The following is a 72,089-nucleotide window of genomic DNA, read 5'->3' on the forward strand; positions in this document are numbered from 1 at the left end:
CAAGTTTCTAAGTCTTAAGAAGGCAAAGGCCAAGTTTTTAAGTCTTAAGAAGGCAAAGTCAACACCAACTACTTCACAGGGTTAACCCCAATGATTTGAGCTTGGTTTATTAGTTTATCGTCAGTGGTGTGATTCCAACTCTATGTTCTCGAGTCGGATGATCTGTCGTATAGATTCAATAGAATAATATTTCAAAGGAGAACTAAAATAATTTTGGGATTTTTCAGACCAAAATCACTCACCTAACAATCATGACCATATCAAAATAAATAATTTCTCAACCAGTGATTATGTGCTTTTGATTTTTCGGAATTCCTTGCCTACATGGCAACCTTAGAGACACGTATCGAACATGCGATCGTACGTGTCAGCTGATGTCACTATTTTCTTGTATTTGCAATTATCCTTGAAATTAAAGTACATGCGATCGTACGTGTCAACTGATATCACTATTTTAGTATTTGCATCTATCCTTGAAATGAAAGTTTGCTTTTAACACGTCATTGGTTCGACTTGCAATGCATACCATGCTCATAGTGGGAATGGAACTCCTCACCATCTATTCTACACTATCACTTGTGCTATGATATCGTTATTAGTTGTTAAATGTTAAAAAAAGGACAAAAATGTTCACGATGCAAACTGTCACTACCTGCATTAAAAACACTATCACCTCTTCAACCATTCAATTAATATCATATAAAATGGAATATTATACCATATAGTATAATATTTAACGATAGAAAATAAATATATGGACATGTCTTGTTGTACTGACTTTTTAGACTTGTGTATTAGAACTTAAGACACTTGTAGACACCGACGCTGGAACAGTGTATGACATTTGTATTCCTTAAATAAAGTTTGGTCCAAACTTTTATCACTGGTAGACTCAATGAAAAAATCAATCCAATGGTTTTAATCCTATTCTAGACAAATTGGATTCACAAAATGATTTACTCTTGACTTGATCTCTCTAGAAAAATCAGCAAATAAATTTGAGCAAAAATTACCTCAAGAAAACCTTACCTTGGCCCTAATTTTGCCAAGTACGGTCACTTATCTTTGAAACTGGATTAATGTCATAACAATAATTTAATTCAAATTGCTAGGATTGTTTTTCTCATGGGCGGCGTTTTGGTGTCGCCGAAAGCATCTACCATAGTGTCTCAACCTTTTCACAATCTACATTGGAGCTGGATTGAGAATCCAAGCTTATCATCTCAACTATAACAATCATGAATCTGAAAAGATGAAAGTTGACCGTTAGATATAATCCATCTTGTATCACTTTTTTAGACTATTAAGATGAAAGTTGAAGGTTGGATATAGTCCATTTTGTAACACTTTTTTAGACTATTCATTTCAATTGTTTAGAGATCAACAAAATCTATACTGTCTTTTGAGCTCTAAATTCATGGAAGAGGCGGAAATATATTTGTCATAGTTTAAGATGTCTTTTGCGTCCCGTGAAGCCTTGAAAACCAGTCTGAGTTGGTACACTAAAAAGCTTTCCATTCCTTTGTATATTAAAGGTTGTCTGAGAAGCAATCTGGCCAAAACTATTAAAAAAAACAAAAACCTTGGTGGGTCAGGATAGTCCATTATTTGGACCTCCAATATCATGTATCTGACAAATAACATGGATTTAGAGCCTCAAAATCGATCCATCTAGTACTATTGTCCAGATCATCCATTTTTACTTTTCGATTCCTCATAGATAGAAAGTAGTGCACTATTTTCTGGAGCTCCAGTGCAAGCGATTTGGAGTTGAAATGGATTTGCAATGGTTCGAGAAGCGTTTTAGGTCCCAAGTCCATAAAGACTATGGCCCCTATTTACATTCACAAATTTTTGGCCACAGCAATAAATGGAGCCCCACTTATTGGCAAAAGCCTCCATAAAGGAGGCATAGAATGATAAATTTTTCTATGTGAAGTTTGATAGTTTGAATGTGCCACAAAGTACGTGATAATTTGTTTTGAAGTTTGCGTTTGGTCAATGAAATAATTGTACCATCCAATTTCACATTCAATGGTTAAGATTAATTTCTCACTTTGTACTAAAAGTAAATGATCTCATTCTACACTTTCTTTATATTAAAAGGATAAATTTGAAGCTTTGCCCTTCTGGATCAAAAAGTAAAAATAAAGAAAAATTATAGATACTGCCTTTACACTTTTCCTATTCCTAACACTTTTTAAATCATAACACTATTTATTTATGTAAGTATGGAAATAGTCTTTTAGAATGAAAATGCACTTCATGTTGGTAACATACTTTCTTTCTAAAGATTTGAAGTTTTAGATAAAAAATATCTCAAATTTCTTAGTGAGAGAAACTATATCAAATTTAAAGTTTTAGAGTGAAAAATTCTCTTACTATTTTTAGATAAAGAAACTATCTCAAATTTCAAATTTTTAAGTAAAGAAACTATCTAAAAATTTTTAGAGAGAGAAACTATCTCAAATTTCAAGCTTAGAGAGAGAAAGTACTTTAAATTTTTTAATGAGAAAAACCGTCTCATGATTTATAGAGAAAAAAACATCTCAAATTTTTTTAGATAGAAAAACTATCTCACATTTCAAACTTTATACATGGGGGTATTTTAATTCTAAAAATAATTCCAAAAATAGTTGATTGTGTGGTTTAAAAAGTACCTACTGGGAGCATACTAAGAAAATATGGTATAGAGGGTTTTATACTTTTCCCTAAAAATTAAAAATACGGGGAGCATACTAAGAAAATATGGTCTAGAGGGTTTTTATATTTTTCCCTAAAAATTAAAAAAAAAATCTCTTACTCTCACATGATCAATTGAAGAAACAACGGATTATGGGACTCACTCTGGTCGACTCCATTGATGCACAATAGGGTCTATGGCTCTTAGAATCTCTATTTTCCATTTATATTTATTTCTTATTTTTCTCCAAATTCCAATTTTGGATTCTAAAACACTACCAAAAGATAATATGTTCCCAAGGGAGCATACTGCCCGTTACTCCCTCAACTAAAACCCAATTAAGGAGTATTTTGAGGTCACTAAAATTTGGGATGTAACCTTTTCAACCCATATTCTACATCATTAAATTTTTTTTTCCAAAGTTTATTGTTTGTGGGCTTGAAAATTATGCTTCCTCAAGATTACATCCAAGGAGTTTAATTTTTAAGGGAATGTCTACAAAGAGACCATTTATTTTTTTATATATGGAAGTCACAGATCATTTTTATCCCTTAAAATTCAAAATGGGCAACTGTAAGAGTGTCATTGAATAGACACAAAGTTAAAAAAAAACAAATTCTCTGATTTTTTCAGTCACTTCAAGCCATCCGATTTGATATCTAATGAGTGAGAACGATTGTAACCTTAATGTACAAAAGATAAATGATATATTTGTGAACATCCCAATTTGTAAATAGTGAGATATAAGTATTATAAGCCTAAAAATTCAAGAGCTAAAAATAAAAAAATTTCCTTTTGAATGTCTAGTGATTTTCTAGTGGTTTCTAAAATTTTTGATAAAAAAAAAATCTCCCCCACTTAAATGTTTTGTTTGTTCGAGCAAAGTATATAGTACGCTCTCACAAGAGCATAGCTTACGCGCCAAAAAACTTTTTTTTTTTTGGAAAATGGTTTGAGCAGCTCTATCAAAATAAGTAGAGCCTCATCTCATAACTCATAAAAAATTGCAGTTCAAATATTGAAAAACCTTTACATCGATCATCTCGGCACTAACATTATAATTGGAAAAAATAAATAAATAGAATTTCAAGCTTTAAAAATAATGCATATTGTAAAAAACTATCTAGTATATTTTGTCCTAAAAGTAAGTGTTCATAAATCCACAAGATCTCTATATTTTTTGAGTTTCAAAATTTAGTGTGGGCATTTGAAATTTATTCTAACGTTGATCATAAAGATTTGCGTTGCTAAAGTGCTCTTCGGACACGGATATAAGATGAGGCATTACTTTGTTTTCATAAAGCCTAGGTCTTATAGAAACTTCATCCTTTTTTTTCTTAATGCTCTAAAAATGGATGGATATGGTCATTTCTTTTGTTTTGATGGCTATTTACGCTTGTATTTTGTCTCTCTCTAATGCTCAATTAATCTGGCCTGCTCTCCCTTGAGGCTATAAATTTCGCACTGGACCATCATCATCATCGTCTCTCTCTCCTTCCAAATTCAAATCCAGATTCACGATTAAAATCGAGCTTCAGGCTACTCTCACAAGTCTCAAGAACCTCTCTCTCCGTCATCAGGCGTCGGGTTCCGGTGTTGTGGCTCCTCACTGGCGATGGACTCATCATTTTAGACCCTAATCTCTGTCTGTATACAATTTCCATACACAACGCCGTTATATATCTAAACTCTAGATCTCTCATCCTTTTCAAACCCCAAGAAATGCTCCTCTTTATGCGGTGCCATAAATACCCAATTCATCATCTATCTGAAAACTCTGTATCCATTTCTCTCTCTATTCATGGTGCTCTAGTTTCTTCACACCTCAATTTTTCTGATCATGTATTAGAGGGATAATAAGTATTTCACCCATTGTTCTTTTCTCTCTCTCTATTTACGTTTTTGATAATCTTTGATCTCTCTCTCTCTCTCTCTCTCTCTCTCTCTCTCTCTCTCTCTTGTTTGCTTGGTGTCTTCATTTGTATTGATTCCTTCTGAAGTAACATTTGCAAAGTACCAATTCTCTATCGAGGGAATATTGGGGTCCTTGAATTAGGTTTTTGGTATCTGCTGGTCGGGATTCTATTGGCCAAGGTTCGATGGATTCAATCCAATGAATCACTTATGATACCTTCTTTTGCTTTAAAAAATCAATGGTAGCCTTCTTATCAGAAGCACTAAATTGCAGAAACTGGTTTTGGGGTGTTCCAATATTCACAAATGAGATTTGGGAAATCCTTGATACCATGTTTTTAATGGTGGGTAGGGCTCACAATGAAGGTTAAGGCATCCTGGTCCTCATCGTACCTTCCAAACAATCTAACAATGGCAGCTCCAAGAATTGTGATCACTGATGTTGGGAGGCAAAGGGATGAAGAGAGTGCCAAAGAAACACCCACAAATAAGAAGCCCTTTAGTGGGAAACCAGAGGGGAGGTTTCCATTGTCTCAATGGGAATTAGCAGCTGCTTTGAGTGTGGTTTTGCTCTTTACCATGGGTTTATTTTGCATCTACTTAACCATGCCTCATGCTGAATATGATAAGATTCTTAGGTTGCCCCGCAATCTTTCGGATCTCCGAGTCCTCAAGTATGTCTTCTTTTCCCTCTCTTTCATTGTTTTAGGTTTTCCATTGTTTTGGTCTTCATCAAAGTGCCATTTGTTGATAGGAGAATCAATTGGAACTCTCTCTTTCTATAGTTTTTTGGGGTTTTTTACTTTCTTTTTCATTGCCCCAATTTTTTTTTATGGGATGATAAGATTGGGGCATGTTATTCTTTTTGTATTTTAAGGGATAAACCTTGTTTCTAATGTTACTATTGTTAATTTGGATCGGATTGGAGTATGTTATTCGAAGTTGTAGTTTAAGGGATAAAATTTGTTTCTAATATTACTATTGTTGATCTGGTTGGGTTTCTTTCTATTTACATGTCCCATTTTCATCTTTAGTGCCTTTCTACATTGGGTTTATTTCTGCAATAGCTATAGATCTTCACGTTCTTTGATTATTGGCTGCTTATGATGAAATATTAATTGGAGTGTCTAACGTTGGCTTGTATAGTTATTACATCTGCACATCTGCTTATGCAAATGCAAAGAATACATTGTTTGTGATTGATTTGGATGCTATTAAGTAGTGGAGATAATGTGCACTGTGATCAGTGATTATTCTAGAGAAGAAAGCAAACAACATAAGGAAGTTATCTCACCAGAAGTCACAATTTGATTGCCAACTTGGACACAGAGTCAATATTTCTCAAAAAATGCCTATTTGGACACAATAAATTGTGAATCTTTGAGGTGCCACCCAAAAGATGATTGTTGGGCAGTTACTTCACTATTTGTTTGAAGCTAATTGATCTAAAGGAAGTGGTGTTCTTACGTACCAGGACTATTTTGGATGCCTTTGGCCTTGAAATGTTTGTTACCTTGCAGTTGTTTATTGGAGCTGTGGTGATACTCTATTTTTAAGTCATTCATGCTTTGAGCGATTTCTATGTTTCTAAACTGGTTGTGAAACACGATAATTCAGATAGAGTTGGATCTTTCTTTTTTTTCTAAGCTGAGCACAGTGTACAGCATGAACCTGAGCTTTCAAAAAGAAGCACTACACTCTGCTTTCAATTAGGCTATAGCTATATCGGTGTTTTGAATCATTTTACATGAATGATTTATTTGTAGATGTGATTGAATTGATATGCTTGCAAAGAAAAATAAAAATGACGAGTGATGGAATCTTCGTTTTTGCTCTCATATTGAGCTGACTAGTTGGCATGGGCATTAAATGGTTGTCATAGCATGCAGTTGCGAATTTATAGAAAACTGTTTAGTGAATGTATTTGCTGACCAGTTGGCATGGGAATTAAATGGTTGTCATAGCATGCAGTTGCCAATTTATAGAAAAGTGTTTAGTGAATGTATTTTCTCTTACGGCTTTCCTTTTTGTGTTTCAATACAAAGTCTATCATTAAATGGAAGAGAACTTACTCATGTGATCTCCCATAAGCTCTAGCTGGATCTCCTCCTGCAGTTAGAGTCAAGAGTCTTACTTCATACTGGTATTTTTAAGGAGTGCTCCCAAATCACCCTGTTTCTTTACATCATGGATACGTACTTTCTAGGCTAATTACCTTAGAATTTAATTTTTCTTGTATCAGATAAAATTCTTGGCCCCTATGCTTTTCTCATGTGTATGCTTCTTTTTCTAATCAACACTATGCTTCCTTAATTGGGAAGGACAGTCAGACTGCTTTCCCTAATGAGCAACCTCACAGCGGAAGCAGGTAATCCTCCAGCATGCAAACCATTATTGCTAAGACGTTCTCTTGTTAAGCTCCTATCTTTTAGATGGTTATGTTGAACCATTGAGTGCCTTTTGACTTACCTTCCTTCTAGGAAACTCATGAGACTTCAGCTCGTAAATTCTTTGTTAAGCTCTTATCTTTAGATGGTTATGTTGAATTGGATAACCATTGAGTACCTTTTGACTTACCTTCATTCTAGGAAACTCAGAGACTTTAGCTGGTAAATTCTTCCGGAAAGGACTTCTAGCTCCCACAGTTCCAGATTTCATTAGATTCTTGAGGACCTTAGTACCCAAACTAACTTCATAGGATTGCTTTGGATATGTATATACTCTATGGAGTGGACACTTTTTCGCCTGAGGAGACCCCACGCGAGATCATCCACCACAGAGAGTAGCTGTCCCTAACCATTGTCTCCTTGTTAGTGGGTATGCTGCTGAGATTTTTTGAATTATCTCTGGATCCTTAAGTTTACTCCAATTGCTGCCTGGGCCAAATATTGGCATATTATTCCATCTAATATACTCATTTAGATCCACCTTCTTATTTTCCTGCATTTGAGCATCAGTTTTTAGATGGTAAAAATCGAGGAAAGTATCTCTTGGGGCATTAGCAGAAGCAGGAACATATGAATAACTGATTGTTTTTTTTAGAGACCACCTAATGGTTACCATAGCATGGTGTTATTTTTTGGGTCAAGAATGGCATGCTAGTGCAAGTTTTTTTCTATTGAGCATTACTTGCTTATTTTTAAGCACAAATCAGCTTCTCTAGGATGCTTAAGCACTTTGTTATCACAATGTTTCGTTGGTTTAGCATTCTGCAATGTTGCATGGACACAGGTACATGTGTCATTGTCTGATATGGGCTCAGGCTGTTGGATTCCTTGTTCCATGAAGAAGAGGATTTGACAACATGGTCATATTGAAAGACAACCAAAATCCAACAATGTTTTACTAATATTCTATTTCATGATGAATAGCAAGAATTAACAAAATTTTCCCTTGATTGGCTTAACCTGGTAGATATTTTCAGAATTCCGTAGAAATTTCAGATTTCAGGTGTCTTCTAATGTTGTTCAATGGTAAATAAACAAAAAGAAGAATCTGTCTGTATGCATGTCAGTAGGTGTCCGACATGGGTACAGCCCCCAAATAGATGAATCCATGCATTCCTTCTCTTGAGCACTTCTACCCATGCTTCTGTGCGCATTACTGTTTTACAGTCACCAATCTTTCTAATGTTCTCAATCTTATGAAGCTCATCAGTCTCATATAACTCTTTTACAAGGTGACATAAGTCCATCTCGGCCATTGAATTGTTCTATTGAAATTCCAACACTTTTCTTGTTGGTCTAATGTCATTTGCCTGCTGTGATTCTGCTTTAGATGCCATAATCACAGTAGAGCATGAAAGTGGTAAGCTTGAAATAGAAGTTGCTTTTTTTTTTTATAATGGATTAAATAGGAGTTACCTATTGTCTTTTTTGACATATTAAGTAGAAGTTGTTCCTTTGATATATTAAATGGAAGCTGCCATTAATTTATATTTGGTGAGGAAGCACCTTGAAGGAGATTCCAAATTTGAAGGGCATCTGTGAACCTTGTTGCCAAAGAGGCAATCCTGTGTCTATAATCTTGGCTTTGTGGTAGGCATGTCAGTAGGGTGAAGGAGGTTAAGGGTTCAAACCCTTGAGCTTTGTTTCAAAAAGCCCAAGCATGCTAACATAGCCTTCTTCTTTTCTTTTCCCCTTTGTTTTTTTCTTTTTGTTTGTGTGTGCACGTGTGTGAGTGTTTGTGTGTGTGTGTGTATGTTAGTGTGCATGTGTGTCTCGTTAATCTTATTTGTCAACTTCTCACCCCTCTTGGCACTAGCAAAATGGTCTCAACTTGTGGTAGTTGTTTAATATTTTGTTAAGTATTAGACAATCATGGTATGCTGAAATATTCGCCTTCTCAACCTCCTTTCCAGACTCTTAAACTGCCTTCTTTTCAGAATTATTCCCATTGTCATCATCTTCATCATTGCCCTTTTCCAATTAATTAGGGTCGGCTACATGAATCTTGGTCCGCCATTCTGCCCTATTAAGGGCAATACATTCAGTGAGGCCATAAGCCCCCATATCTTTTAGACTACTTGCAACCACATCTTTTTGGGCCTATCTCTTGCCCTTTTCGAGCCTTCTACTTGAACTAACTTGCACCCCCTAACAAGTGTTGTACTAGTCTACAGCATACATGGCTAACCCACCTAAATCTACTATCTCTCATCTTATCGCCAATTGGTGCCACACCTAAATTTTTCCAAATAGACTCATTTCGAATTCTATCTCTTCTTGTTTTGCCAACCATCCATCTCAACATCCTCATCTCCGTTACACGCATTCTATGGGTATATTGTGTTTCGTCCGCCCAACCAGTTGTACTTCTCCACTTCGCCCACCAAGCTCTAATTCTGCGTGCGACATCTTCTTCAATCTCTTCATGTTTCTGGACTATCGACCCAAGATATCGAAAGTGCGATCTTTTTTATACTTCCTGACTATCAATCTTAACTACTTCCTCGTCTCTACTCCTATTTTTACTAAACTTGCATTCTATATACTATGTCTTAGTCCGGCTAATTTTAAAACTTATGGATTATAGAGCATCCCTTCAAAGTAATAACTTTGTGTTGACGTCGTTTCGGGCCTTATTGATCAAAACCATGTCATATGTGAACAACATGGACCACGATACCTCATCCTGTAGGTGCCTAGTTAAGTCGTCCATAAAACAAAGAGAATAGGCTCAATGTTGACCCTTGATTTAGACCTATTGCTATTGAAAACTCACTCGTCTCTCTTCTGAACTCCTGACAACGTTGTTTGTTGACTTGTTCTTTGTTCCTCAGTTTAGGTATTTGAATTTCTATTTGAAATTTATAAGAATCCAATTTTTGTTCTTTTTTGGAGTGAATATAGTTCTCCAATTTTAAATTTCTGAAGACAGTGTTATTTGATGTCAATATGTGCCTGTATGGGTTGTCTCTGCGGGGTGCATTTGAAGTACAAGAACTTGTTTCATTTATGCTCTGGTGAAGAATTAGTTGGTTGTCTCAAATCCAAATCCACATATCCTGCCAAATCTGATTTAATGCAGTGCCAGGGGATCCTAGTGCTGCCTCCTTGTATGGATTATTAGTCCCTGGATGGCAACTAATGTGATTTTGTCGATTGTGATGTTCCTTTGTTATCAAAGAAACATCTTGGGGAGCATGCAGGGTGGCCTAGTCTCATGTTAAAAGAGAAGAAGCCAATTTAACGGCCGTTATTTTCTTGTTGGTACTTCAAGTTTTGGGGCCACTTCTTCTGGAAAAGCCATGTCAGACATTACATCACCTTCCTGATATACTGCTTTCCATTTGCATTCACTTCAATTTGCATACTTCTTTTCATTTGATCTAAGAGTTCTCTTTTCCTTAATCATGGTACAGCTGCCTAAACCTTACCTCTAATTTTTCCCCCATTGCTTACCCCATTTACCTCCATAGTGACTTCATCAGATTTTTGGCTTATCTAATCACAAGGTATACTGGTGTGCATGCACACTGTACTTGAGGTGAGGTTAAATGCAAGTTAATCATAGTTTTATTGAGCATGTGATTTTCATCCTGTGTTAATTAAATAGAATGATCCTTTATTATATGAAAGCTTGAAATTTAAATAGCGTGTAAAACAGTTTACTGTTCCACAGTGTCCAAGTTTGGTTCTTGTTATTTTAAATACAGCAATCCCTAGTAATGTTTCTTGGAAGCAGCAGAGAATGATTTTGTGGTGACCCGTGTGGCTGGCTTTGACTTTTATCAACCACAAGTCAGTGATCTATTGTGTTAGGTTATATAACCACCTGGCTAGGTTTTGGCTTCAAATGGTTTGTTGCTGAAACCCCATTGTGTGCCCAGGAAATGTTGATTCATGTCATCATAGGTGTGCTCAATGAGTCTTAAAGAACAATATTGCTATGGTTGTGACATCAAAGAGCGAACAATGCTCCATGAACCTTGGTTTTCAGCACTTTGACAGCTACCACTTTTCCCAATAGATGCTACTCCTGCGCATTCGTTATATTCTTATGTGGCGTTTGTATGTTCTGTGACATGTCTTGATTTTTTATTCTTCTCGATTTTTCTTTGCAGAGATCACCTTGCAACATATGCTAAGGATTATCAAGCACAATTTATGCTTGGTTACTGTTCTACATACATATTCATGCAAACATTTATGATTCCTGGCACCATATTTATGTCGTTGCTGGCTGGAGCCCTTTTCGGTGTCATACGAGGTGTTGCTTTAGTTGTTTTCACTGCAACTACTGGGGCCTCATCCTGTTATTTTCTGTCCAAGTTAATAGGCAGGCCTCTCGTTTTCTGGTTATGGCCTGAGAAATTGAGATTTTTCCAGGCTGAGGTACTTCAGATATCTTTAACTTGGTAGCAGTTCGATTTGGCTGTCTTGATATCCAAACCTGTAACTCTTTCCATTTTGTGTGGGGAAGTTTCCTGTTTGAGTTGTTTCTGTACATGCATTATTGGTCTTATTTATCACTTGAGTGTTAATTTTGAGGTTGATGGTTATTTCTGCAGATTGCAAAGCGCAGAGAAAAGCTGCTTAATTATATGCTCTTTTTGAGGATAACACCCACTTTGCCTAACACATTTATCAATGTGGCATCTCCAATTGTTGATATACCTTTTCATATTTTCTTTACTGCAACACTGTTTGGACTTATTCCTGCTTCCTACATCACTGTCAGGGTGAGTTGTTTATGTTTTACACTCATATTCTTAGTTAATCTTATGAGGAAACTACTGGTAAAGCATATTTTCGTAGGCTTTCATTATTATTGGAGTGAATTGCTGAGTAGAACACGAATAAGGCTTCCTCTACGAAGATATTCATGGGTTTTAAGATCAGAATTCTGGAGTGGATCAAGAAGTTGAATAGTACTGTACTTGTTGAAATTGATTGACCATGTATTGATGTGAAGCATGATAACTATTGATTGTAATTTCAGTTGTTGAATGGATTTATCTATAGGCTTATATACCTCTCCATTCTAGAGCAATTTCTTTGACATTCAGCCATGGCATGAGTGGTAATAGATTCCTGTTGTGCAGATGCATGTAAAATGGTTTTAGTAGTATTATTTATGTTTACTTCTCCACTTTACTGATGTGCATTGTTTAATCAGTCAGTGTTACTAAACAAATGTTGTAGGTATCATGAGGATCCCAAAACTGCTGCATGCCAAACCATTGGTGCACAGATGTGCGACATAGGAATATAATAATAAATTTAAATTAAAAACATAGAAAAAGCTTATCTCAAATATTCTTTTGAAGTGTCCGAGACTTAAAGGGAAGTGCTAATGGTATGTCTCAACACGGCTGATGCTGTCTATCAGTTTAGGAGAAGTGCGGGCAATGTCTCTTGATAATTGCTAACAAAGAGGTGGCACTTGAAGGGTCAATATTTTTGGTGAAGTGTTTGAAACTTTGAAGAATTGTTATCGGTCCTGACATTAAGTTGAACGAAAGGTTCTTATAAAGAAAAGAAAAATAAGGAGAATACTCCATGAGTCTCTCTCTCTCCTCCCCCAAAAAAAGGTTGTGCCATTAATCTTAAAGTTCTGTCTCATGAAAGTCGTCACAGTATCAGAGCAACTCTGGAGATAAGGTCAGGTAGTCTCCTTTTATTATGGTTGTGTAATGATCAATCACCAACTTTTTTACAATTATTTTAGAACGCCTAATTCTCCAACTCAATGGTCCTTTCTGCTTACACAAGGGGCACATTTCTCTAGGCTATAGTAGTGGCCTTTAGGAGGATTGGAAGTAGTGGCAAAAGTTACATTGGTGTTATTTTCATGGTTACTGGGATATCTTCTAAAGAGGGGTCGTTTATGCGCCTTGATCTCATTCTGGCACTTCGAAATGTAGGACCTCGGTTCCGAATAACTTGTTGATATTAAGAATCTCGATTTGTGAAATCAAAGATCTATCCTATGTTAATGGGATCCCAATCCATTTACCAAAAGTCATCGTTACATGAGTAAGCAGAACCATGATTCCACCAACATGGAATTGATTATCCCATGTTTTGGTTGCAAGTTTGAACATGACACTTTTTTTGGTTCATATACAGTGGAGTGTAGATCTTCATTTTTCTATGACCTACAAATTTTCTAAATGACATTATTTCCTATGTGTTTTACCGTTGACAACTTTATACGTCTTGTGAATTGTGACTTGTGTCTAGTTTCAAAGACAGGCAACAAGAGAGGGCAAGGAGAGAGAAGGAAGAAGTTGGGATGAGATGGAAAAATAGCCACATTGTGGTTCTATTAAGGAATGAGGTCACAAAAAATACGCTAAACTTCCTTAGGGCTAGTTCATTGGGCTTTTTCCACCTCCCAAAGGGCTTCTATCGCTTGATTGTTAGTGAACTAAATTGCTTCATACACGGGGTTGCCTTGTGGATGATGGAATAACAAGTATGCCTTATTAGGTATTGCATCATCGCATTGGCTTTCTAGTATCAATATTCATTTGTGAAATCATACTCCATTGATAAAACAAATTCTAATAGGCTTTCAATGACATGATTCTTGTTTATGTTGATACTTGGGTTTGTGAATATGAAAATAGTTAAAAATACTGTTAGATGGAACTCTCTCTCAGATTAAATTTTGAGAACCTCGATCCTAACATGGAGGAACGCAATCCCATTCCATAAGGGATCCGCTCCTTTGCAAATATTACTCGATCCCTAAAAGTTAGGGATTTTGATCCCTATGTTTGCCTATGTATGGAACTCGTTTCCTCGACCATGGAACTTCGTGGTTTCCTCGCTCTGTGCTTCCGCTCCCCATCCCAATCCTAGAGCTTTTTTTGCTCCAGCCAGCTAACTATGGTTATCTTGCAAGCTGGAGCTGTAAAATACAAAGGGAACTTTAGGTGATTCACCAATGGACTTGTCTACTCCAAGAGTGTGACGTGCATGATGAGCATAAAAAAGGGTTTGGGTACAAATGGGTATCGTAATTTAGGATTTACAAATCCTAAATGTTTCTAGGTTCCTACAGGGACTAGGATGGTTTCGGGCCTTTTGAAGGTTTCCGTGTCGGGGTATAATTGGGTAATGCAAGGTCCAAGGGTTAGGTTTATGGGAAGGGTTTGGTTAGGTCATAGTTGCTTGGATCTCCCAACCTATGTGGCTATCCCACTTCTTAATCTCGTTTTCACGGGAAAGAGATCATGAAAGGATCTCAATTTTTAAATTTAGGGATCTCGATTCCTCTATTAGGGATCTCAATGCCCACCTTAAAGACCTAGATTATGACCAAAATGATGATTTTCAAGCCAGCTCGTAATGCAATTGTATTTCTAATATAATTGCATTGCTTTCTGGCTATAAGCAAAGAGATTCCGACATTAAAGAGTATACATAGTCCTAGACTATAAGTACTCATTAAAGTTAGGAGTAAAATCCCAAGCGGTTGGGATCGAGATCCCAACAGGCCAGGATCGAGATCCCTAGCTTTTAGGGATCTCACTATAATATGCATTGTATGGACAACACTCAACCAGAGGGATCTTGTAGCCTATCCTGCTCTTGATTCAATCCCTATCCCAATAACTAGGGTTAGGTTAGGCCAAGTTTTAGGATAGGTTTTTATGGTTTCTAAAGGTGTTTGAGTTTTCTGGAATTTAATAGGTCCAGCAAGATAGGAGAATGATGGGATGGATTCTAGGGTTGAATTATTAGGGTTCAGTTTGAAAGGCTACATAGGGTGGCTATATAGTTAGGATAGCTTTTTGAGCTGGTTTATCAGGGTATGGAAAGGTACAGCTGGGGGTTAATGAAATAGTTTCAACAGGTAACGAATTTCGCTAAGAATCTTAGATGGGGATGTGTGACACGGGAAGGAAAGAAGAATGGTCTAACTTCTTGTGGAGGCTTTCCTAATCTTAAGCTAGATTTGTAAAATCACTCTCTATATAAAAGAATTAAGGAATCTCTCCTCTAAAGGTGGCCTCAACCACTCATGAAAATCCAAATGTTCTTTCTCAACTTAAATATAAATTGGTCATAGGTCTACAATGGGTATTTATATGGAATTCCAAGTTCTATTTTCCATGAAACTCTTGAAAGCTTTGAAAGCATAGAAAACAAACTCCTAAAGACTCTAGAAAACTACTCGAGAATTTGTAATCCAATTAGCATTGAACCTCTTGAAGTAACTAAAGTAAAAAACTAATTGAAATTAGAACAATATAATAATGAACAGAAAGGAACCTAATACACTTGGGAAAATAAAGTCACTAACTTTGTCATCATGCTTTCAACTTTGAAGACCGGAAATATTTGAATTGCAAAAAAAACTCATAGAGATAAGGGTTGTGGTTCAACTAGTTCTTTGATTTGAGCTTCAGATCACCCTAAACGGACATTTGGGTGAAAACTTATGCCTTCGGGAAATGAGTCTCGGATTCTCTTTGGCTAGGTCTTTTTTCATCAGGTATTGTCAATTGGCAAAGTAGGAGTTCCATGAATAATGGATGATCATATGCTTTTCAATCTTTCGATATAGTCCCTTATTTAAGCTCTTCATGTGGATTTATTGTTGGATTGATATAGGAGATTCTGCCTGGTCATAGACTTAATAGTGTTTATGATCCATCTTAAAATGCAATTTTTGTTTAGAAAATGCTTGGAAGGACCACCGAAGGGTGTGGAACCCTTCGAGAAGAAACAGTCGCTGTTGCAATGACTCTAGTGGGAAACAGAAGGGTGTGGAACCCTACCTTTAGAAGAAATTTCTCAGAAGAGGAAATCTCACGTTTCCTCTCCCTCTCCCTAATTCTTCAAGATTCCTTCATTCCTATCTATGGGAGGGACCAGTTGATATGGACTCTCACTCCCGCTGGATCTTTTACAGTGGCATCCCTATACAACGACTCATACAACCTCCCACCTTCCCTCTCAACCCTCCCTCGGTGTCATCAAAGGTGTGGAGTAAAATTGCCCCCCCCAAAGTGAAGTGCTTTAACTGGATAGCAGGTTCTTAGAGGGCCCTTACGGTGGATCAATTACAAAAAAGGGGAATTCCAATTCCTAACCGATGTGTCCTTTGCCACTGTGAAGAAGAAACAAACCCACACCTATTCCTCCACTGCAACCTAGCTTACGGCCTTTGGGGACAATTGCTGCAGCTATGTGGTATCCAATGGGTCTTGCCAGCGACAGTAAAGGAACTGTTACCGATGTACCCTGCCTTTCACTGGCCCAAGGCAGGGAGGATTATTTGAAAAGCTGGGGTGGCAGCAACTATTTGGGCGATCTGGAATGAGATGAACTCTAGGATTTTTCAAGGAAAAGCTACTGCTGGCCCATCACTTTTCCATAAAGTTACGTCCTTAGTAACTTTTTGGGCTTCCAATCACCGACTCTTTGCAGGAATCTCTGCTACTTCTTTTCTTCACAACTGGGGAAATATTATGAGCCACCGTCCTCGCAAGGCCAATCGAACCCATAGGTGGCATCCGCCTATCTATCATATCATCAAACTCAATTTTGATGGATGCTCCTTTGGTAACCCAGGTCACACAGGAGCTGGAGGGGTGTACACGGACCACCGCGGGCTATTCTGTACACTTAATCTGAATACTTAGGCACCCAAAATTCCCAACATGCTGAAGCAATGACCCTTCTCTTGGGTCTGAAAAGCTTCAACTCCTCTTGGGGACAAAAGCTTATTGTGGAAGGGGGGACGCTAGTAACATTATTTCCTGGGCATCAGGGGGGTCCCCTCCTCCTTGGTACCTTCCTCCCATTTTTATGAGATTGCTGACATTTGCAGGGATATGGACGTCTTCTGGACGCATACCTTGAGGACGTCAATCGACTTGGCTGACCTCTTAGCTAAGGACGGGGCTAGAGCGCACATTGAAGACACTGGAGGATAAAGGATCTACTGCTGCTGGCCATTTTTGTCTTGTTCCATAGATTTTTTTGTACAAAGGGACAACTTATAACCCTATTTTTTGTAAAGTCATTGTACATCTTGTAACTTTAACGCCTGCACTCTTATTTTTTTGGAATAGAGCAGGCTGACAACTGACCAAGAGGGTTCCCCTGCTTAGGGACCTTCGGCCTTAAAAACTTTTGTATTTTCTATTTTATATACTCAAAAATAATGCTTGGAAGGACCACAAGCTTTAGTTACGTCCCATACATGAACATTTATATGGCAATTCTCTATATAGTAGGGTATGAGTGAGGAACAAGAAAAACTCACTTAAATGAGGGAAAAGCAAGTGCCGAGAAAAATATGTGTAAGATATATATGTGTTCTAGTGTTCTGAAATCTTGACATGCTCTAGGCTCGTGAGGTGGTTGGAGCAGTTCCTATGTCTCAGCCGGGTGCCCAAAAAATGAAAAAGAATCCTAAAAAATTAGGGAAATTTAGAAAAGATAGGAAATTAAAAAGTAGAAAAATAATAAAAACAAAAAGCTTATATATGGTGATGAAAATTTAATTATGTTGGCATACACTAGATGATCAAATAAATATTGTTCAATTTTCAATATTCTAAATCTTGCAAATAAGAGATTTTGAATCTTCTTTTTTTTGTTCTTTCTTTGTGGAATCTAAGCCTTGGATTCGATAGATAATACAAGGATAGGCTTAGGGAAGAATTTTATGGGTGGATCAATTGAACCCTAGTTTGGAAAAGAAAAATCTCTCAAATCCAAGACTTTTTATTTGTTTTTTTTTTCAAAAATCTGATGTTGGAATTGATACAGGATGGAAAATCACGACTAGGAGTGAAGTTTCAGAGAGATCCATGCTCAAATGCTGGAGAAAATTGAAGTGTGGGACTTCTGCCTCTCCCCTTTTTCCATGGGAAAACCATTGGACTTTGTGAGTTGTTGTGAACTCGTCTAAGACTATCATTAACTTTCTTGGCTTGCTATATTACTTGGGCGAGTACTATTACAGTTATGTTCCCTAACTTCCAGATTTGGCAGCTTCCTGAGTTAGAACCAATGTTCCAAAAAACTCCGGGCAGCGCCTAGGCGTCTGCCGTTTGGGGGGGCTTCCAGGCCGCTTAGAATCTGGGCGGCCCAGGTAGAATAAAAAGCATAGGAAGTCATCTGATCCAACTATTTTAGGGTTAGTTTCTGTATAAAAACTAAAAAATCCATATTGAGACATATAACACATTAAGAATACATAATATATAGTCCATCCATAGTCCAATACTCTAAGAATACATTCCATCAATACATAGAAAAAATTAGGAAAAGATAATCCAAGACGTCAGTTCATCATCAAGAAATGAAATAAATAACACAAGACATATCAACTGTTCATGGTCCACAACTCCATATACACTCCTCCATACGCCATATCCATAATCCATACGTAGGTACATACACATAAATAAGAGGAAAAGAAAAAAGAACGAAATATTGACTTGAAAACTAAAGAGTCGTCAATCGTCACTCATCATTAGAAAAAGCAGTGTCAGCTGCGTCATATGCATCGTAGTCAAGCCCTTCATCGTTGGAATCATCTCCCTCCTCAACATAATGGTCATCCTCTTTTGTCTCTTCTGATTCTTCCTTTGCTTCCTTCTTTTCCTTCTCCACCCTTGTCCTCTGTGAAGAAGATCTAATGGCCTTAAGAGGGTCGGCTGCTATCCCTAAGGCCTCCATGACCATATCCCATGTCAATTCTTTATGCCCATCGACCTCATCATCGTCAACCAACCACTCCATAGCATTATTCATATTTTTTTATCTGAGGGGGTCTCTTTTATCTCTCTTAGCAAACCTCTCCTTCAAGTATCGATTGTGCTTCACATAAACTAGGTCATTGAGTCTCTTTGATTCAATCATGTTTCTTTTCTTTGTATAAATCCAATAAAAATAAAATGAAACTAGTTAGTACTGCAAATTTGCAATTGATATAGTAATCAATAATTGCTAACTAGTAACTATACGAATTAGAAAAATGTGAACTAATAAATTTAACTAATTACCATCTCAAAAGTGCTTCAATTTCGCTCACAGCCAGACGGGTAGTGGTTAGGCTCAAGATCCGAATGGCCAACTTTTGTAAGTTTGGTGCACTACACCCATGTTGGCTCCACCAATTGGCTGTAAATTGATTATAAATTACGATTATATATGAAATATAAAAAACAAACAATAAACATGAAACTTGAACTTGAGGACTGGTTAAGTATATTATTACTTGGATCAATTTTGGTCCTTTGTCTCACTGCCATTAGACTTCCAAAAGACTTCAGTGTGCACTTGTAACTTATTAGTTCATTAGTACATATAATGGTCTTGGATATCCTGATTAGGGACTGGCACATCCAGACACTTATTAAATTCAGTCATAATTGTGTCATTTGTGTGTATATCCCTATCAGCATAATAAGAAGCTAGGCTCAAAAAATAATTAGCTGCATGCAATGGTCGATTTAGTTGCCTATCCCACTTCTCATTAATAATCTTCCAAACTGGCTCATGGCAGCAGACATCATCATCCAAATTACGAACTATATCGCTCTTGCAGTTAAAACTTTCCATTGCCTCATATAAGTAGCCCATGGAGGGCTTATCACTGTCAACCATACAAAGGATTTTGACAAGAGAAAAAAATACCTTCAGAGTGCCCTCACCCCTCGCAAAAAGTCTTAGATAAGACTATCTCTCAGCTTTTTCCCTTTCTAATGCTTGGCCCACTTGCATGCTCTTCACTCATCAAAGGTAAACATCTACCTCAATTGGACTCTCCTTGATGCTAACTGTCGGGCAATGTATAGAGCCAACCTTGTTCTCAAAACCCTTCCCTCTCCGCACTTCCTCAGTGAGTCAACCAACTTTTGCGTTCCAGTTTCCAACTCGCTCCTTTCTTTCTTCCCCTAGAGGTGACAATGGGCTAGTGTGGCCACATTACGAAATGTGGCCCCAAGGTTGGCAACCAAGGCCCGAGGGGTATTTTCGGGCGGACCTGGCCCGGTCCTCTTTTCTTTCTTTTTTTTTTCTTTTTTTTTTTTTTCCCAATTTTATTTGTCCTGGCCTGATAGGGGCTAGGGCCGGGCTTGGGCCAAGGCCTTTTTGGCCAGGTCAGGGCCAGGCTGGCCCTATGGGACTAGGGCCAGGGTTGACCCGCCCCAGGCCCAGCCCATTGCCAGCCCTATCTTCCCCCAAGCTATAATATGTTGCAGTCGCAAACCTCTAGTCAATCGAACTGAACCTAGGTACCAGCATATTGAACCTGCTCCACAAATCAAGTGTCCCAGCTGTTTGAAGCGAGCAAATGGATTCAACGTGGTAATAAACTCAAAACATTATTACGTTATGTAAATGGTGATGCAAAGTGCAAAAGATACATGGATGTTGATAACCTACTGGCTTCAAGATGCTTAGCTTTCATCAGCATGGTATTATCTATCACAAACCAGTTCAACTTTGTTCCCGTTGTTGTTATCGGTATAGAGAATATTTGTTTAGATAAATTACTAAATCTGCAAGAATTAGATTGGGTACTGAGATAAAAGTTTTCTGCTCTCTCTATCTCTTATCATGATTATTATTATTTTAAGCATTAACATTTGGGGTTGAGGAATTTGTTCCAAAAAATATATATTTGGGGTTTGCGGAATTTTCTGTTCTGATGATGGATTCTTGTTGCTTACTTCTCCTGTCTTTTAATATTTGTCTTCTCGCATTTATTAATTTGCATAATTTACATGTCTAGGAGATTGAATAATATATTGAACGCGTATTGATTTTTCAGGCTGGCCTTGCACTTGGGGATCTGAGATCCGTCAAGGATCTCTACGATTTTAAGACTCTTGCTGTCCTGTTTCTTATCGGCTCTGTATCCATATTCCCGACCATTCTGAAAAAGAAGCGGACATATGAATGAAGCCATACCTTTCTTCCCTTCTGACCATGAGAAAGTGTTTTATTGGATGGAATTAGTTACATGTGGGAGTGAGTTCCTCTCAATCTATGAAGGTACTGAACCAAGTGCCTTAATCAACGCAGCTTTAGGATTGACTCAAGATAATTTTCACTGGTATACATAATGGTTTTCTTTTTCTTCCGCTGTTATCCTTTTATGTTTCTTCCTCTTTGGTAGTTCTTACGGAAGGATGAACTAATTGTTGCAATTTTTTGTATGGTTTCTTTCTGTGCCCTATTGGGCTTTATTTAGCTGTAATCTTGAGGATAGGTAACAAATTGATGTTTCTTATTTGGGACAAGTGTACAATAGCCCCTACCATAGTCATATTGTCTCTTGGGAATTCTTCATCATCACATTTTCTTGGAATACATGTTTTAGATACCGCTGGCATGCTTGTGCACTTCCATGTGTGGTGCATGCACACACACAGTCCTTTTCATGTTTTTCCATGCGTGCTTTCCAGATGAACCCTGAAAGAATCATTGATGTCAATATTTTTATTCACCCAAAAAATCTCCATACTTATCGAATGTGGGTGGGCTCCTAGTACATTTATCTGGCCTGGGGGCAATTGCAGCATGTCTTTTGGGTTCTGCACGGGTTCGGCACCTACTTAGAAAGAAAGGAAGCGATAAAAACTGAAGGAAATTGTGATGTGGTGGTCAGCAAAGTTCTGATTGTTTATGAGTGCATTTGGCTGTTATCAATTTATTATCTTTGAGGATATTTGGCGTACTGTACTTGAATAACTTGAGAGATTTTCAAGAAGCTTGAGAAGTTTGTGACATATTTTTATCAATCTTTAATTGGACTCCAGGAGCATTTCCTTCTCAAGCAATGTCCTTGTTCCTCTATGAAGTAAAATAGTGAAATTCAATCTCGCATTTCGGAGAGGATGTGCCAGGAAATGAACGTGCTTGTTACTAGATTTGGGTTGTTTGTGCCTTGCATGGGCATACCCGGATATAAACTTGAGCTACCCACTGTTCAAATTATTTGGATAACGGTGATTGAAAGACTCATCTTTCATTCACTTCTGTCCATTTTAGTTGGATGGTGAGGGCATTTTTGCACAGTAACCATGTTAAAAAAAAAACTCCATTACATCTAATTTAGAGCTTTTTAAGAGAAAAGTACCCTATTTTTAAGATTTTGGATTCCTAAAGTTCCTTTTTCCGACTTTAGCTCTGCCCTTGCATCTAACCTCTATTTCTCCTTTGAAAGGATCCCCTTTGAAGCTGTATTGATCTCTCCAACCTCTTGTGTTTTCTTTCATACGACAAAAGTACTCGAAAAAAGAGTGAAGAACAACAGCATACGGTGTGATATTCTATCTTAAGCGAGGGGTTTGTAAGGAGCCAACAGCCAGGGCTTGCTAGTTTCTTACAATCTTACCCGTGAAAAAATGTTCTCATTGGTTGATCAAGTTTGTTGGCATATTTATTTATTCTAGTTTTGGTTTAGGTTCTAATGGATAGTGGTTTGTTGTTGTTGAGAGTGTTGGAAACAAATTTAAGGGGGTCTAGTAGAGGGTCATGGAGTTTGGGCCTTGCATTTTGCAGCGCTGATGATGCATAGGAGGGGTGTTGGGCTGCTACATTGGGAGGAGGATGGGAGATCATTGGATTGGATTTGATTCTGATTTATGAATAGAAATGGGTTGTGGGGGAGTTAAAAGAGATGAAAGAGTGGGCGATTTCCTTGAGTGAGTGAGAGAGAGAGAGAGCTCATTTACATTTTCTATGGAGGAAGTATCATTACAATAAGATAGAAAGAGAGTTTGATGCAGAGATGGGAGAACCTATTCTTCAATCGACCAAAGTTACCAAACCTTACGGGACCTTTGATAATGGAGCACTTTCCCCAAGTTTTCTCTTGTTTGAGAACATTTGGGGAAAGTCGAAACTTACTTTTTCCCCTCCTTTTAAGTTAAAGTGGCAGCCCAAACGGACCCTGCACTGCCACTCTTTGAAGAAGTTAAAAACTATCTCAACGAAGCCCGAACACTGAAGCTCAACCCTATCGCAAGCCGCTCGCCCCACCAAAGCTCAATGCGGCAACTCTTCTCCTCGCCTCAGGTCTCTTGTCCTCATCATTCCCATTGCTGCAAAGAGCGCTCATAGAAAGCTACAATGAGTTAACAATTTTTGTTTCTTTTTAGAGCTAAAAGGAAATGAAGAATGCAGATTTACGACAAGAGATTGTAACACACATATTTTGCAGAACTACATCCAATTGAGGACAACACAAGCCTCTGTTGACGAAATATCTTTTCAACGTCTATTTCTTAGACAAGTGAGTAGTGACATGGAGATGAGCGCAAGAGAGGAAGAAGAAGCGGTGATGAAAGTGAAGAGGATGATGAAATGAAGGAATTTGAGCAGCTGAATTCCCAAAGTAGAGTTGACCATAATTTTGGGGTAAAACTGAGGGATGAAATTACAATGTAAATATGAGTTGCATGCCGAAGACATCACGATGATTAGTGTATTATATATGTGGGTGTGCTATAGGTGTCTTCTCTCTCTCTCTCTCTCTCTAGGTGTGTCTTCTCTCTCTCTCATTCACATGTATTCCATAAGACCTTTGTAGTGAACTTTTGATCTCTCTCTCATTCACATGTATTCCATAAGACCTTTGTAGTGAACTTTTGATATAGTTAGGTACTTATCTTTTCTGGTGTACGCGTGTGGTTGAAATTTGATATTTAACTGAATGTCTTTCTCTCTTAAGTTACATAGATCAGTATCATCATCAAAGCTTTTTCTAACTAATTGGGGTCAACTGTACGAATCTCTGCTCTATCAAGGGTCATAGCCTCAATGAGCCCATTAGTCTACATGTTTTCTCACTATTTTCAACTATATCCTTTTAAGTTTATCCCGTGCCCTTTTTAACTTTCCACTTGAACTAACTCGTACCTCCTAACAAGTATTTTATTGAATCTGCATCACACATGGCCAGCCCACTTAAGTCTACTTCCTCTCATGTTATCACCTATTGGTGCCACCACCTAGATTTTCCCAAATGTATATATTTCGAATTCTATCTCTTATTGTCTTACCACTCTTCCATTTTAACGTCTTCATCTAAGCTACACTCATTTTATGGGTATATTGTTTTTTTACTATCCAACATTTCACGCCATAAAGTAAAGCTGGTCTCACTGTTGTCCTATAGAACTTCCCATTCAACTTCATTGTTATGCAGTGATCACATAAAACTTCAGTTGCACATCTCTACTTCACCCACCCAACTCTAATTCTATGTGTGACATCTTCCTCAATCTCTCCATTTTCCTGGATTATCGACTCAAGATATTGAAAGTGCACTCTTTTAGTATTTTTTGGCCGTCAATCTTAACAACCTCTTCATCTCTATTCCAATTATTACTAAACTCGAATTCCATATACTCTGTCATGCTCATTTTAAAACCTTTAAATTCTTGAGCATTCATCCAAAGTTTTAACTTTGTGTTGACGCTATTTCGGGTCTCACTGATCAAAGCCATGTCATCTACGAACATGTACCACATTCATCAGCTTGTAGGTGCCTAGTAAACCCATCCATAACTAAGATAAAGATGTATGAGCTCAATGTTCACCCTTATGTAAACTTGTTGTCACCGAAAACTTATCTTGAGGTACATAGATATAAGATCAAATCTCAATCTTAACCATACATTGTAAGAAGTGCGTTTGATGGTTTGTAACAACAAAATCTTATTCAAAATATGCATTTTGCTCATCAAATCAATAAAATACATAATGAATAATTAAAATAGGCCTTTCTCAAGTAGTTTTCTTCTTTCCAAACACCAAGTATCATCAAACAAGGGTCCAAGCTTTCATTCCACCAATTTTCACTTTACTCACGGATTCTAAGAAAGTCTACAGCAAAGATGTTCTTAAGAAAATTATAAAGAAAGTTATCAAACACACTCTCAGGAGGCTTTGTTAGATCTGAAATTTAGAAAACACCTTATATTCACTAGATGAGTATTTTTTTAGAAGGAAAAAAAAAAGAAAGAAACTTATTTTGAGATTCGAGACACTTATATCTAACTATTTGGAAATGGGCAATGCTAGTTATTGGGATGGCTTTATTTTTCTTTTTAGCCCTCGTATATCGGATAACTACATCTCCAAATTTAGGGTTCAAAAAAATACTCCTAGGTAGGTTTCTGCTAGAGGCGGCATGCATACAATTTGCTCTTGTGAAGACACATAATCTTTTTGGCTGTTATGTATTTTTGCATCGAAAAGTATGGAAATGTATACCAGTATTTTAAGTCTCAATGTTGAACTAGTGATCCACCAACTCCAAGCTAGGTTCAAGCAGGGTTGGTTTGGCAGTTTCTATATAGAGCCCACAAAAATATGAAAAAGGCAAATGAAAAAAAAGAATTGATATATATATATATATATATATATATATATATATATATATATATATATATATATATATATATATATATACACACACACACACAAGATTACTTAGCTTTTATTGATACTAAAGAGGAAAATATACATTGGTCAAAATAAGTAATCTAAAAAAACTATCTGGTCGAGATTTCCCCGTTTCTTCACCAACTCATCTGCAACCTCATTTACCTCCTTGAAAGCATGCTGAAAAGAGATCATCAGCGAAGAAACTGCATCCATTACTTGAAGCCACAAAGATCTCTGACGCAATGGGGGTTTAGCAATATTGTTGCACCAATTTATGACATTCAAAGAATCGCCTTCCAATATCATTGCATTTTTAAACCCCTTCTCTCTCCAAATCAAGAATTCTTGTAAAAGGGCTCTTACTTTTGCATAATTTGTAGTAGCCACACCGCACAGTCCAACATAACAAAAAAGAATATTCCCACTATGATCACTGCATACTCCACCAAAACCTGCTATCCTTGGGTTTCCAAGAGAAGAACCATCAAAATTGATCTTCATAACTCATCTATGCCGGTGGTACCCATCTTTAATTTTGGTCTAACTTTTGAAAAACGATAGGCAATGAGATTACCCATATTTGAAAACACATCAACTTTAGAAATCCCAAAGCCTTCCTTGGAAACTCTAGGCCAACTCCAAACATAATTCAAAATTTTATATTGTAGCTCCTGAGTCCCTAAACATAGGTCATCACATGTTCTTCTATTTCTCTCTAGCCACAACTCCCAAATGATTGCACCTCTAAAAATATCCCAAACCATCCCACCAGTTTTTGGAAGACCGATCAGTTTAAGCTGTTGCATCCATTGTACCAATGATCCTGGCATGGCCATATTTACCCCAATATGGTACATAGCCCATTGCCAAATGTGGTAAGAGAAAGGGCATAAAAAAAAAAAAGATGAAAGCAACTTTCTTCATCACCTTTACAAAGTAAGCATACATTTTACTATAACATTTCCCCTCTGCCTTAGGTTGTCCACAGTCAAAGCCTTTCCTTGCGTCATAATCCAAATGAAAGCTTTAACTTTAAACGTGATCCTCCATTTTCAACTATCTCTAAGGTCTAGGTCCGACTGGGTCTATCTAATACGATCATGGAAAATGATGGAATAAGCAGATCTTACTGAAAAAAATCCCATTCTTTTCAAGTACCCATACTGCTTCATCGTTAGCCTAAAAAAAATTTGAATGTTAATCAAACGCTGCAACAAGCCAGTTAATTGGTTAAAACCCACATTGGGGATATGATTATATCAATAATTAATATTCCATATAACATCACAACTATTTATCAATCAAATGCTGCAACAACACCTTAGCCATCTCATTTGAACATCTGTGAAACAAATTTGGAAATTCAAACTTAAGAACCTCCTCTGTTACCCATCTCTGATACTAAAACAAAACATTGTCGCCTCTTCCCACATTCCACCTAATTTGGCTGAGCATAAAAGTTCTCGTGGAATTTATTGACTTCCACACATGGGACTGCCTCATACCACCAGAGTTTCCTCTTCCAATAAACTTGTTTAAAGGATATAATACATATTTAGCAATGAGAACATTCTTCCATAATTAATCCTCTTGATTTAAAGATCTCCACCACCACTTAGAAATTAGAACTTGGTTCATAAGCTTGATTCTACGAATTCCTAAACCACCTTTCCCTTTTGATGTGCATACCCTCTCCTACCTTACTACATTCGAGCCCCACAAAAAGTTCATCATCATCTACTCAATTTTTCTGCTAACTAAAGAAGGCATAACCAAAATGAACATTTGGTATAAGGGTAAGTTGGAAAGGGAGGATATAATTATTGTCAGTCTTCCATCCAAAGAAATATTTTTAACCTTCTATAAGTCCAACTTAACATTTGCTCTCTTAAATATCGGATCCCAAACCTCCTTAGGTAACCTCGCATCCGAAATAGGCATTCCCAAATAAGTGATAGGGAAATGCTCCACTTTACAACTCATAATACTAGTCATTTGATCAACAATTGCTCCATCACATCCTACCCCAATCACTAATATCTTCCTAAAATTCACTTTTATACCAAATGGCACTAAACAACATCTCAGAAATCTCCTAATATAAAGCACCACAAGCATTTGATTAGCTTGAGAAGGCATTATGATTTTTGAGATGGGATGAGAGACATAGGATTAGAGGGAGAAACGTATGGCAAAGAGAGAAAATCAGAGCCAAAGAAACTCAGGGTAGAGAGGGAGAAGCAAAAGGTTAGTGAGAGGAAAAAAGAGGAAACTGCAACGACAAATTGGGAGGCTTACTGACCAACTACAGAATCCAGGAAGGGAAAAAGAAAGTATTGCTGGTCATAGATTCAAATTGTCAAAGAAAAAAATGGATTTCAACACAAAAAAGATAGGGCCTCTACGTCTCTCTCTCTCTAGCGACCACAGCAGGGCGATAAGATTTCTCTCACTCAGGCAACCAGAGCTATGTGGCAAACACAACAACTATCCTAGAGTCCACTCGATCATTGCTCTGCAATTTGGGAATTGAAGGAGAAGAAGATGAAGAGAGAGAGAGAGAGAGAGAGAGAGAGAGAGAGAGAGAGGTAAGAGACAACTAATGGCTGATGGCAGAGGTTTTGCAAAGAGATGCTGCATTTCCCTCGGTTGCCTTTGGCAAAGGTGAGTCATTCTTTCGTAGTGAGAATTTGATAGTGGGTTCTCTGTCTCCACCAACGAACGATTTGTTTGGTTTGGGAGACTGGGCAAAGCGGTCTTGGCATTTAGTGTATGAATCAGTAGTAAAACGATTTGGAGATGGAAGATTATTTTTCATTCTCAGATGGAAAAATGATGTCAAATATGCCTTGCATACTAATATTTATAGGGTAAGAGGTAATTTGTTAACCATTTATGGGTGAAGTGTTCCTCCCATAAATCTTTTGTTCCTAAGAGTTTGTTCTAGATCAGATTGTTGAGAGTTCCTTTTCATGCATAAAATCTTAAGGTTTTTAAAGGATAGGGTAATCTTTGTGGTGAGTATGTACCAGTGGATTGGGAAGCTCCAAAAGGTATAGACTTATCTTATGTTAGGATTAAGATTCATAGTAAGGAAGTTTTGTCTATTCCTAATAACGTTCGTCTTGATATCAATAAGGAGCTTTTTACCATTGATGTTGTGGTTGAAGGTGTTAAGATCTTTAAGCCTCATGAGGATGAAATTACGATATGTTCTGATAGTGACTCTATATGGCATACTGTTCAGGAAAATTGGGTGAAAGTAGAGTCTAAAAGGTACAAGAACAATGCTCAACTACCTCAAAGGAATAATCATGGTGTGCAGAAGCATCTGAGGCCAGCCATGGTGAAGTCTAGAAATGCCGTTACAGGGGAGAAGAGGGTCACGTGCTGATTTTGGAAAGGTTAGATCTTTTAATAAGGATTCGGTAGATTTAGTTTCAAAAAAAACAAAAATGTAGGTTCCTAAAAAAAAGGTGACAAAGCCTAGCTCAGCGGTTTTTATTTCTCATTAAGATTTTTCGAGATCAGCAACGATAACCTTTAGAAATATTGAGGATGCAACTTTCATATTAAGGATAAAAGAAAGAAGGTGGCTGATGACTACTGTAGTAATATTGAAATTGGAAAGGTTGACAAAAAGGATAAAAAGATTCAGCACGAGATATGCATTCGAAAATAAGAAGGAATGATGGCTTAGAAAGGACAAAATGGTGGTTACATAGAGGAAGAGGAAAAAGACATCAATGGGTTGAGGGAGACGGTGGTCTTAGGAGTAGAAAGAGGAAGAGAATCATATGTTGGGAAGAGAGAGAAGGTAACCTCTGTAAAAACTTTGTTTCTAATTGTGATGTTTTTGGTTTGAAAGATGTAGTATTGTAAGAAATATAGGTGTGGTATCTCACTAGTCTTCTGCTTAGTTTGGACAAGCACCTTCTCTAGTGTTTGCCTCGGGGCTATTCGTCAAGAATGCTGGAACGATACCAGCCCTTTGGAAAAGTAGCACACCGAAGGCCAGGTGTAGTAGAGCCTAGAATACCCCCTGAGGAACAAGGTTTACCCTTAGTGGTTTTGAATGATGTTGGTTCTGAAAATCAGATTATCTTTTCGAACTCATAATTTGTTACCTTGTCTTTTGGGGATAATCTGAATGCTTGGTCGGAAGAAGAGGTAGAGTTCGTCCCCCCTCTAGATGTTATTCAACCACCGCATGTTGATCAGCTGCCTTTAATTCCGGCCGTGGTTAATGGCAATCCTGGTTTTGATAAGCACTTTGAGGATACTGATGTTGAATTTATGGAAATAGTGGCGGTGATGGGTGAGTTTTTTAACACTACAAATGGTGAAGTTTTGGTGATAATAAAAGATAATGTGGAGGCTCCTGCAAATAATGTAGCTAATGGGGAGGAGCTACTTAATGATGCTCAGGCAACAGACAATATCGAAAAAATTAAGAGGAATGAAGAAAATATTTTTCCAAATATTTTGTTGCCCGATGGTATTAAGCAGTCAATAGGGGGTGGAAAAGAAAAAAAAAACAACCAACCTACTCGCTCATCTTAGAATTGCGGCTAAACATTTTGGAATCCCATGGGAAAAACATTTCTTTTAGTGAGCTTGATGAGGTTATCCCTGTTGAAGGCAGCTCAAGCATGGACTCTGCTAATGTGACCTCTATTGCCATAGTCGGAGAAGCATCATATGTCAATGAAAGTTCTTAGCTAGAACACGAGGGGTCTGGGTAGGGTGTGTCGCAAACAAGAATTGACTATGGTAGATCATCATCACAGACCAAAATTTTTTATTATTCAAGAAACTAAACTCCCCAGTCCGTCTCACTGGTATGTTTTTTATTTTTTGGGTCATGGGCCTTTTGGTTTCATGGGGGCGGATGCAATTGGTTCTTCTGGGAGCTTATAGATGATATGGGATGCCCCAGTTTTTGTCTGTGTTGATGTTTTTTTGCATAACAACTTGGTAGTTGTCATCTTGAAAGGTCCATTTTCTCTTTTTAGATGGATGATTATCAATGTTTATGGTCCAACTGTTCAAAAATTGAAAGCTATGTTTTTGCAAGAATTATCTAATGTTATTCATATGGTTAACTTGTCATTATGAGTGGGTGGGGGGTTTAACTTTGTGAGATGGCCAAATGTATCTTCAAGTAACTGTGTGAACTTTAATATGAGAATGTTTAATGATTTTATTAATTTTCATGCATTGATTGAATTGCCTTTGAATGGGGCGATGTACACTTGGTCAAGTAACTGTGTTCTGAATTTGATTCTTATCAAACTGGATCAGTTCTTGATACCCAATGACTGAAAATATCGTTTTCCTCTAAGATAATGTTAATGCTATTGGAAAGTTTACTTCGGATCACACGGTGCTGATTTTGCAAACTAATGTTGTTTATAGTGGTTTTAGGCCTTTTCGATTAGAGGCTGCTTGGTTGGAGGAGGGTGAGGTTGTAGAATTAATAAAGGAAGTATAGGGTCGCACAATGGTATTGGGATGGGGTAGGCTACAGATTGTCTAAAAACCTATGATCGTAAAACAAAGCTTACTCCAATAGATAAAAGATCATAACTTCAACATCAAATTTTGTATTGAAGATGCAATGGAACGAATTAAAAACATTGATAACTATGGACAGCTGTCGGGGTAATTAGTTGGGGAAATGAGAGTTCTTGCAAATACTCTCTATGATTTATTAAGAATGGAGGAGGTGTATTAGAAGCAACGTTCTAGGGTAAAGTGGTTGAAAGGATGTGATATGAACACAAATTTTTTTCATGCAATAGCCAATGCCAGGAGAAAGTAGAATGATATTTCGAACATTAGATTTTAAGGGGTGGAGGAGGAGAATTCAGAAGAATGGGAAGTGAAATTCATCAATCACTTCAAAAAAATGTTCTTTTCAAAACTGTCTTTTGTGATGAAGCTAGATGGAGTTCCTTTTAAGTTGTTGCCTCCGACTATAACTCTAGAATTGGAAAACAATGTAGAAGTAGATGAATTGAAGGTTGTTTTTGCGCTACCTGGTGATAAGGCCCCTGGGCCGAATGGTTATCCCCTAGTTTTTTTCCATAAATTCTGGCCTATGCTAAAAGACGAATAGGGGCATAAATTCAACTTATGTTGCATTAATCCCCAAAAAGAGTTCTATTTTGGGATTAGTGATTTAAGGCCAATCAGTTTGCTTACAAGTTTATATAAGATTATTTTGAATGTGTTAGTTGAAAAACTGAAAAGAGTATTGTATTTGTTAGTATCTCAGACACAGTAGGCATTTATTAAAGGAAGAATGATCATGGATGGTTTTTATTGCTCAGGAATGCATTCATTTTAGAATTTAAAGTGGGGAGCCGGGGATTTTGTTAAAATGTGATATGGAGAAAGCATACGATATGGTGGAGTGGAAGGTGTTGGATGAAATTTTGAGGCACATGGGTTTTGGGGTAAGGTGGAGGCAGTGGATTAGTAGGTGTTTGTCATCGGCATACTTTTCTATTTTGATAATCCGAAAAGGTTTTTTAGTGCATCTAGAGAACTAGAGCAAGGTGACCCACTATCTCATTTTTTATTCACTCTTGTGGGTGAAGCTTTTAGCTTAATGTTGAATAATGTGGTTAAAAAGCAATGGTTTAGTGGTTTCAAAGTTTCAGATGAATCTTCAATCATCTCACATTTGCAAGAGTAAAAAGGAAAAGCAAATAAAATGGCTACTTCTCATTTTTTTCATTTAAAAAGGTATATATAAGAATCTTTTTAGATCTATTAAAATAGATTGTATATAAGTTTTAATGTCAGTTTTGAGTGAAAAAAATGAACAAGGTTTTAAATGGAAATATTTAGAATGATACCATTTATTTTTTATACAAAGAAATCACAATTATGAGCAATTGCAAGATTTGATATTGGATGGTTGAGGATGAGTCATTGTTTCGGTACAGAGTCCTAAACAAAAATTTTTGAATGTTGTGATACAATTTCATCTATTGAATTTCACATCCTATAGTCAAAAGCGATTGTGACCTCTTTATACATAAAATAAATGGTCTCATAGTATACAATCCCTTTACAATTTCATCTATTGAATTTCACATCCAATGGTCAAAAATGATTGTGACCTCTTTGTACATAAAATAAATGGTTTCATAGTATACAATCCTTTACAATAAACACCAATTTTTTAAACTAAATTTTTATCGAAAGGATTTTGATCCGAAAGTTATATATAAAGATTTTGGGACAAATTTTACACAAAATAGATAGGAAATAAGGAAGATCGTGCTAAAAAGGCTGATTTTGAAGAAAATCTTATAATTGTTGAAAGATAAGAACTAAGCTTGAAAACTCCAAATCGATAAAAACTATTATATGAAACAATGACATAGTTGTATATATATAAAGCTCCAAACAAGATTTTGAAACAAATTTGGAAGAAAGTGAGGGGCGAAATGAGCAAGAAAATCAAGAAAAGGCAGATTGAGAGCTTTGAATTAAAAACGGTGAGTTTTTTATCTCTCAATCTCTCCCATTGATCCAAAACTTTTTTTCTGTCACGTGAGAGGAACATTTTGGGACACGATTCAGGGAATTTTTTGTTATTTCTTTATTTTATATGATTGCTGTTTCAAAACAAATTATTTCATCGAGGGACCAATTCAATTTATGTGGTCATGTTGGACCACCATGTTTTTGAAAAATCTTCTTCATAACAATCACAATGTTTCACTCTCTCAAAAGCATGAGGTCCCCTTCAACTCTAACATGTGGCATCTTCAGGACTCTCCTTAATAGTCCTCGTGACACACCATTGATGACACCTTTTGGTATTTAAGCATCCATGCCTATCACCATTCTTTTCTTTTTAATCTTTTGGATGTGCGCACTCTTTCCAAAACCACTTCATGTTATGCTCAGGTCCTCATCTAAGTCCCATGCCTAGGTACATTTATGAGGCTAGTATATACTCATTAGTGGCTTGATACTCATGGGGACATTAAAGGTTTGTGCTTCTAATTGTAGTAGATTTCGAGTATTTTGTGTTCTTATAGCATCGATAGAAATTCGGTGCAGGGCTTTTATAATTCATTTTCAATCGAAGTTTCAATATTTGACGTACTGATTAGAATACTTTTTAGTGTGGTTTTTATGTGAGTACATTGAGCAACTCAGTAACTCAAGATTTTGACATGGTTGTATTGTATCATGAGGGTGTCAGTAACTCAAGATTTTGATATGGCTGTATTGTAACATGAGGGTGTTCATCAGGACTCTATTGCATCTCAAAATTATATTAGGTAGAGGGTGTTCAACATTTTGAAGAAAGTGAACGTACATAAATCTCTGTTGTCACTTTGTATAACCTCTTAACCCTTATTCAATTTCGGAGTTCAACTGGTACTAGGAGGGTTTTATTGTCAGTTATGATCTCTTAAACATGTTCTAAATCCTACGAGAATTTGACTGGTATTAGAAATGTTCTAATAATTTTCTTCTAACACTAGTCCCACATATAAGGGGAGGTGCTCCAATAAGGTGATAGTGAAAACCGTATAAATCTTAACTTTTTGTGAAGAAATAAGAATAATAAAAAATTTGATACTTCAAAACCCTAAAAATGAAAATATGGGATAATTATATCCATTTCGTCATTGGGGCAGTACTCCGAAAGAATGCACTAGTTCCCTAACAAAACTGGGTGTCGCCTGAAAAATCAATCTGAGTCTTCATTCATTAGGGGACTCTTGACTGATCCCCCACCGGTTCCAATCTAGCTCAGGAAATTCCGAGCTGTATACTGATGTTTAAAACGCTAACATAAAACCAATTACTTTTTTCGCCCCAACTGTGAGATATGAAATCGGATGGTAGGCACAGATGTGCATGGTTTAATGTAGAAGCTTGGAGCAAAAGAATGGCATTGTATGATGGCTTGGGTTATTTTTACTTTTACACAGGATCAGTTGGGTTGGGTTGGGGTGTTGTTAATTTTTCATCAGAAAAGCAACCAGTTTCATTAGCTAGCTTGGCCCAACCCCATATCCACATAGGTGGCCTACCTAACCAAAAATCACCTTTTGGCCATTAGACATGAAATTGGATAGCAGAGGTGTTCTATAGACTATGCTTAAAGGTGAAAAAAGAACTTTTTTTTAACTTTGTGACATCCAAGATATCAAACTTATAATAGTTAAAGATGATTGCGACTTCCTTATATCAAACATAAACAGTCTTGCACTATACCATCCCTATAACAAAACCCTAACTTCATGTATACCTCCTAGGGAAGGCAGAGCCTGAAGTGGCAAAATAAATCTGGTATAAATATCGTGATACAGACCTCTTTTATATGGAGTGGAGAGCGGTGTAGAGAGCACGAGGAACATAAGTTGCGGATGTGCTACAGCCATACCATGTCCAAGTCACCAAGCCAAGAGCCCGAATCCAAGTTATGAAATCTATACAAATCTCATAATTTGGTGACAATCTTGAAACATAGCTGGTGAGGTACAGTGAATTTAAAAACCAAGTACTTTTTCTCTAGCAAAAAATATAATATACCTTTAATACAAAGTGTTCATGGATGTGGAGTTGGGTGGATGTATTTATTTCATTGACCGAGATCAAAATTCAAAAGAATTTTTTTCAAACTTTATGACATACCTAAACTATCAAGTTTCACATCAAATGATTGTAAGTAATTGTAATCTCCCTGTAGCAAAGGTAAATAGTCTGAATGCATAAAATCAATTTTTTTTTGGGAGAAAACTGTACTTCAACAGGTTTTATTTCCTAGTCTTAGTTAGAAAAGTTCGAGAGAGACAGAAGGAAACTACAGGGTACATGTTTATCTCAAAATTTTGCTCAACTAAGGGACACCAAGTGGGTATGTAACAGCTGTGAATAGTCTCTCTCCGTCTCTTGAGGCTTGTTCTTTTATGGGCAATTCCCAAAAATGACAAAACTAATGACTGAATTATCGATGTAGATTCTACATGGTTCTCATCCCTCAAATACTACGTGTGTAATATGAGCATCTCTCGACAGAAAGATTGCCCTACAATGATCATCCAAGAACTGTTGAGAACGAATCAAATCCAACTTCTTTTTCCTAATTGAACACCAGTCGCTCAACCTTTAAGGAGTTCTAGTAAGAAAGGCTCGCGCCATCCTCTCTGCCAGACCCAATAATCTTGAAAAATCAAATATTGAAGAGAATGCTTTTGTGAATGAATGTATGTCCAAGTTAGTAGCTATCCAGGCAAAGCTCGAAACTGCTAAGGATTGATCGAGATCAGAAGTGATTAGCTATCTGCACTATTGTTTTCACATTGTCTGCAACCTTCATGTTATCTGATTATCTTACAACATCAAATTAATAAAATTGCAGCTGGTTTTGCTGGGAGAGGCCTTCTTTATTGGTCACTGATTTTTAGTGCATCTCTCATGCTGATGTTCAAACTGTTTCTCATCGTCTTTCTCCCAACTCCACCATTGCCTCTTCTCATCATTGCTGCAAATTCACTGTAATCTATCCTTCCATCCTGAAAATTATTGCACGAGTTATTGAGAGGCTCCAAGATATTAATCAAATCAAGCAATTTGTGACACACACGCATGCACGCACGCACACACACAACACAGAGAGAAAGACTGACATTATCTTGGTCTATTTCTTGGATCATATCATCAAGGTGGAAATCACTCAAACCAAATTCTCGGCATGCTTGTTGAAGCTCATCAATGGTTATGTATCCACTACCATCCTTGTCAAAATATGAAAATGCTGAGGCCAAGTTCTCTTCTCTCTCCATCTTGTTCAAATGCATAGTAGCCGCAAGGAACTCGCCATAGTCTATGGTGCCACTATGATCAAGATCAGCCTGCAGAGGTTATAAAAAGAAGGTCATAAGACTGCAAGCATTTGCAAGGCAAACAGAAATCAGGTCACAACTTCTTTGGTCCACTTGACACCTCAACAAATGCCCACCAAGCTGTCTGGTGGCCCCATTAACTTACCGCATCCATTAGTGCCTTGATCTCTGACTCCATAAGTTCAGACCCAACTCTTTTCAGTCCCTCTTTAAGTTCTTCAAATGTTATTGTGCCACTGCCATCTGTGTCAATCATTTTAAACAACTCTTTTAGGCCACCAATTTCTTCCTCTGACATGCTTTCTGCAATAACCTGGTTCCACAGATGAATGTATTATTTCCGGTGCTAAAAAAGAGATAACAAAGCAGCTGAATACAAATGTTTCTGGCCGGCTACCCACCCCCGTGAGCTAAACAAGGGCAAGACAGAGAAACTATCTCAAGAGAACAAAGGAAGATATTCCGCATTATGATCCCTCATGTATGCATAGCTTACCTTTAATGCCATCTTTTTAAGTTTGTTCATCGCTGTGAATTGCTTCAAGCGTGACAAAACTGCTGAATCAAGGGGTCTATCTGGAGCAACCGAATCATCTACTATCCATGGGTGACCTGGACAAAGCACATCAGCACTAGCAATTATCAACCACCAAGTTTTTTGTGCTTAGAGATCTACACTGCCTCAAAATACTCCTAAAAAAAAATAAAAAAGCAATTAGTTTTTATTGCTTCTCAATCAAGTGATTGTCGAGAATATACTCACAGAGCACTTCATGTGCAGTTACTCGTTTCTTTGGGTTTCTGTTGAGCATCTTCCTTATCAGGTCTTTTGCACTTTCAGAAATCCCAGGCCATGGTTCAGATTCAAAATCCAAAGGGCCTTGTAAGATCTGTCTAAATATTCCCTGCTCAGTCTCTTAAGATATCAAGATACACCAATTCAATGGAAGTCAGACATGGACCAAAATTTAAAGGGGTTGAATGCTAATATATACAAACTGATCAAGAGTAGGAAAAATGTACTACAATTCAATGGACGTGAGCACACTCAATTGGGGTCATCACCATCCAAGGAAATATTGATTGTGATGCATATAGTGAGACCCTCTAGATCAGTTCATGAACCCAATGGTGAGTCACACTATCTCCAGCACCATCCATCATTTCACTAGACGGTGATGACCTCAATGGAATATGGTTCTCCATAATTCATTGGACTATATAGCATCACTTTCCTTAGAAAGGGACAATTACGTAAACTTATCTAAATCATCAAACACATACAAACCCTTGCTAAAGCTTTCCTCTCAGAAATACCCTGGCACTAGTCTTTTTTTGGATCAAACCCCCAAGTGAATTTTTAAAGCAAATTAGGGAAAAAATGCCCCGTCTCTCTCTTTCCTTGATTCTTCTCTCCCTATACCTCTGCCTCTCTGTACGTAAGTTGAACCATTCTGTCTCTCTATCTGCCTTTCCCGCAACTGCCTCCTTCACTCTCTTCTCTCTTAGTGCTCCTCCATGTACATCTGATCTCTGATATTCTGAATTGTCAAATGCTATTGGCAATCTCTCTTTCTCTCTCTCTCTCTCCCTCTCTCTCTCTCTCTCTCTGTTCTGTGTGTGCAAATCTTTCAATCTTTCTCGCTTCTCTGCTTATATCTCTTTCTTCTAACCATTCAAACACAAATTTCCATGTGGCGATTAGGGTAAAGACAATGTTGAACAATGAGAAACACATGGTTTGGCTAGAACAAGAAGCAGGAGATGGAGCCATGGAAAAGCAGGCACCATAATCTTCTCCGTTCTCTCTCTACTCCTTGCCACTCCAGCCTGGTTGTCTCCCATCTGCTTTGGAACCAGAAGCTACATTGTAGGCACCAATTAAAGGAATGGGAAGGTAGCCCCTTGCTTCTGTTTTTTTGAGGATGTATCCCCTTAGCTTTTCGATGGCAGCTTTGAGAATACATCCTCACACCAATGAAAACCCTACCCATATCCTCCATGAAAGCTCGAATTCAACCAGCAACCTCATCTAAAGCACATTCTCTCTCTTTGCATTTCTCCTCTGGCCCCTCTCGCTCGTACTACATCCTAACATCTCTCTCCCCCAAACTCACTTCCTGTAACCTCCTTCATCTCTTCTAAACTTTCTTCTCTATTCAAACCCCCTCTCTTTCTCTCTCTATTGAGAAACATTGTTGTAGTCCAAGCCTATAAAACTTGCGCATTCCCCAATAACCAGGAGAAGTAGGTATTCTCTCTCATTGGATGGTTCAAGCATCTCTCTCTCTCTCTCTCTCTCTGCTTCAAAATGAAACCCTTTCTGCCATACCTCTCTTCCTCCTTTCTCTCCTCCTCCTCATGGAGTCCAACCCTATAAAACTTGCGCAGTTCCTAAACTCATAATTTTCAATAACCAGGAAAAGCAGGCATTCTCTCTCTTTGAATGGTATAGGCATCTCTCTCTCTCTCTCTCTCTCTCTCTCTCTCTCTCTCTCTCTCTCTCTCTCTCTCTCTCTCTCTCTCTCAAAATGAAAACCTTCGTCCCCACTTCCTCCCTTCTCTCCTCTTGGATTCCAACCCTAAAAACTTGCTCATTTCCCGAACATATAATTTTTAATAACCGGGAAAAGCAGGCACTCTCTCTTTGAATAGACCAGGCATCTCTCTCTCTCTCTCTCTCTCTCTCTCTCTCTCTCTCTCTCTCTCTCACAAAATGAAACCCTTCCTCCCCACTTCCTCCCTTCTCTCCTCTTGGATTCCAACCCTAAAAACTTGCTCATGTCCCAAACATATAATTTTCAATAACCCGGAGAAGCAGGCACTCTCTCTTTGAATAGTCCAGGCATCTCTCTCTCTCTCTCTCTCTCTCTCTCTCTCTCTCTCTCTCTCTCTCTGCTTCAAAATGAACCCTTACTGTCATCCCCCCTCTTCCTCTAACCCTTCCAATCTCTCTCTCTCTCTCTTCACCCTGCCATCCCTCTCTCTTCTTCTACCCCTTCTAATCTCTCCTCATCATCTCTCTCTCTCTTTCAAAATGAAACCCTTACTGCCATCCCCCCTCTTCCTCTACCACTTCTAATCTCTCCTCATTTGATGTAGATGCCATTGCCACTATTGTACGTGAGGATAGCTTCAAAAGAGAGGGTTCAGCTTGGGTAGAGAGAGAGAAAGAGGTTTAGAGAGAGGAGACCCAAAGGAAGAGAGAGAAAGGGGGCGTTGTTGTCCTAAACGGCTTTCAAAAATCCCTTAGGGGGATTAATGCAAAGAAAAATATTCATAGGGTATTTTGTGAGAAGAAAATCTTAGGGAGGGTACTTATGTGTAGGATCTTTTAGATGAGGGGTTTGGGTAATTTTCCTTTAAAAAATAGGAGAGTCAATTTCTCAGAGAAGAAAAGATAGTATGAATATGGACCTACTGCTTACCAGCCCAAAATGGAGGCACTCCACTTAACAAGATATACAGGATAACTCCAGCACTCCACACATCAGATTCAGGGCCATAATGCTTCCGAAGTACTTCAGGTGCAACATAATAGGGGCTACCAACGACATCCGTAAATGTCTCCCCTGAAAAGTCAAACAGTACATTGTCAAATTAACAGCCAAATCACACACAGTGGAAGGGTAGCTGTCCATACATAATTTAATCCTTATAGAAAGAAAATAACGAGTATGACATATGCGGTTCACCATTAAATGTCAAATGTGAGCAGTGTGTTAGAATAAGATGAAAAATCAAGAGAGAAACATAGCAACACGCAGAGGAAACATATATAAAAGAACCTCTTTAAAGGAAAAATGACAGTCTTGCAAAGATAAATACTATTAAGTAGAAAACACACAAAGGAGTTGATATATTAATGATAAACCAATTCACATAAATAACATGCCAAAATTTTATATAGATAACTATTTTGAACTGCATGTGAGAAAAAAACAAATAACTTACATATGACACTTGCAGAAACTGGAAAACAACTTTCACTCGTCCGGACAGTAATCGAGTAACAAGTTCCAGTTACAATCACACATGTAGCACTCCCACTCTTACTATTTTAGATACATAAACACTCTTATCCTTTTATAGAAATGTGATCTGGTTGGCTGGATACACCACCAGATATACAGTAGAGAGAGAGAGAGTAGAGTTGCAGAGAGATTACAAAGAGAGAGAGTTGCAGAGAGATTACAGAGAGAGAGTTGCAGAGAGATTACAGAGAGAGAGAGTTGCAGAGAGAACTAAGGGGGAAAACTCCAGATGCTCCTGATGAATGGCCTCCTTCCTCCTTTTATAACTTACGAACTCCAAAATTTTATTTCAAGTCTGTCGGTGCTGAATGGGACCCAAAGGTGTCGGTATTGTTCGATGGGACCTAAAGGTGTCGGTATTGTTCGATGGGACCTAAAGGTGTCGGTGGAAAAGATGTTGTCGGTGTGAACACGAAAAGATGGAAGATGTTGTCGGTATGAACAGGAAAAAGTGAAAGATACTGTTGGTATGAACAGGAAAAGGTGAAGGATGTTGTCGGTTACTATTTTGGTAGCTTTTTACTATTCTGTCGGCAGTACTATTTTGTCGGCAGTTTTAGGACTCGTGTGCTTTTGGGTTGCAGTCGTTTCGTCTTGTGTATTGTGATATTTTTATTGTGATATTCCGAAATCCATATCCTCGTTTTCTTGCTCATAGTTTTCTTCATTTTGAGTTGAAGTAGACATGCCTTCTTCTTCCTCATCGAATATTTGTAGCAACTTCTTTTTAAGCTCTTCCCCGGTTGCAGTAGGTTTTGTTAGCGAAGCTTATTTAAATAGTCCACCATATTTACTTCTGTATCAGGGGGTGAAAATGGTACCTTTCGGATTTTTATTTTATCAGGGTTTAGGGCTTCATTTTCGTGAACATCCCACCACTTTATGTATATTTGTCTACCTAGTTCAGGAATATATTCCCAGTTATTTGTATAGTCATCTGATATATGGTAGGACCATTTCATGATCCATGGGAGTTGGTATAAAGCCATAAAATACATATGGAGATCTATTTTGGGACTATTACTATTATGATCTATGAACTTCCTTTGGGAAGCTTGAATATTAGATGGCAGTATCTCTGTTCCGGATCCCCACAATTGAAACCAGTTTGGGAAATCTCCTATTACTGGTATATTTATTTGTATAAACTACGTATGGGAATTCATATTATTTTGAAAAGCAAAGACCTCATGCCATGCTTTAATGTATTCAAAATATTGATAATATTTATTATTGAAACCTTCATTTTGCATTTTTCTAGGCTTCAAGGGGTTCCGTGCCCCATTCTTTGTATGAAATTATTTTCCTTATTTGGAATTTGGAATATGCTATCATATTAGTATTTTTCTTATAAAAATGGACTAGGGTAATAGATCTTGTTTCAATGAGAATGGTTTCATACCATTCTCGGCCTTTGTCTCCATTATTTGGGTGTAAGTGGTTATTCAAATATGTAGCGGCTATTTCACATGGGTCCTTGGTTTTATGATTATCTTCTATTATAGTAATGATGATAAAAGAGGTTTCTATGAACCTACTCTTTTCTCCGGGTGTATTGATAGCGTTATTGGTTCAGGAGAAAATGTCATTTCTTGAGCTTGATTTTTGACTATTTGTTTTGGGGTTATTGGTGATGATGATGTTGCCAAAGCTTTACTTGGCACAGGAACTATTTCCATTTTTCCCTTTTTTGCTAAACTCCTCTTGTCCCCCCTGCAAAAACTCACGAGTTAAAAAATCAGGAAGGTAATTAGTAGTGCCTTTAATATGTTCAATCTCAAATTCAAAAGAAGAGAGTATACCTTGCCATCGAGCAAAAATTTGTTTGGAAACAAGATTTTTGACATCTTTAAGGAGTATGTCTTTTGTAGCCTTACAATCGATGGGGATTAGAAATTTTTGATTGAGTAAATCACTCTGAAATTTTGTAACACAATGCACAATAGCTAGGAGCTCTTTTTTAACAGTGGAATAATTCTGCTGGGTTCCAAGCCCAAGAAGTGAAACAAACCAATTGTTCAGTATTTGAAATTTTTTGTTTTAATATTCCTCCCATTCCTATTTCTGAAGCATCATATTCAATAATTTTGAAAGCAGTAGGATCTGAGAGTGTAAGGCAGGGTAATTCTTTAGCTTTTATCTTTATTTTTCATACTGCTGAAGTGTGGACATCTGTCCATTCAGAAGGATTCTTTTTTAATCTTTGAAATAGTGGCTTGGCGTCAATAGCTAAGTCTTTGTAAAAATCAGCAATATAATTGAGACAACCAAGAAATCTTTGGAGTTCAGTTTTATCTTTTATTATATCTGGAAATTTATCTGCAAAATCAATTGCTCTATCAATAGGAACTATTCTGCCTTAGAAAATATTGTGTCCTAGGAATCTTATCTTTGCTTGACAAAGGCTAACCTTTTTGGCAGAAACTACTAAACCTGCCATTTTGATTGCTTTGACGAAAATATTTAGATGTTTAAAATGTTGTTCAAGATTTTCAGAGAACACTAGGACATCATCAATATAAACAATCATAAACTTAGTATAAGGATTAAAGATATCATTCATAATATTTTGAAATTCTGAAGGGGCATTTCTTAGTCCAAAAGGCATAACATTCCATTCATATTGCCCAAAAGGAACATTAAAGCAATTTTATATCGATCTTTTTCCGCAAATTGAATCTGCCAGAGCATCCAAACTTTAGATCAAATTTAGAAAAAATACAAGTATTCACAAGTCTATCCAACATATCCCTTTTATTAGGAATGGGATATCTTATCCATCTTAAGGCTTTATTGAGTGGCTTATAATTTATAACCAATCGTGGGGCCCCTCGTTCTATTTCAGAGGCTTTCTCAACATAGAATGCTGAACAGCTCCAAGGAGAAGAGCTGTTTCTAATGAAGTTTTTTCTGAAGTAATTCAACAGTACCCTTTTTACAAATTTCCAAAAGTCTAGGGTTCATCTGAATCGGTCTAGCTTTAGTAGGAATTTTCTCTTCGTGGAAATTGGTTTCATAGGGCAGGATAACAATATGCTTTTGCCTATCCCAAAAAGCATTTGGGAGTTCAACACATATTTCTTTTTCAATATTACTTTTAATATTTTCTACTATCCTTTATTCTCAGGGAGTAAGAGCTTGGTTTCTATTGTTTTATATTTTATTTCTTCCTTAAGGTAGTATAAGAATTCTCTTTATTAGAAATTCTCTCTTTAATATTATTGATTTCTCGAATTTTGGGTTTCTCAAGAAACTCAAACTTCACATTATGTCCTTCTATAGTGGCTTTAATTCCTATCTATCAATTTTTATTGGGTAGAGCATATTTAAAAATGGAGTTCCCAGAATTACAGATTGCTTAATCCTTTAACCATAATAAAGGGGAACTCAAAGCAGTTACCATTATTACAAACTACAGCATTGAAAAGTTTATAATTTACAATCATTTTACTGCCATCTGCTGTATTTAGAACTTGTGTAGTTTTACTAAAATATTTAGTAAGGACAAGCCCTTCAATTATACAATTTAAATCTGCTCCTGAGTCTATTAGAGCAATAGTTTGAAAACTATATTCTTTATGGACAATTATTTTTATTGTAGTAAACCACTTTGGGTGATTATTTTATCAAGAAGACTAACATAATTACAATTTTGCGTTGTATTTATGTCAGATGATTCTGGTTCATCTTTTCCTTTAGGGAGAAACTCTTCTTCCTTCTTGTAATTATTTATAATGTTATTAAATTCTATTTCATCATCAGGGCTTTCCTCTATAGGGTTAGAGGCTAGTTCTAAAATTTGAACTCTATTTTTCAGGTTTATTAGTTCATTACAAACTTCATTTAGTTCCTGCCTTAATTCGGAGAGCGAAGGTTCTTTATGGTTATTATTTTTATTTTCTACTCTTCGAAGAATATTGGCAAAACTATAATCTTCTTGAGTGCGTACAAGAGAAGGAGAAGGTTTCTTATTTGTTTTAGCCATATTTATATACTGGACTAAAGCTTCTCGCTTAGTCTCTGGATCAGTTATTTTATCTATTATGTCTATAATTAGATTTTCTTCTTTAGTAAGAGTATTACAAAATCATGCAATATCAAGATTATCACTATCGGAGTCTGAACTGCTAAGAATTAAATCTTCGTCCCTTATTTCTCCTGTTAGCAATTCTATTTCTGAATCAAGAGAATTTTCAGAGGATTCTTCTTCAATTTGCAATATATTAAATAGTTGTTCTTTAATATTTTCATCTATTTGTAGAGCATCTATTTTCTTCTTAATTCTGCACTTATTTTTATAATGCCCTACTTTACCACAGTTATAGTAGACAAGAATTCTTCTCTTTCCTCTTTTTTTAAAAGAAGTATTTCTAGGAGAAAACTTTTTAGAAAATTTCTCTTTAACAGAAGTTTTATTGGATCCTGTTTTGTATTTTTTAGTTTTATATCTGCTTTTATCATAATTCTTAGAAGAAGGCAGAGTATTAAATCCAAACTGTTCGCAAAAATCTCCTAGCTCTTTTTTTCCAGTCATTCTCTATTTTTCAAGCTGTCTTTTTAATTTCAGATCTGTACATAGAGAAAGGCCTTCTGCGCAAATTTCGGCAGACAATTCTCCTAATGTATATAAAGAGTATGGGATTATTCCTCCATGTTTATGTTTTAGTCGTGTATTGACCTTTTCGGCAAAAAGTTGGGGTAAACCAGAAATGAACTTCTCTTTCCAGTAATCAGATTTACTATCTTCTCTAGAAAGGAGTCTAGAGAAAAATACATCTTTCTACCACTTATAATGGGACAATGTTGAGCATCTTAGATTAGAAACTAGGTCTTCTGATCTAGCATCAAGCAATGCAATACTCCCTACAAAGTGGAGAGTAATAATATATATTAAAGTATTGACTGCATCACTTTCATTGTTTATTATATCTTGGCCAAATTCATTTTTAACTGCCCACTGCTTGGTGGCAGTTAATATTTCATTTTTTGTATTCTCATCCATATGGAAATCCCACCATCCTCTTAGCCATCCCGTAAATCCACAAATGATGGCTTTGGCTATTTCTTGATCTTGATTTTCACTTATTTTGTAGGCCGTTGCATACATGGTCATATATTTCATTAAGTCAAGAATCTGGTTTTCTGACATTCCATCAATATTCAAATTTACAATGGATCTTCCAGAATAAGATATAGAACTTGTAATTCAATCTTCTTCAAACTGGAGATCTACAGGAGTAGGCCTAGGATAATACATTCTTGTCTGAGAAGTAGGGCCAAACTTTTCCCATAATCTATTCTATTTATTTCAAGGCTTTCTGTCTTAAAAGCTTGTTCTATTTTATTAAGTTCACTATTTGAAATGGGTTCTACTTGAAGGACCATAGCTCCCTGATCAGAACTAGTTTTAGAAGTTACCCCCTTTTCTTTTATATTTAACTTGGCTAATTTTTTGATTAGTTCATCCACCAATTCTATATTATTATCTTTTTTCCTTATGCCTTGAAAGGCTGAACTGATCTTTATTGATAACTAGAGGGGGTTTAAACAGTAAAGCTCGCTTCCCTTCAGTTTTATGATCCACTATTTTTTCCTGCGGTTTATTAATTATATTTTCAATTCTTGTTGTCTGTCTTCCAATGGTTTGCGGACAGAGATTAGTATAGTTATTTTGTTCAATTATGTGTGGAATGGCATCTCTTTTATGGATATGGTGATCAGTATCTTTTGGAGTAATTTTATAAGGTGAAGCCTTAGCTTCGGGTTTATACTCTGATTTTCCTTTTATTTGAAGACTTCTTTTAGGGGGATGAATAGAGTTTAATTCTTCCCCTTGCATAGTATAAAAAGTTTGATATTGATTTTCAATTGTATTGAGGTTAAATTCAGGAATTTTAATATCTTTCTCCGTTAGGATACGTCTTAACCATACAAAGAATCTTTCATTTCTATTATGCTTCAATATAAATTTATTAAACCTTTTATGCAGAGCATCCAGTAATTCTTGGGGAAATTCCGCAAAATATCAATCACGGATGCTTTTATTTTCATCAAACAGGAAGTCTTGCTTTATCCATTCTTTATCTATTTTAAATATTTTTTCTTCTTGGAGAGTAAGGATATTGAAATCTAAGTCGGACGGTGTTGGTTCTTTATCTGGGGAACTAGGTTCATATATTCTATATACTGGTTGTTGAACTTGACTATTTGTTCTAGTCAGTCCTTCAACTATTGGTCTCCTATGATTTTGCTCATGGTCGGACTGTGGGACCGAGGAAGTAGAACATCTCGAAGGGATTCTAAAAGGACCTTCAAAAATATTTATCCGAGTCCCTCTAGTTGGATTAAACTGTATTATTACATCTCCATCTGGGTATTCTATTATTTGTTCCGCTTCTTTATTCATAGGGGTTCTAGACTGTTGGTTTTCACAGTGTATAAACCATTTTTCAAGAAGTCTAATTTGAGACCAGGACATAGATCTTGGTATAACAGTATTAGATTTTTCCATATTAGTTTGGAAAAACATCGTTTGCCCTTTAGTATCCATCTGAAGTGCAATTGGACATAAAGTGTTTATCACTTTATAGCATATTCTATAAACTAAAGCAATAGTTTGGGATCCTGAATCCATATCGAACCCTTGGGTTTTTATATTTAGGGTAAGAACTTTCAAGAGGTTAGGATCTGTTAAGGCTACAGAAAAATTTGGGAAACAATTGAAGTATATAGGACCGTTACAAAGACTTAATTCTACTATTCCTAATAGAGAGTCAAAAAATTTATTATGTCGCTCGTCCCTTAGACAAAGAAGGACTGAGTTATTTAAACCAATTCGAGTAAGTGGTTTTATATCAATTTGGACAAGTCCTATATGCAGATATTTGTAACTCTTATTTTTGTGGTCTTGTATCGTCCTATTTAAAAGGAGTTGGAAACTATTTTGCTCATTAGTGATAGAAATACTTGCTCTCCAGTTTTAATGGAAAAACTTGTTTTGAATTCAAAAGTTTCTTTTCTATAAACATTTGATGCTGGAACTTTAAGAATATTCCATTCTAAATTTTTTTTTCTATATTATCTATAGTTATTTCTTCTCTATTTCTTACACGCAGTGTATATATATATATATATATATATATATATATATATGGGAGCAGTTTGTATAGAGCCTAAGCTCTAAACAATCAAATTAGAGCCTACCTTCAAATAGTGTCGAGAAAATGTCGTTTCAATACTGAAAATATTTGTGATTGCCTTCAAATATATTTTCATCTTTATTTATAAAGTTTAAAGGTTCAAAAATAGTGTAGATCGATAGCTCTATGAAAACTTGAAAATCTTGAAAATTGATGGTCCAAAAATGCATTACAAAATACACTATTTCCAAACCTTGAAATCCATTTTTTTCTCCGGTCCATGTATCTTGATGTCACGATGATCGATTTGAGGATATTTGGGCATTAAAACAACCTCTTCTAGTGAAATTTTTGAGATCCGCTCAAATTTGATTGTTTAGGGCCTCGGCTCTATATATATAGGAAAACTCTTCCCAATGCCTATAGGCGAAATGAATAGTGATTTCGCCTACCATCATCACGATCCAAACTTCATCGCACAGTCACAGTTGTCCGGTTGTGTTTCAATTTTAATTTTTTTTCTACAAATCCAAATTAATTGGAGCGTGTGTACATCTCAGTGAGGCGCACCTAATAAAAATATGAAAAAAATAATTAATATAAATTAACCAAAATGCCCCCGAAACTTTACGAGGTATTTTGGTCGATTTGTATTTTGCGAATTATTTTTTTCATATTTTTATTAGGTGCGCCTCACTAAGATGTACACACGCTCCAAATTTCAAATCATTCCGATTAGTAAAATAAAAAATAAAACTTGAAACACTACTGGACAACTGTGAGTGTGCGATGAAGTTTGGTTGGTGATGAGGGTAGGCGAAATCACTGTTCATTTCGCCTATAGGCATTTTGTAATATCTTCCATATATATATATATATATATATAAGGGCCGTAACCCGGTGTCGGTCCCACCTACACAAGGTCCCAGGAGAAGTGAGCGGGAAACGGTCCTAACATTTGGCTCTTTTTATGCACAAAGTGGCCGCTCTAGGGACTCGAACCCGCGCTCTTGCTCTAGCTACCGAAGCCTTTTGCCGTCACACCAAGTGACAGCCCCTTCTCATTATATATATATATATATATATATATATAAGAAGAGACTACAAAACGCTTTATTTTCACTCATAGGCTCAACGCTGTCCGATTTTTTCAAACGACGTAGATTAAAGGCCGTCACAGACATAGCATGTCCGTGGCAATCTGTCACGGATATAGCATATCTATGACAGGATTTTTTGCACACAATTGATGCAAAAGGTATAGGGGGGACTGCCACAGCTCCCGTAAGTCCGTGGTGGTTTTTAGGCAAAACCGTCACGGACATAGCATGTCCGTGACAGGGGCGAAACAATGTAGCAATTCCCCTATAGGCATTTATATATATATATATATATATATACACACACACACACATATATATATATAGACACACATACACACACACACACACATATATATATATATAGACACACACACACATATATATATATATATATGGAAAAGTCTTCCCAACGCCTATAGGCGAAAATAAACAGTGATTTCACCAACCCTCATCACATCCAAAGTTCATCGCACAGTCACGATTGTCCAGTAGTGTTTCATTTTTCATTTTTTTTTCTACAAATCAAAATGACCTGAAATTCGGAGCATGTGTACATCTTAGTAAGGTGCATCTAATAAAAATATAAAAAAAATAATTCGCAAAAAATAAATTGATTAAAATACCCCCAAAACCTTTCTGGGGTATTTTGATCAATTTTTTTCATGGAAAATATTTTTTTGATATTTTTCATAGATTCGTCTATTTTTTATGAACACATGCTCCAAATTTCAGGTCATTCCGATTTGTAAAAGAAAAAAGAAAAATGAAACTCTACCAGACAATCGTGACTGAGCGATGAACTTTGGACGGTGATGAGGATAGGCAAAAGCACTGTTCATTTTTGCCTATAGGCATCTTGTAGTATCTTCCTATATATATAAACCAACTGTGAGTGAGCCTATTAGGTTCACCATGCTTCCCATCAATCTTGATCCAATCGAGAATCTCAATCTCCTTGATAGCTTGAAGAGATTCTGACCTTCTTGAGAAAAGAGGACCCATCTTCTATCTTAACAAATGCTTCATTATAGATACATTTTAAACATGACAGTATGAGACAACCAAATAACTTATAATGTCAAGGAAGCACAAAGTATGCCAAGAGAACCTAAGAGATACACTCACTTCCCTAAAGTCAATCTCTTCATTATTGTTAGAATCTTCGGATACCATGAATGTCAACTTGAGCTCCCCACACACAAAGGAAATTTTAGGGAGATGTACCTCACCAGATACAAGCTCCAGCATCCCAATATTATTCACCTCGCTAACTTACTGGTCATTAAAAAACAAAACATCAAACAGATTCCAAAGTTCCTACTAAACCATTGCATCCAAGAATATCCCTTGAATATATAAAAAGGAAATTCTTCCTGCCAATAGGCCTTGGAACCTCCAGTCCAAACCAAACAGTAAGCCAATGGGGATGCTTGCTCCCAATTCTCCAAAAAAAAAATAAATAAATAAACTGGGATGCTTGCTCCCATCACTCACCAAGGTACGAGTGGAGAGAACATATTTGTGAGCTGCTGGCGACGTTATTTGCAAGAAGAATGAGCTAACATGTGATGCCAAAGCCCATTATCTCTAGCATATAGCCTAGGAACCACCAATCCATCCAACCATACACATTTAGACCCAATATGCTGAAGACAATGTTAGTGCTCTGGTAACAGGAGTCAGGAGTATTGTGTGCATGCACCTCCCCATTTAATGACTATGATCTTTCACAAAACAATGATGGGGCTAATATGCTGAATTTGGTATTGCAAGTTTAGACCTAGAATGCCAACCGTTGGCAGTCTTCAACAATATTACGAACAATAAATCCATATGGCCATTTCGGAGACTTGTGCAGAGTGTCTTTTTTTTCGAATTTCTTTCCTTCTTCATTGCTGGTAGATCATTAAAGTAAATGACTTGCTGATGATTTATTGAAAGCTTTTGAGTGAGGCACTAGAATAATGGTGTGACTACACATCTGCAACCACCTTTATGTTTTTTATCCTTCACATTCATTAGTACAGACATAGAATATAAACAGAAATACACAGAGGAGAACACCCCTCTCATGCAGAGACTGGTTTAGAAACTGAGTCTCCAAATAACAGTGGTGATTGAGTCCATTTGCTTTCTTGCTTGATTGCTGGTAGATCATTAAGGCAAATGATTTGCAAATGGTCCACTGAAATGCTATGTGAAGGGCAACTAAATATTGGCATGATACACCCTTGCAACTACCTTCCACAGTTTTCCCTTAACATTCATTAGTGCAAATATAACAGAAATACACAATGGGGAACAATATTCATATACACATATAGGTGTCAAAACTACATCCCCAAATAAGTGGGGTGATTGAGACCATTTTTGGCTAGTGAGGAAAGAATGACATTGGCATCAAGTGTGATATGTGTAAAAGAGACATCCCAACTCCAACTTAAATTAAAAACATCTTAGAAGATAAAAGCAGAGGTGTAGGTGAGGCCCACAAGATCACAATGGAGAAGTTATGTGCCACCAATGACACCCCTCAGCCAAAAGAGCTCGAAGTCAACTTTATTGGAGTCCATATCAAGTGGGTACATTTATTGCCCTTGCTTCTAATTTAGCAGCCAATAAAAAGTGAAGGGTTTTAAGCCCATTAGCTTCATTTGATAGAACATACAAGATTCTAGTCCAGGTAACATCAATTTGCTCGAGGGATGTGTCTGCATCCATGATCTTGATTTCTAAAGGAGTCTTTTTTAAAGGCAGACATGATGACATTTTGTTGGTTCATGAATCCATCAAGTCATGGTACTGCATGGCTAAGGTTGTCCATAAGAAGCACTTTGAAACCTAGTGATAAATATGTCCAAATATATCTTAGGTTAAAGGAGCATCGGCTGTAGGTGAAGAATAAGGATGATGACAGATCTCTACATCTTTGGCCTATTTTGTTGTGTTTGATGAATGTCACTAAGCACTAACCTCAAGTACTCATCATACAAGGGGGAATCCAACATTACACCAATACAATTACATATTTCACACAGTTAGCTTACTCATATCTGCCCAAAAGCCTATGGAAATACATATCATATGCTATATCTCCCTTACATTACAGTTACTACTTACTACAGACTGCAAAGAGTGAAACTGGACCCTTGTTCTATACTGCTGCTTGAAAAAGGATGCACATCAGTCATTACTTAAGAACTGACTTCAATGTCTGCACTTCATTCATATCTTGAAAGAATAAATAGAAAGAGAAACAAATCTCCCAAGTCTATCAAGAAGATTCAGTAATGCATTATGCCACTTGCTTGCATCAACACCATTAAATAGTGAACCCTTTGAAAAGATCTTGGAGTTCATTTTAGTTTTCATATTCCACTTTTTTGTGGTGACACGAATGCCATATTGAGATTGACCCCCAAAATATGATGCACAATGAGGGTAACCACAGTTTAATTGGGAGAGATACAAAATTGGTGTTAGTTCACTTGTATTTTCACCTTATAAAAGTTATATATGAAAATAACAAGCAAGTTCCATCCACTCGTTGGCTTTTTAACTGGCAAATTGTCCCTTGTCTACCTCTATCTGCCAATTCATGTTGTACAGGGGGTGGAAGCATTACACACACAATTTCTTTCTCCTTAGTAACATTTCATTCAAGGAGTATACATCAAGTTGTGCTCAAAAGATCCCATACAATTGGATATGCAGAAAATGGGGAAGACAAGGGAAAGAGTGAACAGAGGAGAAGAGAAAGAAAACGACAGGGGACTTAATGTTAAAGGAATTTTAGGTACAGCCAACGTCTCACAGGTAAGGTCCACCCCTTCCTTGGCAAGGCCATCAGCAGCTCCTTTTGCCTTCTTGCGTACAAGTCCAAACTATGCACCAAGGAGTAGCAAAGCAGGGTAATCTCTTCCATAAGATCACTTGTCATGGGTACATAGACATGGAAAGCCCATCAAATGACATTAAGTGAACCCCTTCACCATTAAAGGGCCAGGCAGGTCACTCGCAAAATATAAGACCCATCAGTAGCATTGCACATATCTTTCTTAGTCAACTATTTATATTACTGCTCTACTCTAAGGCACATGTTTTTCTGTCTGCTAAGAAGTAACCATAGAGATTTCTGATTTTGAGGTCAGTCATGCATAAGAGGATCATGTAGAGAGTAACTCTGACACAATGATTGCATATCATGCTTTCATAGTATTTTGCCTTCTGCCTATGAAGGCACCACAATCTCATTTTATATTCTTATTGAGGCATGTAGTTCATTTGCAGTGACTATTCAATCCTTCAAACCCTAATATCTAGATGAAATCAGAGTCTAATGTAAATGGTAGCTGTTTGCTGCTATAAAAGGGATCACCACTTTCACTGGATCTTTATGGATCAAAGATGATCTAGACCTTAACCCTAGTTATTTCAAGGAGAGCATCAGAAGACCTAACTAGCCTCCCTGTTGCCTTCAAGTAGACCCACAGCATGTGGTGAAGATGATGTATGAATGCTCAGTCCCAAAACAGATGCACATCCATAAATTTTGAAAACTAGATCTCAAACCACTGAGCTAGCTGCATAGGGTCCTTTAGCACCTAAACTCTGGAGATTATTGTGATAGGCAGACCCATTCAACTAGAATTCCTAAGTAAATTCATAACAGCAGTTGGGAGTCATGAACCAATATCGGTGTTGATCTCTTGAAGCAGCGACACATCAAAAGGAATTATTGGCATACAATTTCAATAAAAAGATCAAATCCCTTACCCTATATAGAGGAGTGATATCCTAAGATTTTAGTATGATACATGTCATTAGTTGGGCAGCCTCCAAGCATCTAGTAGCTATGCAGTAAGCCAACCTGCAACTAGGTTAAATTACTTATCTAGAAGCACAATGTGATTTTAAATTTTAAAGAAAACATTTTGGCGAAAGTTAATGTCCCCAAATTTGAGTATTAGAGTCAATAACAAACTCCAAGAGTTTCCAAATAGGTTCATCGCTGCATTCAATGATATTTTAGCAGCTTGGAAAGTTAGCATGCTCCATCGTTTGCCCAGTGTGAGGCATTTCTAAAGTAAACAGAAATGAAAATCCTGTCATATCATTATAGAAGAGAAAGTAAAATAGATAGAAAAGAATGCAAGCCCCATTCAATACAAAGTGAATTCCAACAGTTAAATTTGAACTTTAGACTCGACAAACTTCTTTGTCATACAATATGTATACTAGTCTTAATGTATCCTCACTTATATATTGATCCAACAACCTGCAAAGCCCGGTAAAATGGAAAACAAATGAGTTGATAACAAAAATAATGGAAGAAACGTAGAAAGCACATTAGACATGAAGAAGGACATCATATGCCCATTAAAAATAAGGTACCAACAACAAAATGCACAAAAAGAAAACAACTACAAGAGCGCCAAAAGAAGCTAATCATGAAACCCAATAAATTAATAAGAAAATTGAGCTAATATTCTAGAGATGCAAAAAACAAATTACAACAAGCACCCGCAAACGCACCTGGCTGGTAGAACACCGATAAACCAAAATCGGTGGCCTTGAGAGGTGCATCCTCATCTTCACTCAAAAACAAGAAATTTTCTGGTTTGAGATCCCTATGCATAACCCCTAAAGAGTGGCAAGCCTCCACTACACCCACGATAACTTTGATCAAATGGGCAGCTTGTCTCTCACTATAATGGCCCTTCTGAATAATTCTATCAAAGAGCTCACCCCCAGCGCAAAGCTCCATTACCAAATGCACAAACACTGAGTCCTCATAAGCTCCTTTAATGGTTACCACATTTGGGTGGCCTGAGAGATGGTGCATTATCTCAATCTCTCTTCTCACATCTTCTATATCCTCCATGCATATGAGCTTCCTCTTCGCAATTGATTTGCAAGCATATTCTTTGCCTGTTGCCTTTTCTGTACAAAGATAAGTAGTACCAAATTGGCCTTGCCCAAGCTTTCTCCCAATCAAGTAGAGATCCCTAAGATTACCATTTTGCTGGCGGAGAACAGGGGACGCCATGATCGAAGCAGCCAAACCTTTCTTCATGGCTTTGGCAAGTTGGGTCTTTTCTGGGTCAAAGAAAGTTAGGATTTTGCTTGTAGGGTCTCTTTTTTCAGGGCTAAAACTGTTCAAGACTTCCGTGTCAAACTGGTGAGGCTCTCCCCATGGCTTTGCAAGATGGGCTTTTTGTGGGTCACAATGGTCACAAATTTGCTTCTTGGGTCTCTCTTATCAGTGTTTGACTTGTTGACCATGTATCAAAGAGGCAGCGCCATTACTGCAAAAACCAGATTTCTATATTTTGGAAAGTTGGGTTTTTTTGCATGATAGAAAATATTAGTATTTTGCTTGTTTGGTCTTAATCCTTCTGGGCTTAATAAAATAATTTTGTGGCAGAAACAGCAGGCGCCATTGTTGAATCAGCCGTAACTTTCTTTTTGGTTCTCAAATTTCAGGGTTTGGTGGATAGACTTGGTTATCCGGGTCTCTGGTCTATGGATTTCTAAGTTGCAGAGCTTAGATAACTGGGTTTAGAGCGATCAAGGGATTTCGGTTTTTCCAAACAGGTTTTGGCGACAAAGATTTAGGGTTTTTTAAAATGGAAATGGAGTTATGTCTCAGAGTTTCACGGTTTGCTACTAGTGGGAAAAGAAGAATGGGTAAATGGTAATTATGACCTAGGGTTCTTGTAACGTACTGCTTCTTCATCTTGGACTGATTGTTGTGCTTCGGTTTTTGTGGGACTGGGTTGGATGGATGAAACTGCACAGAAGCTTCCCATCATTCACATATTTTGGTTTCTTTTTTACTGTTTTGTTGTTTTCAACTGACTTCTTTTCTTTTCTTTTGTCATTCTATTTTGAAATCTTTTTATTTTTTAGGAAAATTGTTTCATGCGGGCCGTACAATATACGGTCCAAAGGTATAAAACATCCATTTTAAAAATGGATGCACGTAGGTGGTCCGTCGAAAAACCAGTATTCTAGTGTTCAATTGTTTTTTTTTTTTATAGTATGATCTCTATGTTACAAATTATATATTCTCTAAAAATTAAGATCAAATTTTATTTAAAAAATATATTTAGAGTCAAGTCCACATTTTTACAATATGCTGCATACAAACCATGTCCTTTTTTTATTCTATGCTTCCTTCGAAAACAAATGTTTCATGCTGGATCGCATTTCTACAATATGCAGCCTAGAGGTATGAAGCATCCATCTTAAATATGGATGCAAATAGGTGGTCCATCTAAAATCAATTGTAACTAGCGATCTAAATGTTTTTTTTAATATAATTATTATTTTTTACTTTACTAACAGTGTCTTTCATTTTAATAGTTTTTCCTTTCACAATATTACAATTTACTGGTTCATGTAATTATTATGCATCTCAAAAGGTGAAAGGTTCCATTTTTTTTATTCTTTTCTTTCATTTCAATGCTTCTATTTCTAAGTTTTTCTTGTTTTTATTGTAAGAAGATAATTGATGGGGGTTCTTTATTTTCCTTTTTTCTTACTTTAGAAAAGTTGTGGTCGCGTCCATGGTGAAGTGTAGGCCCATGAAGCAAACCCCGGATTCTTTTCATTATTTTAATTAAACTTAATTTTCTTTTAGGAATAAACTAGGAATCTCTAAGCATGGTTCTGAATTTATAATGAAAATTCAGCCCAAGAGGTAACAGCCATTAAAAAAATGGTATATTATAATAAAAATATAAATTATTTACCTACCAGATATTCAACTAGATTAAATTGCTAACTAGGCACTCAACTCAATGATAATTGCTAACTAGGCAACACTCAATGTTGTGTTCTATAAAATTATCTTGGGAAAAGTTTATATAGAAAAGCTCTAAACAATAAGATAAGAGCCTATATTGAAAATTTCACTAGAAGAGGTTGTTTTGATGTCTAAATATCCTCAAATTGATCATTTCCACATCAAGATGCATAGACATGAGAATAAATAAATAAATTTCAAGTTTTGAAAATAGTATATTTTATAACATATTTTTAGACCGTCAATTTTAAGATTTTGAAGTTTTTATAGATATGTGGATCTATACTATTTTTTATAAAGTTTTACCGATCTATATTGTTTTGTAAAGTTTAAAAATTTGTAAATAAAATGAAAATACATTTTAAGGCTATCACAAAGATTTCCAGTATTGATACTACATTTCTCGATACTATTTGAAGGTAGGATCTAATTTGATTGTTTAGAGCCTAGGCTCTATACAAACCGCACCAATTATCTTTGAATGTGTCTTGTGCTTTATATAATTTAGAATTATTTTTTAATGTGTCATGAATTCTATATAGTTTAGGGACTTATAAAGGATAGAATAATACTGAGTTTTATGTTATTTTATTTTTGTTTTTAAAGCAAAGAAAAGGGAACAAGGGGTGATGGGAAAGAGAGAATGGACGTGGCCTATGTCCTTTTTCATCTTTTCAGGCTTGAAACTGAAAAAGTCACAGGAAATTGAAAAAGTCCCAGAAATTGAAAAAGTCACAGGAAACATGATTTTAATAAAGAAATGGTTTTTATAATATGCCCCGTCTTTATAATTTATTTGAAGATGTATTTTAAATTTAATTTTTATTCGTGAGATGAATTTTAAATTTAATTTTTTGGGAATATATAATCTCTTACCTCTTTCTCGTATTTATCCTCATCTATTTTGTCAAAGTTGCTCTTTTATGGGCTAAAGTTGCGGACTTGATATCTCCTTCATCTTCAAACTTCATGATTTGGAACATCAATTGCCTATACAGTAGGCTTCCGGATATGGTACCTCTTACTTTGGTTAGATAATGTTTATAACTCACCTAATTTTGAGGATGGTATTATTTGGGAATCTGAAAATGATGGGAATTTTTTTATTAAATCAGCATACAAATTACTTTTTTATATATAGGGTTTATAACACTCTCTTTCTTTGCTCAATTTGGAAGTGACCTATCCCTACTAAAGCGCAAGCGGATTGCAAGTTAAAAAAAATGCCTAACTATTGACAATTTGTAAAAGATGGGTAAAATTCAAGTGACCTATTTTTCCTAAAGTGCAAGCGGCCAATCAAGGAAAATGCCTAACTATAAACAATTTGCAACATAGGAGTAAAATTCTTCTTAATATTTGTTTGTTGTGCAAAAATGATGAAAATTTTGGTACTCATTTCTTCTTACACTTCCTTTTTGCCACCACTGTGTATTGGGCAGTATTGCTGATACGTGTTTTCTTTATGCTTCCTCAGAATCTTGCTAGCATCATTACTTACCTTGCTGCAAATGGTCTTCCAAAGAAGGGTGTTTTGTTACAGTAACGAGGAATGAAATAGAGAGTTAAATTTTTAAATTCTTAGTTTTTTTTTTTTTTAATGAAAAATTTATCAAAATACATTTAAATATTTAATAATTTGCTCGTTTTCAACCATTCCTACTCATGGTCATGCATATTTCAATGGGGATTTCGAAATTAAAACGAGAGATATCGTAAAATATTAAATAATTAATATCTTATGTGTACTTTGATAAATTTCCCTTTTTTTAGTCTTGTTAAACAATAAAGCTCTTATAATTCTTAGATCATGTCTCTAATCATGGTCTCTATTAGTCCAACCAATTCTTAAATTTTCTCAAGGGACCTAGAATCTTGTCTAATTTGTTTTATTTTTTTTTCAAACTGTTATATTAAATTTCCATTAATATTTTTTTAAAAGTATATATTTATTTAAAATATTTAAAATTCATTATGAATAGAAAATAATGGTGGCAATAGGTCAGGTTGCCCCGGGCCCTAGTTCCCATAGGGCAAGCCCAAGCCCAAGCCCAAGCCCAGGCCCAGGCCTAGTGCAAGCCCCATAAGAGTTGGACAAGGCCAAATAAAATCTCGAAAAAAAAAAAAAGAAAGGGGGCTGCTCAGCCCAGCTCTCGGGCAACATTTCGTAGCCTAAGGTTTTGGGGTCACGCTGACCGGGCCAGGCTAGGCCACCCGACCCATTGCTACCCCTAATATGAATGTTTTGGTAAGAATAGATAAAAGTTCGAATGACTTTATCAAGAGATAGTTGAAAACAAATGTAAACAAAACAAAATTTTATTACATAGGATGACGTAAGATGCCAAAATCATGTCATTTCTAAAACTCTGAAAAATGGTAAAGAAGAAATATTAATAGTAAATATTTCAAAAATCAAGCTACATGTTCTGCCATCTTAATATATAGATTTATATTTTTAAATTTAGCATTAGTTGCGTAGACTAAAGGCAAAATATCACTAAAGGACGCGGTTAGCATACGGCCAAGCCTGCACTTGTAGAAATGAGGGCTTGGCAATAAATATATTTTTAAAATATTATTTGATCTTAATTTTTAGAGAATATACCATTTTTAACATATATATTAAAAAAAAATTTGAATTGTTAGTTACAATTGTTTTTATATAGACTATTTATTTGCATTCATTTTTAAGATGGATGCTTTACAACTTTGGACAGCATATTGTACAAATGCAGTTCAACCGTCATGAAACAATTGTTCATCACTAAAAGAGCATTCCAACATAAAAAAATAAAAGACTATTATTATGATAGTCAAATCAATTTAGCATTATAGCGATCTCTTTTCAAGATTTCTCTCACCAAAGCAACTCCTTATAAAAGTTATTTACGAATAACCAAATTGTCAATATTCCAGATATAGAAACCTTAACAATGAAATGATTACAAGATTCTTTTCACTCATGGGCATTTCAATAATGTAGAGTCGCTTGAGTAGCTCAAGCCAAATAGTGCAAATATACGATTTTGTGATAGTTCACCGATTTTTGCTCGTAACCATAAACTATTTATTTGTGGAATAAGAAGGTTACAATCATTCTTAGTCGTTGGATTTGAAATCCGATGGGTTAAAGTGTATTACAATATTCGAGAGAATTTTTATTTTGGTCCTATTTAATCGGGTGAGTTGTTGGGAAAAACGTAATCGCATAATGCAAAATTAGATGTTCACAAAATCAGCCAAGTAGCTTCTACTAGGCCGAGTTACAGGGCTTGGGCCCTTTTGAGCCCACGTTGTCCCAAGTTGGTGTCCAACTCAGGGATACTAAAAAATTTTATTAAAAATACTAAAAAATAAGAAATTTATTTAGAATATGTTTTTTCTATGTTTCATTTTGGCAAAGATCGGAAAGAGTTTTGGTCATAAATAGTTATTTTTACATTTTTTTCTAACTTTTTTGGATTATTTCAAAAATACACCCAACACCAATTGCTTTTTTAAAGGAAAAAGTTTATATAGACCCAAGGTTCTAAACAATGAACTTAGAGCACACCTCAAAATTTTAATTAGAAGAGGTTGTTTTGATGCCCAAATATCTTCAAATTGATCATCTTGATATCAAGATGCATGGACATGAGAAAAAATTGGATTTCAAGTTTTGAAAATAGTACATCTTGTAATGCACTTTTGGACTGTCAATTTTCAAGATTTTCAAGTTTTTGCTCGATCTATACTATTTTTTAAGCTTTAAATTTTATAATTAAATATGAAAATATATTTTAAAGCTATCACAAAGATTTCCAGTATTGAAACCACATTTCTCGACACTATTTGAAGGGGCACTTTACTTTCAGCTCTATACAAACCGTACCGTTTTTAAAAATCTATCTTTTCACTACTTTTTTATTTTGAAGTGTTTCGCTTAATCTTACTTTAATTATAAATTTTCAAAAAAAAAAGGAATTTTTTACAATGTTTAACCTTCTTTTTTTTTTTAGCCGCTACAGTACTCAACACTAATCAGGCCGAGTTACTCTGATTCAGCCTGATTAATCGGCTCGGGACATGACTGATTATGCAGTCCGAGTTGCACTTTTTAACACTGAAAATAAAAGAGAAGAGGGCATATGCATGCATAAGAAGGAAAAGTAAGAACGATAAAAGATACAGTGCCTCATGGCCACTCACTCTCCCGCCCACACCACAGATTTGTACTGGCCCTCACCACCATAACTCAGAAAAAGACCAAAGCAGGAGCAGTGAACTCCAATATGGGAAAAGGAAAAGTAAGACCGGGACTGACCCGACACCCCAATGAATAATGAAAACAACCACCTTAACCACGAGCAACATTTGTAGAGATAGAGATAGTCGAGGAGATATAGACAGTTGAAGATAGTTTTTAACTTTAAGTTATCTTGTATTTGATGTAGATATCTCTCTTGATAAGACTAGATTAGTTCATTATAATTAATAACTGATTAGCACTCTTTTGATAAGACTAGATTAGTTCATTATTATCAATAACTGATTAGCCCTATATGTATAGGGGACTCTGTATATTCTTGATGATTAATCAATACACAATGATTTTCCTGGAGGATTCAGAAGTTTAACATGGTATCAGAGCCACACCGCAAGAAGAAAAAGCTTCAAACCTAAAATCAGCCACTATCCGGCACAAAGTTCCGGCCAAGTCGTCTGCAAGCCACCTCTACCTTCTCGGCGTCTGGGCATGAACCTGACGTCTATGCAAGAGCATAAACTCCGAGCATTGAAATTCATTGTCAAAATCCTCCACCACAAAGCGTGTGAGCATAAGGAAACCGCAGATCGAGATGCACATCACGCTGAAAATTATTGAGAGCAGTTTCATGGTCTTTTTGGTAAGCGGTAACAATTACCCATAGCACACCAAGCTTGAGCAGATAACCGATTAGTTGATATCCACTATTGGGCCAAAAAGCGTAGCCTCATCTCTTTATGTAGATGATAAAGAACAGTGGAGTAGATATCCATCCCCTCTAGAGTGTACGGTGAGACAAGGCAAGCCCAACTAAACGCACGATCAGCCTCCAAATAATCCACCTCTCAAGAATGCCTTTTCAACCTCATAAAGCACCCATCCCGTAGCATGCTGAGACTGGGAAAGATTGTCATAGGCTTCACAGTGCCCGAACAGTTCTACAGAGAAAAAAGGGATTTTATCCCAATAGTTGACTTCTTTGGTAAAGCATCACTCAGATTTGAATTGTTAACTAATTATTTACTAGATCCAAATTCTTGATCACATATGTGAGTTCTGATACAACTTACACATGCCTTCTGAAAAAGGAGATGTATTGGCTATAAAACTTGATGGGAAAAATTATCCCGATTGGCGGTTTCATTTTCAATTTTTTGTTGAAGGGAAAGGTTTGTGGAGGTATGTTGATGGCACTGAACCTGAACCGGCAACACCCAATACTAAAGATACCCAATAATGGAAGATCAACAATGTAAAAATTATTTCATGGATCCTCGGCTCTATAGATTTGGATATTGGCAGGCCAATGAGAGGCTTCAATACTGCGAAAGAGATGTGGGAATATTTGGAAAAAGTTTATCAGCAATCAAATCTTCCAATACCCTTCCAAATCGAGTATGATATGTTTTCATATAGTCAACGGGAGAAAACCATTCAGGAATATTATGATGGTTTCATGAACTTGTGAACAGAATATGAATATGTAAACTTGAAGGCTATCACTAGTGCTTGTTGCATTCAGAGCTTAATGGAGATAAATGGTGACATGAAGGTGATGCAGTTTTTGATGAAGTTGCGCTCAGATTGAGATTGTTCGAGCCAATATTTTGAATCATGAAAAAATAGCAAATATGGATGCTATTCTCAATGAATTACTTCGTGAGGAAACAAGAATCACGACCCAAGTCACTATTGAGGGAAAGAAGGATATAGAGTCTGTATTTGTAGCTCAACGGGCTAAAGGAACACTATCACAAAAGGATCCAAATTTGCTGCAATGTTATGAGTGTAAATAATATGGTCATACAGCATCCCAGTGTAAGAAGAAAAAAATTTGTAAAAAAAAAAATTTGTACTTATTGTAAACGACTTGGGCATATTATCACATAATGTCGAAATCTTTCTCGACGAGGCAACCGGGGATTCGATACACGAAGACCTTTGTACAAGGCATACCAAGCTGTTAATGATGCTTCCAAGGGACTAAAAGTAGAGACCCCTCCATCTAGCACTATTCATGACCCAAATATGACAATGTCTCAGACATCAGATGATATTTGACAGTTGGTAAAAAACTTTGTATCTACGGTTCTCTTTTGCTTTCTCCGCTATGGGCTTGTCTGGTATGAACTCTCATCTATCGCCTAATGTAAATCCCCTTTGGTTTATTGACTCGAGTGCCTCTACTCATATGACTGGAGTGTACATAAGTCCAGCATCTACTAAACCATACCAAGGTAATTGTCAGATTCTCACCATTAATGGGGAGAACTGAATATTATTGGTACTGATAATCTTTCACTTTTTATCTCTCGTGGTACACCTTTTCATTTACGCAATGTCCTCGTCATTCCTAAATTAACTACTAATCTAATATTTGTAAGCCAACTAGTTGATGATGGTTACAATGTTCAATTTTTTCGTGATGGTTGTCTAATACAGGACCAACGCACTTGGAGAATGATAGGGAAGGAGCGTAGAATTAGTCGTTTATTTGCCTTGGATTTTGAGAAAGCAAACCATGATACTTCTTTCTTTTCTCCATTGAATTCTGATTTTTCTGTTTCCAATAAACAATGGCATATGTGGCATCGGAGACTTGGTCATCCGAATGCAAATAAATTAGATATTTTGTTTCGTTCTGGTTAATTGCCATATAAAGCACTTGAATTGAATCCTATCAATAAAACTTGTATCAATTGTTCTTTGAATAAAAGCACCAGTTTGCCTCTTCTGACTCGAATAAATGAAACAACTGCACATTTCCATCTCATTCATAGTAATGTATGGGGTCATACTCCAACTTTATCCAGAATGGGATATAAGTATTTTGTTTTGTTCATTGATGATTGTACACATTATACCTGGATATACTTTATGCGTCATAAATCAGAAGTGTTCTCCTATTTTAAAACGTTTTTATCCATGATTCCAACTCAGTTTAATACTAAAATAAAAATCTTACGGTCACACTCCAGGGGGGAATATTTATCAAATGATTTTCAAGACTTTTTGAAAACACAGGGTATTCAATTATAGAAAACTTGTCCATATACTCCACAACAGAATGACATAGCTGAAAGAAAAAACCGTCATATCTTAGAAGTTGTGAGGACCCTTATACATGACTCTCGTATTCCTCATAGTTTTTGGGTTGAAGCTGCATCAACAGCTGTTTATCTCATAAATTGCCTCTCATCCTTGGTTTTTCATAAACAATCTCTATATTATTCATTATTTCATGTTCATCCTGATTATTCTCTCTTACATGTTTTGGGTGTGTATGTTTCGTTCATCTTCCTCCGCATGAACGAATAAAATTTTCGATTCAAGCAGTCACTTGTGTTTTTGTGGGTTATTGTCCCGACCAAAAGGGGTTTTTATGTTATGATTCAACAGCTCGTCGTATACGTATTTCTCGCAATGTTGTTGTTTTGGAAAGCATCTTTTATTACTCTTTAATTGCAAAATCATCAGGGTTCGCTGCTCTTTTCTTTCAAGATTTCTCCGTTGATAAACGATCACATCTTTTAGTGCCTCAGCAGCAAGGCCAACAACACCAATCTACACACACTCCATCTCACCAACCAGAACAAGGTCAAAACTGCACCCTACCAGTAAGTGATTCTTTTCTTACTCCTATTGATAGCTCTACTCAGTTACGATGTTCTTCATGTGTACCTCATGCACCTGATCGATATGGCTTCTCCCTTGATGATTTGACTTTTCACTACAGCCTAGAGCTTTGTTTACTTCTCTTGATACGATTGAGGTTCTCTTTAAAGACCTAGATCTCTGTTTACTCTCTAGATCATTATTTTCCCTTTCAGATTCGGTAGATATTACTCCCTTCTACCAGCAAGCCTTGACTATGTCTTGTTGGAAAGAGGTAATTGATGTAGAAATCAGTGCCCTGTTGAAAAACGATATTTGGGATCTTATTCCATGTCCTCCTCACACATCTATTATTGGCAGTAAATGGGTCTTTTCTGTGAAGCTTAAATCTAATGGAAGGATTGAGCGATATAAAGTATGATTAGTTGCTCAAGGTTACAAATAGACGTATGACATAGACTATGATGAAACGTTTTCTCCTGTTACTAAAATGACTACTGTACGAACGGTAATTGCCGTCTCCGCTATTCATCAGTGAACTATATCTCAAATGGATGTAAAAAATACATTTTTCCATGGACATTTGAAAGAGACAGTATATAAGCGACCTCCTCCTGGTTATTGCAATGATAAATATATGGTATGTCATTTGAAAAAGTCCTTGTATGGTTTAAAACAAGCTCCGAGAGCTTGATTTGAACGATTTCGACAGGTCGTTCTTCATGTTGGGTCGAAACAAAGTGCTCATAACTATTCGCTATTTACTCATCATTGTTCTTCAAGAATAACAATTTTTCTCCTATATGTTGATGATATTCGCATCACAAGAGACAACTTGGATAATATCAGACACTTGAAAGAGCTTCTCAATTAATCATTCAAAATGAAAGATTTGGGTCCGTTAATTTATTTTCTTGGGCTGGAGATTCATTATTCCCCTAATGAATACATAGTTAACCAGAAGAAGTACACCAAAGACTTAATCAAACTAGCCAACTTATCTGATGAGAAACGAGTGGATACACCAATGGAGGTGAATGTAAAATATAGAAAGGATGATAGCGACAAACTTCTGGATCCTACTCTTTATAGACAACTGGTTAGAAGTTTACTTTATCTCGCTATGGCTTGTCTAGATATTTCTCATGCAATTTAGGTCTTTTTTTATCCTCGTCGTATCCACCTCTCTTTTGTCCATTATATTATTTGTTATCTATAAGGTACATATCATAGAGGTCTATTGTTCTTTTCTAACTCTTTTCTCCAATTACGAGCCTATGCTGATGTAGATTGGGCAGGATGCCTTGATTCTCTCATCTCATGAAAATGTAAGAAACAACAAACTGTGTCTAAATCTTCTGTAAAAGCCGAATACCGAGCAATGTCCTTAGCTTGTAGTGAAATTACTTGGTTGAGAGGCCTTTTACAGAACCTTAATATTCTTTATCGAACTCCTACACCATTGTATGTTGATAATATGAGCGTCACATGTATTGTGTCAAATCCAGTGTTTCATGACTGCACAAAGCATATAGAAGTTGATTGTCATTTCATTCATGACAAATTTCTTGCTGGAGAAGTTACACTCCCAAATATTACCTCCCAACAACAACTTGCAGATATCTTTACCAAGGCAATGATTTGTGCTCGTCATGACTATCTCGTTGACAAACTGATGATATTCACCTAACCTCAGTTTGAGGGGAGTGTAGAGATAGAGATAGTCGAGGAGATATAGATAGTTGATGATAGTTTTTAATTTTAAGTTATCTTGTATTTGATGTAGATATCTCTCTTGATAAGACTAGATTAATTCATTATTATCAATAACTAATTAGCACTCTCTTAATATGACTAGATTAGTTCATTATTATCAATAATTGATTAGCCCTATATATGTAGGGGACTCTATATATTCTTGATGATTAATCAATACACAATGATTTTCCTGGAGGATTCAGAAGTTTAACAACATGAAACAAGAGAAAATGGTTGAGACAAGAAGGTGGCTGACGGCCGACCAGCCACCTCAACAAGATAAAAAGCTAAAGCCCAAAAATGAGGAGATTTCTGCATTTCTTTTGGCCACCTCACTTCCCGACCCTCTTTCTCTTGTAAACCCCTTTCTCTCTCCACATCTAATTAAATCTCTTTACCCTCTATTTCATGTCCCTATCTCTTTCAAGGAAAAAGTTTATATAAGGATGCTACCTTATAATGTAGAAATCCGGATGCCTCTCAAAACTCTATCGAAAAAGGTAGTTTTAACGTTGAAAAACCCTTTTATTGATCATCTCGACATAAAAATGTATGACTATGAAAAATAAAAAGATTTTAAATCTAAAAAATCGTGCATTTTATAACACATTATCTACACCGTCCATTTTCAAGATTTTCATATGTTTATAAATCTACTTGATTTTAACCATTTTTTAAATTTAAAACTTTATAATTAAATATAAAAATAGATTTTGAGATAATCCTAAGAACATTTTAAATCAAAATTATATACCATGATAAAATTTGAAGGTGCACCTTACCTCTACACCTACGGATGCATCCGTATGCCAACTGCACCCCTCTTTGAACGTATCTCTATATCTCCCAGCACCTTCTCTCTATTAACTCCCTTTTTTTTAATATTTTGCATATGTGCATTCAAGAGAGGAATGGACGTCTAAAATTCAGTGTCAAAATGTTCTGTAGAAAGAAATTTAAAATAAAGCAGTGTAGAGGCATGCCATTGTGATGAAGTCCATCTCAACCGTTCATTCAGGTCGGAAGGCTGGATAAGGGGAATCATACAATTTATATACAGTAGAAGAAATATAGAAACCATATATATATATATATATATATATATATATATATATATATATATATATATATATATATATATATATATATATATATATATATATATATATATATATATATAGAAAGGATGTTGTGCACCCGTGTACATACTGCTACAATAAACGCCCATGGTCCAAATTGAATCTGGGTCTATCTAACGATCACAGATGTCTGATACTGTTTGAATTTTAATTTTTTTTTTCTATAACTCAAAATCACTTGAAATATTAAGCATGTGTTCTTCAAAAATAGGCGAATCAATGGAAAATATTAAAAAAAAAATTACATGAAATAAATTAACCAAAATACCCCCAAAAAGTTTCAGGGGTATTTTGGTCAATTATTTTCGTGAATTATTTTTTTATATTTTTATTAGGTGCGTCTTGATGAGAAGAACACATAGTTAAAATTTCAAGTGATTTAGATTTTTAGAAAAAAAAACTAAAATTCAAATACTATTAGACATCCGTGAGAGTCAAATCAGCCACATAATGCCCCAGATTCAATATGCATTTGCGTATGAGCGTGGGCCTATAGCGGTGACTCCTATATATATATATATATATATATATATATATATATATATATATATATATATATATATATATATATATATAATCATAAAATTAATATATGGATTAAAAACATCATTTATTATTTTCTGAAATTCATAAGGGGCATGCTTTAGTTCAAAAGGTATGACATTCCATTCGTATTGTCCAAAAGGGACATTAAAAGCTGTTGTATATCTATCATTTTCATTTATTTGTATCTGCCAGTATCGTGATTTTAAATCAACTTTGAAAAGATACAATCATTCAATAATCTATCAAGTAGATCTTTTTTATTTGATATTGGATAGCGAATCAACTTTAATACTTTATTTAGAGGTTTATAATTGATTACTAATCATGGGACTCCTCTTTCTTTTTCTATATTCTTTTCTACATAAAATGTTGCACAGCTCCAAGAAGACAAACTTTCTCGGATTAATTTCTTTTTGAGGAGTTCATCTATTTCTTTTTTACATATTTCTAATAATCTTGAATTCATTTGTATTGGCCTTGCTTTTGTAGGTATTTTATTTTCTATAAATCCTTCTTCATATGGAAGGGTTATTATATGTTTCCTTCTATTCCAAAAAGCATTAGGTAATTCGTTGCACACTTCTTGTTCTATTTGTTTCTTAATTTGGTCAATTTTCTCTTCTATTTTTGGAAGTGCCAAGTTATCTTCTATAGTTTTATATTTTATTTCTGCTTTTAATTGGCATAGAAATTGTTGTTTATTTTCAATAGATTGTTTAACATTATGAATTTCTTTAAGTTTTGGCTTTTCTATAAAATTAAATTTGACTTGATGGCCATTGATTTCAGTTTCTATTCCTGTATGATCTGTTTTTAAGGGATACAATAAATTTAAAAATGGAGTGCCTAATATTACAGCCTAACTTAACCTTTTACCATAATAAAAGGTGTTTGGAAACAATCACCATTATTACAAACAGCTGCATTAGACAATTTATAATTTATTATAAGTTTACTACCGTCTGTAGTATTTAGAATTTGGGTGGTCTTATCAAAGTATTTTGTAGGTATTAAGCCTTCATTGATACAATTTAAATCAGCTCCAGAGTCTATTAATGCTAAAGATTGAAAATTATATTCCTCTTTTACTACTATTCGAATTAAGGTATACCATTTTTTATTTATTACTTTATCAATAATATTTAAATGGTCTTCTTGTATTTCAGACTTTATTTTAGAGGATTCAAGTTTTTCTCTTAATAAAATATCTTGGTTAGAATTTATTAAATCATTAAATTCTATTTCTTCATTTGATTCAGTTTCAGAAAAATTTGTTGCCATTTCTAATATACGAATTCTATTTTTTAATTGTTGAATTTCAATCTTTACTTCATTTAGTTCATGTTTCAATTCAGCTATAGTAGGTTCTTTTTGTATTGCTTCCCTTTTATTTATTCTTTTAAGTATTTCAAAAAGATTATATTCATCTTGAGGTTTTATTAATTGTGGGGTTTTATTTTTGTTTTTAGCAATTTGCACATATTGGGTAATAGCTTCTCTTTTTTCATTAGGATCTATAATTCTATCTATTAGATCTAAAATTAAATTTTCTTCTTTAGTGAGCACATTACAGAAACATTTTTGTATTTCATCAACTGAATCTTTTTCTAAATCGGAACTACTCCATATTAAGTTTTCATCTTCAATTCTTCCTACTAATGAGTCATAATCAGTGTTCAAGGATTCACTATCTGATTCATCTTCTATTTGGATAATATTGTAGAGTTGGGTTTTCATTTCTTTATCAAGTGTGAGAGCATTAATTTTCTTTTTTACTCTGCAATTATTTTTATAATAACCTATTTTGCCACACTTTTAACAGACTAGCAATTTCCGTTTTCTTGATTTAAATTTGGCTTTTGGCACAAATTTCTTTGTAAACTTTTCTCTTTGTTTTTCTCTTTTTATTATCTTAGTTTTCTTATATGTATGTTTTCTCTTGAATTCTTTACTAGAAGAGGGGTTTATATTATATCCAAATTGCTCACATAAATCACCTAATTCTTTCTTTCCTGTCATTCTCTATTTGTCCAATTGTTTTCAAAGCTTTAAGTCTGTACATAATGCTAGCCCTTCTGCACAGATTTCGACAGAAAGTTCACCTAAAGTATATTGAGAGTATAGAATGATGCCATTATTTTTATTTTTTAGTCTATTTTTAACCTTTTCAGCAAAAAGGTAAGGCCGGCCTACAATAAATTTTTTCTTCTAATGGTCTGCACTACTGTCTTCTCTTAATAAAAGTCTTGAGAAGAAGACATCTTTATACCATTATCATGAGAAAGAGTGGGGCATCTTAGATTTGAGAGTAGATCTTCAGATCTAGCTTCTAATAGGGATGTATTCCCCACAAAATGAAAGGTTATAGTATATATTAATGTATTGACAACATCACTTTCGCTATGAGGCACATCTTGGTTATGTTCATTTTTTAATACCCATTTGCGAGTAGTATGAAGAATTTGGTTTTTGATGGTTTCATTCATATGAAAATCCCACCATCCTCGCAACCAACCTATGAAGCCACAGATGATGGCTTTGGCAACATCTTGGTCATGACTTCCTGACACTTTGCATGTTATGGCATACATAGTCATATGTTTCATTGTATCTAATATTTGATTATCTGACATTCCATCTATATTCCAATTGACAATGATTCTTCCAGAAGGATATTGTATGGGATATTAGATCTTCTTCGAATTGGATGTCTACATGAGTAGGCCTAGTGTGGTACATTCTTGTTTGAGCCGTAGGTCTCCATTTAGACCCATAAGCTATTTTATATATATATGTGTGTGTGTGTGTGTGTGTGTGTGTGGAAAAAGTTTATATAAGGTTGCAACGTTAAAATGTAGAAATAAATATGCACCTCAAAAACCCATCCAAAAAACCATGTTTTACACCAAAAATTACATGATAAAATTTGGAGATGCGCCTTAATTGGAGTGTTTAAGATTGCAACCTTATAGACACACACACACACACACACACACACACACACACACACACACACACACATATATATATATATATATATATATATATATATATATATATATATATATATATATATATATATATATATATATATATATATATATATAATGAAGTTTTTATAAGGCCTAGGCTTTATGAAAACAAAATAAAGCCTTACCTCAAATCCTTTCCTAAAAAGTACTTTCAGCAAAAAAAATCTCCATGATGAATCCATATCAATTTCCAATACCGAAAATAAAAGTTCAACTCAAAACACGATACAGATGTTGCAGATCTATGAACACTTATTTTCAACTGAAATGGACTGTCAAGATAACGTGTTACAATATACACAATTATTAGAGCTTAAAATCCTAATTTTATTTGTTTTTACGAATCTAAATAATTTGAAATTTTAGGCGTCCATTCTTCTCATCAAGGCGCACCTAATAAAAATATTTAAAAAATAATTCTTAAAAAATAAATTGATCAAAATAGCCCCAAAACTTTTCAGGGTTTTTTGATCAATTTATTTGTTACAATTTATTTTTTTTTATTTTTATTAGATTCTCCTATTTTTGAATAACACGCGCCTAAAATTTCAAGTTATTTAGATCCGTAAAAAAAAAAAATTCAAATTCAAATACAAAATGAGATCGTGACCATCAGATTTTCCCAGATTCAAATTGGGCCGTTGGGCTCATATGTTCATATGCGCTAGCGGGCTAATCCCAGCTTTTTCCATATATATATATATATATATATATATATATATATATATATATATATATATGAGCTATTTTTGATGAACACATGCCTAAAAGTTGACGATCCGAATATCACAGATGTCCGATAATGTTTGAATTTTATTTTTTTCTACAAATCCAAAACACTTAAAATTTTAAGCATGTGTTCATCAAAAATAGGTGAATCTTTGAAAAATATCAAAAAAATATTTTACATGAAATAAATCGACCAAAATACCCCCGAAAAGTTTTGGGGGGTATTTTATTCATTTTTTTTTATAAATATTTTTTAAAAAATTTTTATTAGGTGTGTCTTGATGAGAAGAACACACACCTAAAATTTCAAGTGATTTGGATTTGTCGAAAAAAAACAAAAAAAATTTTAAGCACTACCGAACATCTATGATCGTCAAATCAACCCAGATTCAATTTGGATCGTTGGGCTCATTTTTTAATATGAGCTAGTAGGCTAATCCCAGCTTTTTCCTATATATATATATATATAGCTCATTCGTTAATCTAAGCTAGGAGGCTAATCTCAGCTTTTTTCCTATATGTATATATATATATATATATATATATATATATATATATATATATATATATATA

At 35.8% G+C, this 72,089-nt stretch overlaps 2 protein-coding genes across 3 annotated transcripts; one reads left to right on the top strand and one right to left on the bottom strand.

Moving 5' to 3' along the window:
• Nucleotides 1–4,166: 4,166 nt before the first annotated feature.
• Nucleotides 4,167–21,372, top strand: LOC18436705 (putative membrane protein At4g09580). Of its 2 annotated transcripts, XR_002281359.2 has the most exons (5): nucleotides 4,167–5,271; nucleotides 11,163–11,433; nucleotides 11,610–11,780; nucleotides 17,836–17,953; nucleotides 20,849–21,372. XR_002281359.2 is itself a non-coding variant. In XM_011626028.3 (4 exons), the coding sequence occupies exons 1-4, from the start codon at nucleotides 4,958–4,960 to the stop codon at nucleotides 20,978–20,980; spliced, it is 888 nt and encodes a 295-aa protein (XP_011624330.1). In that variant the 5' UTR covers nucleotides 4,167–4,957; the 3' UTR covers nucleotides 20,981–21,372. The 2 variants fall into 2 exon arrangements, 1 of the variants encoding a protein (XP_011624330.1); XM_011626028.3 differs by lacking the exon at nucleotides 17,836–17,953.
• A 14,400-nt stretch (nucleotides 21,373–35,772) lies between these two features.
• LOC18436707 (calcium-dependent protein kinase SK5) lies at nucleotides 35,773–55,375 on the bottom strand. Its single transcript, XM_020668882.2, has 7 exons — nucleotides 54,174–55,375; nucleotides 39,791–39,934; nucleotides 37,126–37,278; nucleotides 36,859–36,974; nucleotides 36,508–36,675; nucleotides 36,147–36,371; nucleotides 35,773–36,032 (listed from the first exon to the last, which is right to left on the bottom strand). Exons 1-7 carry the CDS (start codon nucleotides 54,712–54,714, stop codon nucleotides 35,904–35,906), a joined length of 1,476 nt encoding a protein of 491 aa, XP_020524541.1. The 5' UTR covers nucleotides 54,715–55,375; the 3' UTR covers nucleotides 35,773–35,903.
• Nucleotides 55,376–72,089: the final 16,714 nt, after the last annotated feature.

Source organism: Amborella trichopoda, chromosome 11 (genome assembly GCF_054954075.1).
Source record: "Amborella trichopoda isolate Santa Cruz 75 chromosome 11, AtrichopodaSantaCruz75HAP2 v2.0, whole genome shotgun sequence".
In the NCBI taxonomy this organism is placed as follows: Eukaryota; Viridiplantae; Streptophyta; class Magnoliopsida; order Amborellales; family Amborellaceae; genus Amborella; species Amborella trichopoda.

Excerpts from the sequence above, each read along its gene's own strand:
- LOC18436705 (XM_011626028.3), top strand. The coding sequence starts at position 4,958 with ATGAAGGTTAAGGCATCCTGGTCCTCATCGTACCTTCCAAACAATCTA. Across the intron at positions 5,272-11,162 it reads TCGGATCTCCGAGTCCTCAA|AGATCACCTTGCAACATATG; the intron begins GTATGTCTTCTT and ends TTTTCTTTGCAG. Across the intron at positions 11,781-20,848 it reads CTTCCTACATCACTGTCAGG|GCTGGCCTTGCACTTGGGGA; the intron begins GTGAGTTGTTTA and ends TTGATTTTTCAG.
- LOC18436707 (XM_020668882.2), bottom strand. The coding sequence starts at position 54,714 with ATGAAGAAAGGTTTGGCTGCTTCGATCATGGCGTCCCCTGTTCTCCGC. Across the intron at positions 37,279-39,790 it reads AGTGCCTCCATTTTGGGCTG|AGACTGAGCAGGGAATATTT; the intron begins GTAAGCAGTAGG and ends TGATATCTTAAG. Across the intron at positions 36,975-37,125 it reads AACTGCACATGAAGTGCTCT|GTCACCCATGGATAGTAGAT; the intron begins GTGAGTATATTC and ends TGCTTTGTCCAG.